Genomic DNA, 62,827 nt, shown 5'->3' on the forward strand with positions numbered 1-62,827 from the left:
TGGATTAGCAGAAGCTATCAAGCCCCCTTATGCCAATATCGCTGATTAAGTGTTATTGGGATCTCTAATCTCAAAATGACTGTCTAGGCTGCCTAGCATTTGGGTGTTGATTTTATCTTGAAGTCATTTTTTGGTATAGGTTTCATGGGCACAATTAACACCTAAAGACCAATATTTTGGCACCTGTTTGATCGGTGCATCAAATTTAAATTTCTTACAGCAAGGCCAATTCTTGCTTAAATCAACATTACCTCTAGAACAGTGGTTCTCAACTCCTGTCCTCAGAACCCAGGCCAGATTTTAAGTATTACCTTGAGGAGATGCAGACTAGAATCAATCACTGAGCAGCAAATTATATCACCTGTGATGTATTTTAGTTATCTTGCAAACCTGGCCTTTTAGTGGGTTCTGGGGACAGGAGTTGAGAACCACTGCTCTAGAAGGTTACGGGGTGAAGGCACCACCAACACCCAAAGACCAATTTTTTTTCAACTGTTTGACAGGGGTGTCAAATTTAAATTTTTTACAGCAAGGCCAATTCTTGCTACCATCAAGAGTACCTCTAGAACAGTGGTTCTCAACTTCTGTCCTCAGGACCCACTAACAGGCCAAGTTTGTAAGATAACTAAAATACATCACAGATTATATAATTTGCTGCTCAGTGATTGCAGTATTCTAGTCTGCATCTCTCCAAGGTAATACTTAAAAACCTGGCCTTTTAGTGGGTCATGGGGACAGGAGTTGAGAACCACTGCTCTAGAAGATTACAGGGTGAAGGCACCACCAACACCCAAAGACCAATTTTTCCGCAACTGTTTGACCAGGGGCATCAAATTTCAGTTTTTTACAGCAAGGCCCATTCTTCCTTTCATCAAGAGTACCTCTAGAAGGTTACGGTGTGAAGGCATCACCAACATCCAATGACCAAGTTGTCCGCTACTGTTTGACAGGGGCATCAAATTTAAATTTTTTACAGCAAGGCCAATTCTTGCTTTTATCAAGAGTACCTCTATAGGGTTACGGTGTAAAGGCACCACCAACACCCAAACCCAATTTTTCTGCATCTGTTGCATCTATCCAAAGTCTGCGAAAGAGACACCAGACTTTATCTTAAAAAAATTGTTAATCTTGGCCTGAGTGTACTATAATTTGGCTTTTTCACATAAGGCTTGCTCACTGTGGTGCAAAACTTTGTTATTTCCATCCAAAGTCTGCCAAAGAGACACCAGAATTGATCCAAATGTCCACTAAATTGTGGCCTCATCATACAGACGGGCTCCCTAAGCTGTTGTTTACTAAATAATAAAAGCTTGCAGGGAAAATTAATCTACATGTAATTTTTTTTTCTTTATAAATTTCAGTTTTGCTGCAGCAGGTTCTATACACGATACAGATGCATCACTTTACAGGCAGGCTAAGGGGACCCCACAAACACTATATTTAAAGGAATATTTCTTTTATTTTTTGTTTCACTTTAAGCATCATTAAAATCACTGCTCCTTTAAAAACACTTTAATAACCACTTCCAATTTTTTATGTATATAAAGGAACAAGCACTTACTTGTTTGAAAAAAAAAATCCTTACTTTCTGTTATAGAAAATAGCAAATAAAATACCAGGACAGTGCGAAAATCCCCAAATTAACTCATTTTGGAAAGTAGACACCTCAAGGTGAGATGTCATCTCCATCCTGTTTCTGATCTGACCTATTAAAGTGTTTCTAAAGCGTTAACATTTTTACCTTAAAGCGGAGCTCCGCTTGTTTGTCTCCTACCCCCTCCGCTACCACGTTTGGCAATTTTTGGGGGGAACGGGGCATCACATCACTGGATTCCCGGATATGTAAGTTTACTAATACTGTATTACAGTATTTGTAGCTGCTGACTTTTATTTTTTTTCTGAAGGAGCCTGGAGCTCCTCTTTATTACATTCCTTGCATTAAAGTAAAAAATTGTTTAGGTAAAAGTATCACCCCCCAAACTTCCTTACTCGATTCAGCTCTATGCCTGTCTGAGCAGCTCTCTCTTCTCACTGCTGGGTAACACAGACTCTGTCAAGGTCATTAGCTCCTGCTGCTGTCAGTCAGATCCTGTGACGAGTATCAAAAACAAACAAAAACGTTTTGCATTTAGTTATACTTTAACCACTTTAGCCCCAGAAGGTTTCACCCCCTTCATGACCAGGCCATTTTTTGCGATACGGCACTGCGTTGCTTTAACTGACAATTGCGTGGTCATGCAACGCTGTACCCAAACAACATGTATGTCCTTTTTTTCCAACAAATTGAGCTTTCTTTTGGTGGCATTTGATCACCTCTGCGGTTTTTTTTTTTGCGCTATAAACAAAAAAAGACCGACAATTTTGAAAGAAAAACAATATTTTTTTTTACTTTCTGCTATAAAACATATCCAATAAAAGAATGAACAACATCAAATTCCTTCATCAGTTTAGGCCAATATGTTGTCTGCTCCATATTTTTGGTAAAAAAAATCCCAATAAGCGTATATTGATTGGTTTGCGCAAAGGTTATCATGTCTAAAAACTATGGGAAATTTTTATGGCATTTCTATTTTTATTTATCAGCGATTTTTAGTGGGACTGCGACATTGCAGTGGACAAATCGGACACTAAGTGACACTTTTTGGGGAATAGTGACACCAATACAGTGATCAGTGCTAAAAAAATATGCGCTGTCACTGTACTAATGACACTGGCAGGGAAGGGGTTAACATCAGGGGCAATCAAAGGGTTAAAGGGGTTGTAAACCCTCGTGTTTTTTCACCTTAATGAATCCTATGCATTAAGGTGAAAAACCTTCTGTCAGGCAGCAGCCCTCCAGTCCCCCCGTTTTACTTACCTGAACCCGTTCTTTCTGGCCCAGGGGACAAGCACACCAGCTCTAACTGATGTCTCGTGTCCTGATTGGATAGATTGATAGCAGCGCAGCCATTGGCTCCCGCTGCTGTCAATCAAATCCAATGACACGGGCGCCGGGGGCGGGGCCGAGTCTTGCTGTCTGTGTCAATAGATGCAGCAGGACACGGGAGCATGACTGCACGGGTGTCCTGAAGTAGAGTGCTTCTCCGACAGGGCACTTGAGAAGAGGAGGAGCCATGAGCGCCGCTGAGGGACCCCAGAAGAGGAGAATCGGGGCCACTCTGTACAAAACCAACTGCACAGAGGAGGTAAGTATGACATGTTTGTTATTTTATAAAAAAAAAACGAGGGTTTAGTAACCCTTATAAGTGTGCTCCTAGGAAGTGCTTTCTAACTGTGTGGGGGATCCCGGTTCTGTCAGGGGAGAGGAGACCACATTCCTCCCCACAGTTAGAAACACACATAGGGAACACAGTTAACCTCTTGATCGCCCCCTAGTGTTAACCCCTTCCCTGCCAGCGACATTTATACAGTATTCAGTGGCTATTTTTAGCTCTATAAATGTCACTGGTCCCAAAAAAGTGTCAAAAGTGTCCGATGTGTCTGTCGCAATGTTGCAGTCATGATAAAAATCGCAGATCACCGCCATTACTAGTAAAAAAAAAATAATAATAAAAATGCCACACTAATTTTGGAAGCATAATTATTATTATTTTTTTTTTAATTATCTTTTATTGAAAGATGCACACAGGATGACAGTTACAGGTAGACAAACAGCCATGCTATATCACAGTTAGGGTAATAACAGTTAGCCTAAATACTGCAATCTAACATTATCTGTTTTTAAAATTGAAAAAAGCAGTTTTATGCAATCAATAAAGATTTCAAAACCTCAGAGAAAGTAGTAACTGATAGATGATGGATTGTATCTTAAACGGTGTTCGGCCATGATGAAGTGCATTAATTAATTAAAATTTTACTGTGAGAAGAAGTAAAAGGAAAAAGGAGAGAGAAAAAGAGAAAAAAAAAGGGGGGGTGGGGAGGAAAAGGGTGGAGTAGGGGGAGGTAGGGAAGGGGATGCGGTCAGCGTCCCGCCAGCCCCACACAGATGGGGTTCTATACCACCGTGTCATGGTTTTGTAAGTGGTACTTGCTGCATAGCGATGATTTATGAGCGAAAAAGGGAATCCTATCTTTTTGTTGTTTCGAAAAAGTGACTTGAAGGTCTTTTTCCCATTTGGAAAGAAAGGGAGGTTCTGATTGCGCATGGAGATCTAGTAAAGCCTCGTATAAAAGGGACAATGATTTCTTTATCGGACCTTCCCCCAGACAGAGCTCCTTAAACGGGCTGAGAGGCCTCTGAAAGAGGTGTGGCTTGGGTAGTGAGTTCAGATATTGTGTCAATTGGTGAGCTCACCAGTGGTCCAGGAACTGTGATCCCGAGCCCGTAAACAGGGTTCTGCATGAAATCCAGCCGTTTATGCAGAGGAAATAGGACGCACGTAAGACTTTCTGTGATGAGTGTGCGGTAAATGCTGATTCTGACAGTCCAGGTTCAAGCTTGGGATGTCCAATTATCGGTGTCATTGGGGACGGGAAACTTTTGAGCGAAGAGAGTTTAAAGAACCTTTCTGATTCGATCAAAGTAGGTCCAATTCAGGGGTGGTGGGAGAGGTGGGTAATGTGACTTTTTCCTACCCAAGGCAGGCCCTGTATTGGTACCTGTGCAGTGTCTTGTTCCAAGCTGACCCATAACTTGGTGGTGCTATGCCTACACCAGTCTACTACCCTGTTCATGTGGACAGCGGTATAGTAGAGAGCCGGATCTGGGAACCCCATTCCTCCCTTGAGTTTAGGCCGAAGCATAAGTGTTCTCTTTCCCCGCCATACAAAATTAGTGAAGGTGGATCTAACCGATTGAAAGTACGTTTGGGGGATCTTAATAGACAGGGCTTGTAATAGATATAAAAGTCTGGGCATCGCGTTCATTTTGAGTATGTTACATTGGCCAAACCATGATAGGGCCGGTCCATTCCATCTTGCCAAATCTGTGGACAATGAGGCTAGAAGTGGCTGAAAATTGAGTTTAAATATAGAGTTTAAATTTGCTGGTATTTTTGTCCCTAGGTACTGGATACTGTGTGTCGCCCATCTAAAGGGGAAGTTAGGCCGTATGCTTTGCATCGTAGGGTCCAGAAGGGAGACATTAAGAGCCTCAGACTTTTGGAGGTTCACCTTGAAGTTGGATAGGGCACCATAGTTTTTCGGTTCCCATAGTAGGGAGGGCAGAGAGGTAAGGGGATCTGTCAGAGATCTCACCTTGCTGGTCATGGTATTGGCCGCCTTTGAGCGTGCCTGTGAGCGTCGGCGTGCACGTGGGCGCCGTTTGGCGCCAAGCCGGCCTATTTAGGTTTGTCAGGCACTCTGTTCAGTGCTGCCTGATCATCAGCTTCCTGTGCCATAGTTCCTGTTTCCTGTCTTGTCTTCCTGTTTACCTGATCTCCTGACGACCCGGATTGCCCTTGGATTCTCCTGTTTGCTGCCTGTACCTGACCTTGGCCTGTTTGACTCCGCTTCTGCCTGCTCCTATTGTACCTTGCTGCCAGTCTGTTGCCGAACCCTGCTTGTGTCCCGATCTGCCTGTCTTGCTCCTGTTCAGCACCTGTTACCAGTGTTATGGACTACTGACCTGTTGTCTGAAGATCATCTCTCATCCTGTACCCGGATCTCTTCAGCAGGCTCTCATACCATTCAGCACTCTCGTGCCTCCTGTCTGCTCTACCAGGGGCCGTGAGTCGGATAAGTAAGGGAGTCGACCCTCTGCCCAAGCGGACTCATCAGTCTGGTAAGTAAAAGTCTGACAGGATCCGTGATATAAAAAAGAATGTCGTCAGCATATGCCGCCACTTTGTGGTGGTATGTCATGGTTTGTACTCCCTTCACATCTTGGTTATCATGTACATGTTGAAGAAATGGTTCTAGTGTGAGTATAAAGAGAAGTGGGGATAGGGGGCATCCCTGTCTGGTGCCATTAGAGATCGAGAAGGAGTCTGAATTAAAGCCATTAACTCTAATAGTGGCTGTCGGGTTTGTGTAAATGGCCTCTCTCCAGGACAAAATTGGGGCGGGCATACCAAAACATTTGAGGGTTTCAAAAAGAAAGGTCCAATCGACTCTATTGAAAGCCTTTTCGGCGTCTGCAGATAGGAGAAGCAGTGGAGAGTTGAGTTTCTTGGCTGATGCAATGATATCTAGGGTTCTAATGGTGTTATCCCTAGCTTCCCTGGATCGGATGAACCCTACCTGATCGAGGGGTACAGTACAATGCAAGATGACATTTAATCGGGTTGCGATGATTTTAGTGAATAACTTAATGTCGCAGTTTAAAGCGAGATGGGGCGGTAGCTGGCACATTGTAGTGGGTCTTTGCCCGGTTTTGGAATGACGGAGATGTTAGCGCTGAGTAACTCGGAGGGGGAACTATGGCCATCTGTGATAGCATTAAAGGCTTCTAAGAAGTGTGGCGTAAGTGTCGTTTGAAAGGTTCTATAATATGAAAGCGTAAAGCCGTCCGGTCCTGGGGCTTTCCCAAGCTGGGTGGCTGCAATGGCCATCGCAAATTCTTCGGCTGAGAGTGGTTGGGATAAAGATTCCCTCTCCTCCTGCGTGAGCCTCTGGAGTTGGGCCTCCTGTAGGTAAGTTTTCATTTCAGAGAGTAAATTGGTTTGTTGTGCGGCCGAAGGAGTAGATCTCATGTTGTATAAATCCTCATAAAACTTACGGAATGCTTCAGCTAACTCTGGGGTGGAATGTATTTTAGTGCCGGAAGAGGTAGTCAGTGCCGAGACAAATGATTTGCTATTTTGGGCTTTCAGCACTCTATCCAACAAGCTGCTGCACTTGTTGCCGTGTTCATAGTATGAGCGATGGACCCTTAGAAGAACATGTTTGGCCTCGTAAAGGGAGTGTTCCCTAATCGATTTTCCCTTTCAGCAGGAGGAATCTGCCCTCCGGGTCCCGATGGACGTCCAACAACTGCCATGGGAGGGACTTGGCAGCTAGAATACTAGTCCCCTTAGCTTTGGATGATGGAGACGGGGTGTGATAGACCTTTGGGAAATTGGAGTTATAAAGTTTAGGCATCTTATCTGCTCTAAAGTGGGTCTCTTGGAGAAAGACTATATGCGCTCTTAGTGTCCAGAGTTCTTTGAGGCAGCTAGTTTGTTTCTCGGGTGAGTTTAGCCCCTTGATATTCCAGGAAATGATCTTCACTGACATGGTTGGCAGGACGCCAGCCAGCCCCCACCGCAACCCTAGGGGACTAGTGGGAGGAGAACAAAGGGGCAAAGGAGGGGGAAAGAGAGAGGGGGAGAGAAAGAAAAAAAAAAGAGGAGGGGGGGAGGGAAAGTCAGCAACGGTTTGGGTAAGCTGAGAGTAAGTGGGAGAGGGACAGAGGGGAAAGGGAGTGACGCAGGAAGGAAAAGAAGAGAGGAGGGTAACACAGCTAATGCTCACACAAGCAGTTCTACTGCCACCAGGGCAGAGAAGGCCTAGAGTGGGTAGCGGTAAGGCACTTCCAGACGAGGAGCCCCGGCCCAAGGGGACCCCGCCAGCTTGATTGCAAAAATGAAATAAAAATAAATAAATAAATAAAATGAAAGGATAAACAAGAGAACACAACTTATGTATAACAATTCTCCCAATGTAGGAGCAGGCAAATGTTTATGTTAAAGCCGGAGATCCGTTATCAGTGCATATATAGGCCGAAAATTACGTGTCTGTAACACTCAGACTAGAAACCACAGTAATGGTAGGAAATAATATAAGAGGTTAGCATTGCCCTCAAAGGGCGTCTCTGGATTAAATCCTGTGTAGACCAGGTTGCCCCGTCAGGCAACTATTATCAGTTAAACGAGCTGTAACATAACATAACATTTCAAAGGCACTGACAATACAAACTGGTCAAATGAACGGAAGGTGCAATTGCACCTCATTTATTCTATCTAATCCCTCATAGAGGTGGCCCCTCCAAGATCTTATGAACGTGGGGGGAGCATCTCCACTCGAACACGTGGGTGGCCCTGTCTGGGATTAATGATGTGCTCTGTGGACAATGCCCCTCTCTATGATCGACAAGGGTAGAGGGCCCTATATGTAGCTCTCAGATGGGGTATCGGTTATTATTTTGGAATGCTGATGTAGAATATACCCATCGAAACTAGGGGTTGTGACAAAACTGCGAGGTGCCAGTAATTGCCCCCCCCGGATAATACCCTAACCCTCCATACCCTAACCCTCTATTGAAACTAATAGGGTCCAATAAGGAGTGCTTGAATGTAATTCCTAGAGCGTTAGGCCATAAGTGTACCAGTTCTGGTGGCCATGGCGGCGTCACTGGTTTCCATAACAACACTCGTCCCTTAGACTGAGTTCTATTTTTTCTCTTTTTTCTGTTTCCCATCCTTTTCTCCCCCCTACCCTTCCAAAAAATAAATTAACAAAAAAAAAAGGAAAAATAAGCCACACATGTTTAGTGTTGCCCTGCGAAAGTGTCCCTGGTTTGGAACTCGGTGAAAGCCAAAGGGCCCTGTGAGGGCCGAGCCGGCCATGACCAGGTCAAACAGACAGTGGTATGTCACTTTAAAGGTGTGGGGTATACTAACAGGTGGAGTGAATCAGTTTGGGTAATACATCTCTTTGCATGTCAAGTCCTTCCCAGGGGTAGCTACTTCGAGGTCCCACGTGTGTGAAGGCAGCCAATCCACCCCATCGTATGGATAATTCTGTCGAGGGTCAATTGTGCCCTCAGGGGGATGTCATCCCTCAACATAACCTGCAAGTGAAGAGGTGGCAATTTGTGTCTCTCGGGAGGGAGAGCGGTCCCTGATTCTGAATCCCTTTGGTAATGTTGAATTTACGAAACTGTAAATAGCGAGGGGGTGGGGAGGTAGTTACTTTCAGAGAGGGGTACCCGTGTCTGCCGTCCCCCACCCGTGAAACCTCGAGTGCCCCCCTGGAGATATCAAAGGTGGTAACCATGTTGTTCCTCCCTGTTGGGCTAGCTGAAGCCCAGGAGGGGGGGAAAAAAAATTAAGAAGGGGAGGGAGGAGGAGTTCCAGCAGGTTCCACAAGAGGGACTCCAAAGTTCAGTGTAAGAGGGAGTGGTCCTTTACGTCAAGTGTCTATGGAACGCTTCATAGAAAAACTGCATGGGGGAGTTGAACGGTCATCAACGTCGTTCTTCATTCCTTGATGTCCGTTGTCTGTTCCTGCGGAATTGGCAATTGTCTCGGACTCGTTGAGGTCTGCCTTGAGGCGCACCGCCTGGTGGATCAGCTGAGACATCAATAATGAGCCAATTTTGAACTGGTATTTTTCCATCTCTGCGAAGTTGAATAGGTCAGGTAGTTCCGAGGGATGTCGCAGTGGGAAGGAGCGATTGCCTTTGCATACTTTTAGGTGAACTGGGTGGCCCTATGTGTAGGACATTCCTAGCTCCACGATTCTCTCTAGCAGGGGTTTCAGGGCTATGCACATTAGCAGGGTCTTTCTGGAAACGTCCAGCAGGAGTTGGACAGGGACCCCGTCAAATTCCAGAATTCCTACTCTCCATGCCTGTTGAACAATTTCTTCTTTGAGCTTGTAGGCATGCAAGCGACACACTACGTCTCTGGGTCTGTCTTGAGAGGTGGGTCTGGGGCCGAGGGTACGGTGTACCCTATCAATGGCAACTTCCATACCTGTTAAAGATGGCGGTAACTTATGAATGCATTTCTGCCTGCGTCACAGTCTCTGGGATGCCCCAGAGCCAAATGTTCTGTCTGCGGCTGCGATTTTCAAGGTTGTCCAAAAGTAGGTGAAGCTGTATTACTTGATCAGACAGGTCAGTGTGGGCAGATTGGAGGTGGTCTACCGTATGTGCCATTGCCCCTTTATCCTGTTCCAATGCTGCTACTCTGTCATCTACCTCAGACACTTCCTGCTTAAGCGCTTGTAGTTCTCCCTTTAGTGCTGATTCTACCCTGTTTGCTAAGGCTTCAAAGTCAGCTCTTGTGGGTAGTTGCTGCAGGAAGGTCCACATAGTTTGCTCTCTTAAATGAGCAGGGGGAGGATTGTGTTGTGTGGTGATATAGTACTCACTGTGTCCTGTGCAGTAGAACCATGCAGAGCCAAGCATTTGTTGATTTGTTGTGGCTGTAGTTAAGGCTCTGTGGAGAAGCATCCACCACCAGTGAGTTGCTTGGGTCCTCGTGGAATGTCCCTGCTTCAGGAGACATAATAAAGAAGCGAGGCATGCATGGAGAGAGGTCGCTAGGAGGGGAGAACAGCAGCATGTCGTTTTCATGGCGATGTTCTCCTTTTTGCGGTGCCACGGGATCCGGAGCAGTGTGGCTACAAGTGGCCGGCGTCATCTTGTTCCCGGCCGGAGTAGAGGCCGCCTGCAAATTCGGCCGCAGGTACCGTTCCATGTCGGGAATGGTCGGTAATGAGCAGTCTGCTGTGTTCCCGGTTACTACCGGAGCTGGAGGAATCGTGAATGCGGGGTTAGCGCTGTATTGTGTGGCTGGCAAGTCACCTCAGGCCGGGAGCTCAGCTAACTCACCTCCTCATCCGTCCGTGCTGAGACCACGCCCCCGGAAGCATAATTATTAATGTGGGATGTATGTTCCTTGCTAAAGAGCATTATTGTATATCAAGTTGTTATGGGTAATGTTCCACTTTAAAGAGGAACTGCAGTCTGCTCACATAATTTGTAATAAAAATATCTTTGCCATTCTGAAGCTTCCCTCCAACCATTTTGCATATTATTTTATATATACTGTGATTCTGTACTTGCCAAATATGCTGCAGAAATCTCCCTCCACTGAGTCTGGCTGCAATCATTTTAACTGTGGGCAGCTGAAGCTGCTGCCTGTTCACTTCCTGGAGTTACACAGAGGCACACCTCCAGCTCTGCAGCTCTCATTGGCCCTCCTACAAGAGTGAGAGAGCTGTGCATGATCTCATAAGCCTAGGCTTTTTTCCAGACAAGAAACAGGAAGTGGGCTGTATAAGGTATTTACTGGCAGAAAAAAAGGTTTTACTATCCAGAGTTAAAACAAAAAGAGCAGAAGATTTAATAGATGGAAAGATGAAAAAATGACTGAAGTTCCACTTTAAGGAGATTGTACAATCAGATTGTGCTGTGTGTTGTATAGTAAATACACTGATGCTTTATTCATTCCATCCACCAATCCTATTTTTTTATTTCTCGCACATGATTGGGCATTTAAAGTGAGTTCACGTTTTTTGCTGACATTCTATTGGCCGCACGGTGGGCACACACTAGACGTCTTTATCGGTGAATCATCAACAACAATAATTCCAGAACAGGGATGAGATGACGGCCCCGCCCACAGCCGGTCTATGAAGCTCCACCCCAGACACACTAGAACTGTCTACAAGCTGTCCCAGGACGCCGCTGTTCTATCAGATAGTGCCCGGGGCGAAAGGTGGGCATGTCTTTATAGCGGGCACTATCCGATAGAACAGCGGGGCTCCAGAGGGCTGCCAATCACCGGCGAGGGGTGGAAACCTTGACGTCACCTCGGTGGAGCAGCTGTTTAGCCGACGACACGAGAGAGACGATACCAATCCAGTCGTAGGGGGGTTCGTCGCAAACCACGAGCGGCACTGAACTGCGTGTATGTTAATCCTTTATTACTGTGTGATATTCCATACAATCCCAGCACACATACAGCAGAATTCTCCGCCTCTCGCGTGAAGACGAGAGGGTTGTAGCTGGTAACGCCCCCACCCCCCTCCCCGGAGAACAGGTGAGGTTACCCAGCCTCAGTGGCAGGACTTGTTTTTCTTTCGCTGTGATCACATATCCCTCCGCCAGGGTCGGAGCTCCCGGAAGAGGGCTGCTTGTTTGGTGTTCTGCCGCCGCCGGGCTCGTTCTGTTTTCTTGGTGTTTCCCGGGGTGACCGCCGTGACATCTGGTGTGGAACATTCTAGACAGTCGACTGCGGCCTCCTCTGTCTCTCCTCCCTCCTTTGTCTCTACAGTCCGGCTTCCGGTAACAAATGTCAACCCCGGCCAGACGGCGCCTCATGAGGGACTTTAAGAGGTAAGATGCCGAGTCCTGGGGGGTGGGGGCGGCTGATTTACGAGGGGCTGACCGTGTGATGTGTGTTCTTCTCTCAGACTACAGGAGGACCCCCCTGCCGGAGTCAGCGGAGCCCCATCCGAGAACAACATCATGGTGTGGAATGCCGTCATCTTCGGGTAAGAGAGACGTCACTGGGCATGTCATAGGTACAAATAGGGCCATCAGGTTCCAATAAGAAGTCACCAGGGAAAGATATGGGACACCCCTCCCCCATTATCTTATCCAGGTCTGAGGGTCCTCATGGGGGCTGGTCAGGGGTCATCAGGTACAAATAGGGAACCCCCCCCTCCATCAATTTCCAGTAGGAAGCCACCAGGTAACGATATGGGACCCCCCCCCCCTTATCGTATTCAGGTCTGAGGGTCTTCACTGGGCCTTGTCAGGGGTCATCAGGTACAAATAGGTGACCCCCCTCCCCCATCAGCTTCCAGTAAGAGGCCACACCAAGTAAATATATGAGAGCGCCCCCCCCCCCCCATTATCTTATGGTCTAAGTGTCATCGGGTACAAATAGGGGATCCCCATCAGTTTCCAGTAAGAGGCCACCAGGTAAAGATATGAGACACCCTTCCCCCATTCAGGTATGGTGGTCCTCACTGGGCCTTGTCAGGGGTCATCAGGTACAAATGGGGGACCCCCTTCCTCATCAGTTTCCCGTAAGAGGCCACCAAGTAAATATATGGGACCCCCCCCATTATCTTTAGGTATGAGGGTCATCAGGTACAAATAGGTGACCCCATACACTCCCCCTCCCCCATCAGTTTCCAGTAAGAAGCCATCAGGTAAAGATATGGGACCCCCCATTATCTTCAGGTATGAGGGTCATCAGGGACAAATAGGAGACTCCACCCCCCTCATCAGTTTCCAGTAAGAGGCCATCAGGTAAAGATATGGGACCCCCCCCATTATCTTCAGGTATGAGGCTCCTCACTGGGCCTTCCTCTACATCATATTCCGGTAAGAGAGCCATGTCATGGTAAAAGGTCACCAGATAAAGCCGTCACTGAGCCAGGTCAGGGGTCCTCAGTTACGATATGGGAACCCCCCCCCCAATCAGACTCGGGTAGTAGAGCCATCATTGGGCCATGTCTCAGTCCAGGGAAACCTCCCTCCTTCCCATCTTATTTGGGTAAGAGAGCCATCACAGGTTTGTCAGGGTAAGAGGTCAGCAGGTTACAAAAACGCCACCTCCCCTCTCCCATATCATCATATTCATGTAAGAGGGCCATGTCAGGGGTCATCAGCTACAAATAGGGGACCACTCTACCCGATCTTTTTCAGGTAAGAGAGAGAGAGGACCATGTTAGGCTAAGATGTCACCAGGTCAAGATATGAAACTCCACCCCATTATCCTATACAGGTGAGAGGAGGCATCACCGTGCCATACGAGGGGTTATCAGGTACAAGTATGGACCTCTCTGTCCTTCATAGTCATCAGGTAAAAGGAGACCTCCTCTCTACATCATATTCGGGTAAGCAAGCCATGTCATGGTAAGAGGTCTCCAGATAAAGCCATTAATGAGCCATGTCCTGGTCAGGGGTACTCGGGTACAATATGGGACCCCCATCAGATTCAGGTATGAAAGCCATCACTAGGCCATGTCTGGGTCACCTCCCTCCTCCCTATCCTATTTGAGTAGGAGAGTCATCACAGGGTAAGAGATCAGCATGTTACAAATATGGGACCCCCCCCCATCATATTCAGGTAAGAGGGCCATATCAGGGGTCAGTAGGTACAAATAGGGGACCTCCTCTCTACATTATATTCAGGTAAGAACCATCTCTGTTGGCCAGTGGTCTCTAGATAAAGCCTATAATGAGCCATGTCCTGGTCAGGGGTCCTCAGGTACAATATGGGACCCCCATCAGACTGGTAAGAGAGCCATCATTGGGTCATGTCTTGGTCTGGGGTCACCAGTTACAAATCTGAAACCCCCTCTTTCCCGTCTTATTTGGGTAAGAGCGCTATCACTGGATTTGTCAGGGTAAGAGGTCAGCAAGTTATAAATATAGGACATCCCCATCATTTTCCGGTAAGAAGGCCATGTCAGGGATCATCGGGTACAAATAGGGGACCCCTGTCTTATTCAGGTAAGAGAGGGCCATGTTAGGGTAAGAGGTCGCCAGGTAAAGATATGGGACTCCACTCCATTATCCTGTTTAGGTAGGAGAGCCATCACCAGGCCATGCCAGGGGTCATGAGGTGCAAATATGGACCCCTCTACCCTTCATTGTCATCAGGTACAAATGGGGGACCTTCTCTCTACATCATATATGGGTAAGAGGTCACCAGATAAAGCCATCAATGAGCTATGTTTTAGGGGTCCTCGGGTACAATATGGACCCCCCCCCCATCAGACTCAAATAAGAGGGCCATCATTGGGTCATGTCTCGATCTGGGTCCACCAGTTAAAAATATGAAGCCTCCCTGCTTCACATTTTATTCGGGTAAGAGAGCCATCACTGGGTTTGTCAGGTAAGATGTCAGTGGGTTAAAAATCTGTGACCCCCCCCACAATCATAATAAAGTGAAAGTCAGTGCAAAATCTAATATCCCTGCATCTATAGACACCAGGGATCTAACACTAACCTCTCTAAATGAGTATACTTACCCTTTTTGGAAGCCGATTTCACCTGCTCCGACCCAATCTCCAGTGCCGGAAGCTCTGCAGAGGACACAGACGACAATGGCTGTGAAATGTATGGGAAGTGACATCACCCATAGAGTTTCTATGGGGCTTCCGTTCTCTGTCTCCTCTGCACCGGCTACACAGAGAAGCCATGGCTGACAGCTCAGCATGGGATCCGGTCGGAATGGGTCAGATTGGCTTCCAAAAAGGATGTATACTTGTTTTTTCTTTACAGGGATAGAGAGTTTAGTGTTAGATCGCTGGTGTCTATAGATGTAGGGATTTTAGATTTTGCATGGACTTCCACTTTCAGATGGTCATGCCAGGGGTCATCGGGTACAAATCTGGGACCTCTCCATCATCCTACTTGGGTAAGATAGCCATCACTGGATCCAGGCTCATCGGGCACAAGTATGGGATTTCCCTCCACCTGACAATTGGGTAAGAGCTGTCACAAGGCCATGTCCAGGGTCATCAGGTACAAATGTGGGGCATCCCCTCCACATGCTATTCATATAGGAGAGCCGTGTCGGGGTCAGGGATAACCAGGTACACATAAGGGACCCCATCTTATTCAGATAAGGACACCAGGTAAAGATATGGGACACCGCGCCCCCCCCCATTATCTTATTCAGGTAAGAGCCACCACTAGGCCATGTCGGGGGTCACTAGGTTCAAATATAGGAACCCTACCCCTCCATCAGATTCTGGTAATTGTGCCATCGCTGGGCCATGTCAGAGGTCACTAGGTACAATTTATGAGGACCCCCAATTATATTGGGGACGATGTATGAACTGTAATGCAGCTATGTGTGATTTGCACACTTAAATCTGTATTTTGTCTTTTTGCCTTTGTCCCTTTTTTATATTTGACACATGAGGCCAATTTACCTTTTTTTGGTTGCTGCTGAAAACCAGATCAATTCAAGAAGTCACTTGAATCAAAGAATATGGACTGCACTTTTTTTAGTGTTCGACCTTGTTGGCAGATGGGCCCTCATAGTGACTCTAGCAGATGGCACCGCCTGTATCACAGTAAAACGATGCGACTTCACCAGAACTCTGTTGCAAACGCATGCCCCTTTTTTTTTTTTTTTTTTTTTTTTTTTTTTTTTTTTTTTTTTTTTTTTTTTTTTAGTGCAGTGTCACTTTTGATCAAACATTTTATGCATGTTTTATTGCATTGTGAGTTGTCACTATGTTGCCTTGGGGAATGGACCCTGTGCGGCCCCAAAACGTTGACTTATTCAACTAAGGTGACATTTCACAAAGTGTATACAGTATGTTTGCAACATAGTCCTGGTGATGTCTTGTTTTAAAGTTCAATAAAAGCACTTCCTGCTCATAGAGAAGCAGTCATGTTTAGGTTTATGCAAAACTAGGCTAAGATATGTTGTTTGCACACCAATTTCACTTTTCTGAAGTGCATGAAAATTCATAAAAATACTAGCTTATCTTCCAGCGGGGTCATTCTTTCTTTCTTCAATCCTTGTTTTTCTTCATCTGGTGCTCCTGCCAGTTTAATTTTCTAAAGGGACAACACGTCTTGACCAAATAACGAACAGGAGTAGAGTTGTCACCTGAGGATGTGATCCTCTTGTGGACTCCCAAGCTGTACGCACTTACAGCTTGGTATCCACAAGGTTTGTGCAAGGCACCAATGTCATTGTTTAAGCTAAAGGCAAGTTTTTGGATGTATAAAAACATTTGTTTAATGTGTGGGGGTTTTTTTTTTTTTTTTTTTTTTTTTTTTTGAGAATTGAGCATCATACCGATGCTGCAGCTGTCCCCCAGCGTCTCTGCACTGAGAATCGAGCCGCCGAACACTACCGATGGCTCGGTTCTCGCTCCTGGTCTGCCTCTCCACGCTCATTGGAGCAATGAGCTATTTAGGGGCGGGGAGAGGCTGTCTCTGCGGCTTGCTGAGACTGCCATCCATCAAGGCAGCTGTCTGATCCAGACTTGGGAAGTTGGGATGACGCGCTGCCTCGGCTGATGGCAGTGACATCAGCGCAGAGCGGACTTCAGACCGCTCTCTGCTGAAAACGGGTCACAGGAGTGCAAAACGATTTGCACTCATGTGAACCTTCAGAGAAGCCCAGCCTAAAAGGCTCAGGCTGGACTCCTCCTTTTTTAAAGTGTTTGTTACTCCAAAACTTCATATTCCTGATATGTCTGATCTACCATGTACTTGTATGAGAAAGTATCCTGTTCTCTTTGTATTGCTTCCTTTATGTGAAATCCCTGGTGTTCTTGTCGGTCCCTCTTCTTTCCTATTAAAAACTGACCACATTAAGTAGAACACATCGTGGTCAGTTCCCTAGTTATGCTGGGAACTCTGTGTGCTCTCCTCCAATGATCAGACCTGTCCTGGCACGTTACTGCTGCACAGCCATTCACTGGGAAGCTCAGTGAGCTGCTGCCCCCCCAACTCTTATGCAGCTGAGAACAGAGGGTGTGTGTGTGTGGATATAGATATAGAGAGAGAGAGAGAGAGAGAATGTATTTTTCTATCTATACAAAATGCCTTTCATTTCTATTTTAAATGTAATGGGTTGTTTTACAAGGTCATTGTTTACAATTATTTTAACCAGTTAAGGGGCCGCTTTTAGAGTCTAGGGGGCACAGGCGTGCCACCGGAGCCGATGCGCGTGCCTGGCACCCACGACCGCTCCTGAGAGACAGAACGCAGATCTGTCAATGTAGACGGACAGATCTCCGTTTTGTCAGAGAGGAGACAGATCTGCTGTTCATACCGATTATGAACAGCGATCGGTCTCCTCCAGGCAGTCCCATCCCCCCACAGTTAGAAACACTCCCTAGGACACAAATTTAACCCCTTGATCACCCCGTAGTGTTAACCCCTTCGCTGCCAATGATATTTATACAGTAATCAGTGGCTATTTTTAGCTCTGATCACTGTATAAATGTCAATGGTCCCAAAAAAAGTGTCTGATCTGTCCGCCGCAATGTCGCAGTCCTGTTAAACATCGCTGATCACCGCCATTACTAGTACAAAAAAAAATTAATAATAAAAATGTCATAAATCTATCCCCTATTTTGTAGACGCTGTAACCTTTTGCGCAAACCAATCAATATACACTTATTGTGTGTGTGTTTTGGTTTTTTTTTTTTTTTTTTCCAAAAATGCATATCAGCCTTATCTGGGGAAGAAATTTATTTTTTTTTATTTATTTTTTGGGGGGAATATTTATTATAGCAAAAAGTAAAAAATATCATGTGGGTTTTTTTTTTTTTTCAAAATTGTGGGACTTTGTTTATAGCGCAAAAGGGGGCAAATCCTTCTGGTCCCTAAGTGATTAAACTATTTGTATGATTAAGAGTGACATGAAGTCTGAATTTCTGCCCTATCAACTGCCTGGTGACAGACCTAGACTCCTGAGAGTGTATAGCGAAGTGCATTAACAGTCTATTAGCTATATATGATAGCTATACCATAAATTGTTGGCGTCAGTTGCCCAACTCATCAGTACCAACCTCAGATAGGTCAGCGACATACCACCTTGCTTCAGCCTATGTAAGTTTGGGTGGCTTTTTTTCCAGGTGCCTGAGCTAGCAGGCCATGACATACTGCACATGCAGTTCTTGCTCTGTAGACACCAATGGAAAGCCATTTAGTTGCAGGGATGACAGTTTCTCTACCAGTGGAGGATGTTGCTCTCATCTGAGCTTGCTTGTGGGGATGTATGGAAGATTATGAGGGTCAGTTGGTCCCAATTCTTAAGTATAGTATCCTTTTAATTTGATCCTTTTTTTTCTCCCAAACCTAAAACGCCCAGGTGCTTGCATCTGAGTGCTGATCTAGAAACAAGTGCGAGTCATATGTAAAATAAATTTTTTTAATCCGTTTATCCCACTTATTGGTTTCTAGAGGCACTGGTGATGTAGCGAAGGTCCTACAGCTGCTTCCTGGGAAGGCTACAGCATCAGTGCCTTCCAGGAAAATTTCAGTTGTAAATGGTGAGATCTCAGATGGAAAAAAGCAGCCCTTTCTCTCTGTGGCTTTATCCTTTATCCCAGGGATCTGGAGCTAATATTGATGGACTGGCACAGAAAATGAGCAAGATGAAGCTATCTGCCGAAGCTGTCTATTTTTAAAATAGCGTTGCATTTTTTACATATGTATATTTGTCATTGATGGTGTCAATTTAAGTAGATTTCCAGCCTCAACCTAACTAATCTTAAAGAAGGAGTCCCGCAAATTTTTTTTTTTTTTTTTATAAAGTCAGCAGCTACAAATACTGCAGCTGCTGACTTTTAAAATATGGACACTCGCCTGTCACAGGGTCCAGCGATGTCGGCACCTGAGGCCGAACCGTCCCTCGGTCCTCGGATGCTGCCACCGTCATCTTCGGTATGGGAATCAGAAAATGAAGCCTTGCGGCTTCACTTCACAGTTGTTTAAAAGGCTTTTATTTTCTAGTGATATCAAGAATATTATGATTGTTGTGTGTTGTTTGTTTTTTTTTTTTTTTGGGGGGGGGGGGGGGGGGGCAAGTTACGACAGCACTATCCCGTAGTTTTTAAGATCAAAGATACAACTATGTTGGTGTCCCTTATTAATTTTGCATTGTATTTTTTTTTTTTTTTTTTTAAATGTAACTGCCTACTCCCAAACTGTCATTTGAAGTAAAACACATAACCAAGTAGTATTCTCCACAATTTTTTACAAAATTACAAATACAATTAGACATGCTATCTGCCAATAGGACTTAACCAAAAAGTGCATTCTATGCATCCAAAAATATAGAAAATATACCAAATCAAATCATTATTCAACCAAAAAATAAAATAAAAGCCTCATGCATGTGTCCTGCTTCTTAATATAGGGGGTCAACAATGCCAAGAATTGGTGAAAGCAGGGGTCCGTCATCTGGAGATAATTCCGAAAATCATCTGGATTATTCTCTTGGAGCTCCCGCAGCAAAGGCATATGACATAATTGGTCAAGCAACCAATTTTTGGTCCAAGAAATCCTCCTCCTCCTCCTGTTCCTGGACTGTACCTGAGTCAAAGCAATAAGTCCAAGGCCAATAATAAATAACGCGTTATCTCCTCTGATTCCGCAACATGTCTGGTTGACGAACGGCCGTTCAGAAACCCCAAAGGGTGGCGCCCGACAATTGAACTTCCTCTTTATCGGCTTGTAGTACGTCACTACGTTCGTGTTTGTTAGCCGACAATTGTGTACCGTTTGTATGCAAAACAAGTTTTTGGCCAACGCCCTTCAGACAAAAGTCTGACGCTTTGTCTGTGGAAAATCCGATCGTGTGTATGAGGCTTTAACGCTGCTAAACGCGGTATCTCGCATTTAACAGCATTTCGTTTTACAGACGTTTTTCATTTTAACAAAAAAAAAATGATTTCTTTTTTTAAACACTTCTAGATGCAAACGCAGCTAAACACAGCATGTGAATGTGACTAAATGGTTAGACGTCGGTTTCTAGCTGTCAAGTTAAATCGTTCAGGAGAGGTTAAACAACATCCCGTGTACAGGAACCCTTAAAAAGATCTCTGCTGGGTTTTTTCCCAGCTTGTCCTTTTCTTTATTTACCACATGTAATATTTTTTCAGGACCTCATTCACAGGAGTTCCCATTTAAAGAGTACTACAAAACCTCTGGACTTATGAGCCATGGTGCAGCTGCCCAGAAAGGTTTCTTGTAATATATAAATATATATATTATATTATATATTATTTTTTTTTTTTACTCAGCATGGCTACAAGTCAGAAAACTCGATTTAAAAGACATGAATTGTGTTTTACACGATCACTATTCACTTGGTTAGAAGTCTAGATATTGAGCATAATTTTTTTCTCCTATTCACTGATACAGGTGTTCAATGGATGATCTAAATGAGCTAGCATGTGACGGACATGCATGCAAATGTAAAGCTATGGTGGGTAATGATATAGAACTGAGCAGCATTTGCATGTTTTGTCTACTTTGCCATGCTTTCAGGCTTTATTTGCCTATAGCTGAAATTCAGCATGTTGTAAGCTGTCTTTGGCATCAGACTAAGCCCTGGAACTCCAAGGTGATATGCTCCTAATAGCAGATATCAGAGGGTACCTTTTTTATGTTTTGGATCATTATTTGCATACAGGGTGTACCCAGGTTTTACTGATCCAAAGGTGTGCAGGAGATTTTGGAAGAAAATAATAAAGAAGCTGCAGTCACCTTTTTGATACCCACTATTGGTGACATATTGCTTAGTAATATAAAGTTAAATGACTTCATAATTGCAATGTTTACATCACCTAAAACTGCATAGTTACATAGTAGGTAAGGTTGAAAAAAAATAATGGCCCATACAGTTCAACCTGTGTAGGTGTACGTGTATCAATGTCTATAATTATTTCCCATATCCTTGTATGTTGCATTCTTTAAGATGCACATCCAAGAGTCTTTTAAAAATATCATTACTCCCTGCTGCCACCACCAATTATGGAAGAGAGTTCCACCACATCCTTATTGCCCTGACAGTGAAAAACCCCCTGCGCAGTTTAAGGGTAAACCCCTTCTCCTCCAATCTCATTGTGTGGCCCAGTGTCCTCTTACACTCCTTGAGAGCGAATCGTTTCGTTTTTTTTCCTATACTGGGATCACCATTGAGGTATTTTAATCATGTCCCCTCTCAAGAGTCTCTTTTCCAGCAAGAAGAAATTTAGTGCTTGTAGTCGTTCTTCATAGTTGAGGTCCTCCAGTCCCCTTATTAATTTCGTTGCCCTTCTTTGGACCCCCTCCTGCACATCCCTTCTGAGGACTGGTCACCAGAACTGGGCGTATTGCTCCAGATGTGGCCTAACCAGAGTTTTATAAAGTGGCAGGATTATCGTTTTATATCTGGAGTATATCCCCTTTTTTATGCATGCTAAAAATCTGCCGACTTTGGTAGCTGCAGCTTGACATTGCATGCTATTGCTCAGTCTGTCATCTACTAGGACCCCCAGATCTTTCTCCATCCTTGTTTTTTTTGCCCCCAACTTTACCTTTCTCCACATTAAACCTCATTTGCCATGTAGTTACCCAGCCCATTATTTTGTTCAGGTCATTCTGTAAAATTTCGATATCCTGATGTGAAGTCCCTGCTTATTTTTGTGTTGTCCACAAAAACTGAGATTGAGCTATTTATCCCATCCTCTATATCATTTATGAATAAATTTAACAGAATTGGTCCCAAGACAGAGCCTTGGGATACTCCACTTGCCACTCGAGACCAGATTGAGTACGTTTTATTTATCACCACCCTTTGGACACACCCCTGTAACCAGTTTTTGTATCTAGAACAAACCTTATGGTCAATGCCTGCAGACCTCAGCTTGTAGATTAAGCATTTATGGGGAACTGTATCGAATACTTCTGCAAAATCCAGATACACCACATCCACGGGCCTCCCCCATCTAGATGGCAGTTAACTTCCTTGTAGAATGTTAGCACATTGGTCTGGCAGGACCGACCCTTCGTAAACCCATGCTGATTACTACTGATACTTTTTTCCTCCTTTTTTGGATATAGTCCCTTATCCCCTCCAATAATTTACCTACTATTGATGTTAGGCCGACTGGCCTGTAGTTTCCAGGAATTTTTGTCTCTATTTTGTCTTGTTTTGGAACTGAACTCTATACAAAACTTAAAGTGGAAAAAAAAAAGTTTTGCCTTTTAGTTATGTTGTAATTACTTCCAGGAATACATCTGCCCCTCTGAAAAATGTCTGACTTCTTCCTGGCTGAAATTCTATTCAGCCCTGACTATGCCGGTACAGTATTTCCTCCTAGACTTCTACTGGTCATTTTTGGATCATTTCCAGTCAATGAAGGAAATGTAAACTCAAACACACTTACTGCAGGCTGCTAGCAGATAGAAGGCGACATAGAACTTGCTTCCGGAAGTACCCTCATTTGAACATGTAAACAGAGGGGCTTCATTAATAAAGCAGTAGTATGGTTACACAGTGAGCGCTGTACAAATATGCACTGTCCTCCACTTGTGTCTGGACTTTGAAGCAAGTGAGCACCATTCAGATGAGAAGCAGTACTCTTTACATGGCTCTCCTGCACATAGTGCTTATTGCCCTACCCTCTGCACTTCTCTCCTGTACTTGGAGAATATGGAGGCTGCCACTATTGACCTCTTCTTCTGGAAATGCTAGTTACCTGGCTGGCATGCAGGTCCTGTAGCTTTTAATATGGTCTGAGGCTTGACACAGAGCAGATACGCAGATCAGTTTTGGCATCCCTTTCACTTCCCGATCTGCATAATCGTTCCAGTTTCCATACAGCCAGCTATTTCAGTTTTCCATTTTATTTATTTTTTTATTTTTATTTGGCCAAGCTTTTAGGTAGAGCTGGTCTAATGGCAAATATGTTTGCACATTTTGCCTGTTGGATACATTTCCTCTCCCTCTTTTGTCAGTTGCTAGCCTTTGTATGTGAAATGTAAGGCAGTTCTCTTATAGTACCAATTAACTTCTAGGACAGACATTTTAACAAATGTAATGCATAGATAAGTCTAGGAAAAGAGACCGGGGGAGTGTGACTTAATCCTATTTCTACTAATATTCCCGAGAGCTACTGGCTCAAACATGGTGGTTTTCTAGCTCCATTATCTGTATTTAGGAGAATTGTTATAGAAAAGTATTGTGAGCTTTATATAATTTTTTTTTTTTTCTTTTCCCCATAGGCCAGAGGGAACGCCATTTGAAGATGGTGAGTAATCACTAGGGCTTTACTGTGTAGAATGTGTTTTTTGATGTGACCTTTTTACATGAGCATGGTTTTCTGGTGTCTCATGCTTTTAAGAGTTTCATAGTTTCATGTGGTTGCATATTAAATAAATAGAATTTGGTCTATTCTCTTGCATAATGAATTGGAAAGCACTTAATTTTTTAACTTGGTTGAAAAATAAGCTCACTGTAATTTTGGGAAAAAGAATGAAAAATGTGTGTATGTGTGTGTAAAATAAATATATATTATATAATTTATATTAAGCTTATCGCTGCCAGAGCTGTTTTTTGCATATTATTTTTTTGTTTTTTGTTTTTGTACACATGCTTAAAGTGATTGTAAACCCTCCATTTTTAAAAAAATAAACATATCGTACTTACCTCCACTGTGTAGCTAGTTTTGCACAGAGCTGCCCCGATCCTTGACTTCTGGGGTCTCCCGGTGGCCCACGCGGCTCCTCCTTGCATCAGATAACCCTCTAGGAGAAGCGTGCACCCGAGGCCAGCATCTGCGTCCATAGACACGAATGCCGGACTAGGTCCCGCCCCTCGTGCCTGCGTCATTGGATTTGATTGTCAGCAGCGGGAGCCAATGGCTGCGCTGCTATCCATCTATCCAATCAAGAGCCGGCACCCCGTGGAGAGAGGGAGATCGCGTCTCCGCCGACGGAAATACGGGGCTCCGGTAAGTAAAACTGGGGGGCTGGTCAGTGCCAGGTGTTTTTTCACCTTAAAGAGGAAGTAAACCCTGTATCCTCTGTGGGCTGCTTGATTTAGACAATTGCCATTTAAACCAAGCTGGACTTCTGTGTTGTATGATTTAAGGGCATTGCATATCAAAGCCTTTGTTTTACAAGGTGTGGTTCATATGACAACAATCTGTTAGAGCTAAGTGGTTTGTGTAATTAGCAATGTTTACCTTATTTTAAAGAGTCAAAAATAGCATTTTTCTGCATCTCTTGCTTTCTGTGTTTCTTATGATGTACCATGGCTGTTTATTGCCAGTTCATGATGATTCAGCCAACACTTGATTTATGGTAAGCGCTGAAAATTGAAATCAATAGGTTTCCACTTTCCTGATTTGGTTTTTGTTCTTTCCAGTGAGGCAGTGCTTCTTTTTTGTATTGCTATAGTAACCTTCAATTTGTATTACTCACTTGGGAGGTCTGCATATTGACTTCTAACCATAGCTTAGTTTCTTCCTTCTAGTTTATAGCTGTTGTGGATAATAAAACCTACCATGTAAAGTGATTTTTAACCACTTGTGCCCCGGACCATTATGCTGCCTAAGGACCAGAGGTCTTTTTCCAATTTGGCACTGCGTCGCTTTAACTGCTAATTGCGCGGTCATGCAATGCTGTACCCAAACGAAATTTGCGTCCTTTTCTTCCCACAAATAGAGCTTTCTTTTGATGGTATTTGATCACCTCTGCGGTTTTTATTTTTTGCGCTATAAACGGAAAAAGACCAAAAATTTTGAAAAAAAATGATATTTTCTACTTTTTGTTATAAAAAAATATCCAATAAACTCAATTTTAGTCATACATTTAGGCCAAAATTTATTCGGCCACATGTCTTTGGTAAAAAAAATGTCAATAAGCGTATTTTTATTGGTTTGCGCAAAAGTTATAGCGTCTACAAACTAGGGTACATTTTCTGGAATTTACACAGCTTTTAGTTTATGACTGCCTATGTCATTTCTTGAGGTGCTAAAATGGCAGGGCAGTACAAAACCCCCCCAAATGACCCCATTTTGGAAAGTAGACACCCCAAGGAAATTGCTGAGAGGCACGTTGAGCCCATTGAATATTTTTTTTTTTTTTTTTTTGTCCCAAGTTATTGAATAATGACAACAACAAAAAAAAAAATATTTACAAAAAGTTGTCACTAAATGATATATTGCTCACACAGGCCATGGGCCTATGTGGAATTGCACCCCAAAATACATTTAGCTGCTTCTCCTGAGTATGGGGATACCACATGTGTGGGACTTTTTGGGAGCCTAGCCGCGTACGGGGCCCCGAAAACCAATCACCGCCTTCAGGATTTCTAAGGGCATAAATTTTTGATTTCACTCCTCACTACCTATCACAGTTTTGAAGGCCATAAAATGCCCAGATGGCACAGAACCCCCCAAATGACCCCATTTTGGAAAGTAGACACCCCAAGCTATTTGCTGAGAGGCATGTTGAGTCCATGGAATACTTTATTTTTTGACACAAGTTGCGGGAAAGTGCCAATTTTTTTTTTTTTTTTTTTATGCACAAAGTTGTCACTAAATGATATATTTCTCACACAGGCCATGGGCATATGTGGAATTGCACCCCAAAATACATTTAGCTACTTCTACTGAGTATGGGGATACCACATGTGTGGGACTTTTTGGGAGCCTAGCCGCATACGGGGCCCCGAAAACTAAGCACCGCCTTCAGGATTTCTAAGGGCGTAATGTTGTGATTTCACTCCTCACTACCTATCACAGTTTTGAAGGCCATAAAATGCCAAGATGGCACAAAACCCCCCCTAATGACCCCATTTTGGAAAGTAGACACCCCAAGCTATTTGCTGAGAGGCATGGTGAGTATTTTGCAGCTCTCATTTGTTTTTGAAAATGAAGAAAGACAAGAAAAATTTTATTTATTTTTTTTTTTTTTCTTTTTTCAAGTTTCAAAAGTTTGTGACAAAAAGTGAGGTCTGCAAAATACTCACTATACCTCTCAGCAAATAGCTTGGGGTGTCTATTTTCCAAAATGGGGTCATTTGGGGGGGGGGGTTGTGCCATCTGGGCATTCCATGGCCTCCGAAACTGTGCTAGGCAGTGAAGAGTGAAATCAAAAATTTACGCCCTTAGAAAGCCTGAAGGCGGTGCTTGGTTTTCGGGGTCCCGTGCGCGGCTAGGCTCCCAAAAAGTCTCACACATGTGGTATCACTGTACTCAGGAGAAGCAACAGAATGTATTTTGGGGTGTAATTTCACATATCCCCATGGCATGTTTGAGCAATATATCATTTAGTGACAACTTTGTGCAAAAAAAAAAAAATTTGTCTCTTTCCCGCAACTTGTGTCACAATATAAAATATTCCATGGACTCGACATGACTCTCAGCAAATAGCTTGGGGTGTCTACTTTCCAAAATGGGGTAATTTGGGGGGGGTTTGAACTGTCCTGGCATTTTATGCACAACATTTAGAAGCTTATGTCACACATCACCCACTCTTCTAACCACTTGAAGACAAAGCCCTTTCTGACACTTTTTGATTACATGAAAAAATTTATTTTTTTTTTGCAAGAAAATGACTTTGAACCCCCAAACATTATATATTTTTTTTTAAAGCAAATGCCCTACAGATTAAAATGGTGGGTGTTTCATATTTTTTTTTCACACAGTATTTGCGCAGCGATTTTTCAAACGCATTTTTTTGAGAAAAAACACACTTTTTAAAATTTCAATGCACTAAAACACACTGTATTGCCCAAATGTTTGATGAAATAAAAAAGATGATCTTAGGCCGAGTACATGGATACCAAACATGACATGCTTTAAAATTGCACACAAACGTGCAGCGGCGACAAAATTAAATACATCTTTAAAAGCCTTTACAGGTTACCACTTTATATTTACAGAGGAGGTCTACTGCTAAAATTACTGCCCTCGTTCTGTCCTTTGCGGTGATACCTCACATGCATGGTGCAATTGCTGTTTGATTTGACATTTGACGCCAGACCGACGCTTGCATTCGCCTTTGCGCGAGAGCAGGGGGGAGAGGGGTGCTTTTTTTTTTTTTTTTTTTTTTTTGCTTTTTTATCTTATTTTTAAACTGTTCCTTTCATTTTTATTTTTTTTTTTTTATTAATTTTATTGTTATCTCAGGGAATGTAAATATCCCCTATGTTAGCAATAGGTAGTGACAGGTACTCTTTAAAAAAAAAAAAAAAATTGGGCTCTATTAGACCCTAGATCTCTCCTCTGCCCTCAAAGCATCTGACCACACCAAGATCGGTGTGATAAAATGCTTTCCCAATTTCCCAATGGCGCTGTTTACATTCGGCGAAATCTAAGTCATGAAATGCTTGTAGCTTCCGGTTTCTTAGGCCATAGAGATGTTTGGAGCCATTCTGGTCTTTGATCAGCTCTATGGTCAGCTGGCTGAATCACCGGCTGCATTTTCAGGTTCCCTGTTGGGACAGGAGAGCCAGAGAAAAACATGGAAGACGGTGGGGGGGCATTCCCTCCCACTGCTTGCAAAAGCAGTCTAGAGGCTAATTAGCCGCTAGGATTGCTTTTACATGAAAGACGACCGCTGGCTGAAAAGAATGATACCAAGATGATACCTAAACCTGCAGGCATCATTCTGGTATAACCACTCAAAGTCCAGCAACATACCAGTACGTTGCTGGTCCTTGTTGGGCATATATTGTAAACTTTTTTTTTTTCATGCAGCCTGTGGGCTGAACGAAAAAAAGATATTGATCGGTGGGTATGCCCACCATTAGAATACCTCCCTTCATCCACCCACTTCTAATGATGGGCATACATGCACCATTTATATATGCCGAAGCATGGGGGCATCCTCCCGCAAAAGGCAGGAGCAAATTGCTCCTCCACCCACTGCTGCCCCCACGCTTTGGCATATATGCTGAAGTATGTAACTGTGGTGGTGAAATCACCTCCGACAGCGCTGGAGTCACGGCTTTATATATCGTGGGAGCAAACGCTGTTGCTGTCAAGATAAATAAATCCGCGCTGCAACTGAATGGCATACCTGAAAACAATAAAATGGTTACCAACAAAACACAGTAAAGTATAAAAAATCTGAAAAGCAAACATGGTAAAACATAATAACAATAAAACATTGCAGAATAGAATAGAGTAAAAAAGAGCAGAACAATAGAGAGAGAGAATAGAGAGAGAGAGAACAATAAAACAACTATTTTTGGTTTTTTATTTTATATTTTTTTTGTGTTTGTTTTTTTATCTTTTTTTTTTTTTTTTTTTACACTTTTTTTTAGTAACTTTTGTAACTGGTTCCAGGTTTGGGTCTCTCAAAATGCAATGGCATCTTGGGAGACCCTGTGTTAGTGTGCCTAATCTGTGCAGTGCTGAACCCTACGCTAATACTCAACTAGTGTGTGGTAGCGTTCAAAACATTCACCCATGCAAAGACCAGGATTGCCAGGACAGGAGGGACAATAAGACCGGGTGTCACGCCTAAATCCGTGCTTGCTGCAGACACGACATCTTTTTTGGGGGGCTCGTTTGGTAGGGGTACTCGGGATGGCATAAAGAAAATGCCTCTCATGCAGCCGGCTTACTGCATTTGGTTGGGGAAGGTGAGGTAGAGCACCGTCTGGAAACAAGGGCTCTGACGATCTCTTCCTGGAATTTAAGGAAGGATCCAGTCCGTCCTGAAGCTCTGTATAGCACATGAGCGTTCAGCAAAGCCAATTGAAATAAACAGACACTTTTTTGTACCAGCGTCTGGCCTTACGGGCAACTAAGTACGGCGCCAACAACTGGTCGTTGAGGTCCACCCCTCCCATATTAAGGTTGTATTCGTGGACAGAGAGGGGTTTCTCCACAACACCAGTCGCCGTAGGAATTTGGGTCGTCGTGTCTGCATGAAGTGAGGTGAGAACGAAAACATTCTTCTTATCCCTCCACTTCATAGCGAGCAAATTATTATACTTCAAGCAGGCTCTCTCCCCCAGCCTAAGACGGGAATCTACAAGCCGCTGGGGAAAGCCCCGGCGATTAGGTCGCACGGTGCCACATGCTCCAATTTGCTGATCAAACAAGTGACTTAAAAGTGGCACGCTCGTATAATAATTGTCCACGTACAAGTGGTACCCCTTTCCGAATAAGGGTGACACCAAGTCCCACACTATCTTGCCAGCGCTTCCTATGTAGTCAGGGCAGTTTGTCGGCTCTACGTGACTATCTTTGCCCTCGTAAACCATAAAACTACATGTATAGCCTGTGGCCCTGTCACAGAGCTTATACATCTTGATCCCGTATCTGGCACGCTTGCTGGGAAGGTACTGTTTGAATGACAAGCGGCCAGAAAATCAGGGACTCATCAACGCAGACAACTTGATGGGGAGTAAACAAGTCTGCAAAACGTTGGTTGAAGTGGTTTACGAGGGGCCGAATTTTGTAGAGCCGATCGTATGCAGGGTCTCCACGAGGACGACAGAGTTCATTGTCGTTGAAGTGCATGAACCGCAAAATCTGCTCGTATCGTGCCCTGGCCATGGAAGCAGAGAACAAGGGCGAATGGTAAATTGGGTCAGTGGACCAATATGACCGCAACTTACTCTTTTTATTCAACCCCTTGAGGAGGGAAAGGCCCAGAAAGGTCTTAAATTCGGAGACCGTAATTGGTCTCCAATCTCTGGCAAGGGAGGACTGGGGATTAGCGGCGATGTGTTGACCAGCGTATAAATTGCTTTGGTCCACAATAGATCTATAGAGATCTTTGGTGAAAAACAGTGAATAAAAATCCAGTGGCGTAAAGTCAACTGTTTCCACCTGAATTCCGGGTTGGCCAGTTAAAGGGGGAAGTACGGGTGCTGCAGAAGTGGTGGGTTCCCAATTCGGATTGGCAAATGCAGCAGGAAGGGCACTATGGGCACGACGGGCCTGTCTTTGTCTTCTTGGTGGCAGCGCTACTAGTGCTTGCCACCTCACCAGCTTGAACTGCACTTATGGGACTCGCCACGTGATACTGCAGTGCTGGATGTACGACCAGGGTGTACTAGGCCGCTGGTGCTTGCCAGTTCACCAGAAGGAATAGCGGCGCTAGTACTTCTCTGCTCCATACGAGAGCCCTGCGGTTCTTGCACTTCAAGGACAGAAGAAGATTGGGGTCTGGTACGCCTGACCTTGGCAGGGACCACAACTCCGTCGTCAGAGCTATCTGTCATGGAGCCGCTGTCCTCTACAGGATCGTATTCTGAGCCTGAACTTGACAGATGAGTGACTTCCTCTTCACTATCTGTCATGCTCAGAAACGTGTAGGCCTCTTCACTAGTGTACCTTCGATTTGCCATTTTTGGCTCTAAATTTAGGGGTACACTAGTGAGACTCGCAGGCAAAAAAGCTCCTGACTGTCAGCGACTGTATCAAAACGCTACCAAAAAACTGTTAGCGATCGCAGGGATCAGGCCTGACTCTGCGAACGCTGCAGTTATGTGTGCTTAGTGTTTTGTAAGTGTCGGTTATCGATCGATACTACACTTGGGTGGGCTGGGCAGGGCAGGGCTGGGCCGAGGGGCAAAACGCAGGTGCTAGCAGGTATCTGGGCTGATCCCGCTAACACTGTGTTTATGGGAACCCTAAACTGCTGGGGAGTATAGATCTAATCCGGTCAGATATCGATCCGCTCAGATACTATAGCACTAAGGGAGGTGTATGCCGCGTGCGTGGGTTTTAGCGGTACTGGCGCTAACCTGACGCTGCCTGGGGCGACGCAGACCTTAGCTGACCCTAAAAATGTAATTTATATCACCGCCGGGCAATTAGGGGGTTAAACCTTTTATAAGGTAATAAACGGCAGGTGCCCTAAAACTATAATAAACTATAATAAACTACAAAAAACAAACTAGCTAACCAACGTCACCCGTAACACTTAAACGGTGATCGCTGGTGAAAGGGTTAACTAGGGGGCAATCAGGGGGTTAAAACCTTTAGCAGGTAGTATATGGGATCCCTGTCGCTATAAAACACTGACAGCGAACCTATATACTTACCTCCCTAACTAGCGTCACCTGTGTCACTAATACAGCGATCAGAAAAACGATCGCTTAGCGACACTGGTGACGGGGGGTAATCAAGGGGTTAACCTTTATTAGGGGGGGGGTTAGGGGGGTACCCTGGACCTAAAGGGGGCTAACCTAACTGCCCTAACACTTGTAACTGACACCAATGCAAAAAAAAAATGCTATTGGTGTCAGAGTGACAGGGGGTACAGGGGGGTGATGGGGGGTGACAAGTGTGCCTGGCGCGTTCTACTGTTAGTGTAGTGTTGTGCAGACTTACTTGATGTCTTCTCTCCTCGGCGCCACGACGAAAAGACCGGCTCGAGGAGGGATGACATTACTTCCTTTCCCTCTGTTTACATTACAGAGGGAAAGGAAGCATTTTCATTCGCCGGGAGCGATCGGGAGGGGGTGGCCAACAATGGATGGCCTCCCCCTGACCTCTCATCGCCCGGGAAGAAATGGCGACTGCCTCGGGCACCGGGGGGGGGACGACCGATCGGACCCCCCACCCGCGGAAGGCAAATCACGTACATGTACGTGATTTTGCCTGTCCGTGCCACCTTGCCGACGTACATCGGCGTGAGGCGGTCGTCAAGTGGTTAAGAGTTCTAGAATTCCCCAAGAATGCTGTCGCTTTATCCTGTGTCTGTCAGATTCAGGCCGAATCTGAAATGTTTTTGCTAAGCACTGCTGTTATATTTCCTTAAAGGTAAAGTGGCCTGTCTTCTCGGTAAATGCACATATTCTATTGTTTAGCGTAATGTGAATCTGTGCTTTTGTCTATGTTGTCTGCTGCTTCCTTAAGTTGGTAGAGTGGAAATAAATTCTATGTAGGCTACAGAACCTTGGGTTGTAGCTCACACAAAGCCATGAACCACCCTGTGACAGCACTGATTAAACCAGCAGGTTCACATGGCTGAGTGCTTTGTGTATCTGGACATATCTGAATATAGAGTAGAGTGGCAAATGAGTGAAGGAGCCTGTAGTTAACACAAACCTACCTAACCTGTTTATTTCTGCTGCTATAAGCATTACAGCAAATATGAAAGACAGGATAAAACCAAATGCTCATGCCACCAATTTGATGTAAAATTTGATTTTTTTTTTTTATATGAAAACCACTTGGACACACACAACACCTTTTAACTTGTGTGGTAAAAAAAAAAAAAAAAAAAAAATTTTATATATATTTTTTTTTTTTTTTTTTTTTTTTTTTTTTTTTTTAACCACACAAGTTAAAGGTGTGTGTGTGTCCAAGTGGTTTTCATATAACAAAAAGCCCATAACGAGGTTTACCTGTAGGTACAGTAAATATCTCCTATACTTGCACAGTTTCTGAACTTTGAACGGTCTTGCAGCCTCTTGGGATCTGTTAGTTTTCCCAAGAGGTTGTGGGCAGGGAGGGGGGCAGACTTCTAGTGGGAGAGGGTACCTGCCCAAAACTAGGTACCTACTCTCCCCACCTTCCCAAAAGTAATTTATTTCTAATTGTTGGGGGTTATAATGCTTCCTGTATAGGGTGAAATTCTGCTTTAAGTTGTCATTTTGCCTCCAGTTTCTTTCCTCTTAGACGCTTATCGGCTGCCAGTGGTCCAGGATCATTTCAGTCTTTGTCTATATGACCCAGTTCCATGATCCATTCATGATGTCTTCCCCTCTGATAAGTTTTAATGAGAGATTACACAGAACCACATGTGTCTAAAATATTGATGGATTGCACACAAATTCACATGTATAGGTTATCCCTCATCAAAACAATTCAACTGAAAAGTCCACATTTTAAACCATACTTCATGTACATACATATATTTAGGCCTTGTTCACACACAGCGATTTGATCTGTGCCCTGTGCCTGGCTGTGTGTTTGTTGTTGTTTTTTTTTTTCTGGCGTTGGGATACACAGGTGTAGTGTGCATCCCCATGCTGGCAGTCCCATAGCTGCCTTAGACCCCTTACACATTGGGGGGGGCTGGATTCCACCTGCTCAGTAGGTAATCTGTCCACTGACACCCACTGAGCAGGCAGATGGCTGGTCCATGTAAACTCTGCTTATGCAGAGCAGACACAGCCTGCTTTCCTCTGTGGGCAGTCAGATGTAAACGGACCACCTGTCCGTTTACATCCAATCCGCCAGACTGATGGGGAACTGATCCCCATCCGTCTGTTTTTAGCAGACAGGATCAGATGTAGGTGGGTGTCAATTGACACGTCTGATGCCCACCGTTTCATAGAGGAGACTTGAGGATCCAATCTGGTCTGTTTGAAAAACTCACAGGCAGACCTTGGGGTGTAACCTGAAGTATGGTTGTATACACTATACCTGAATCAAGGGGGCTTTTAGGGTACTATTATATTTTCTTTGCACACACACAACCGCAGCCCCCAGGTCTGGGATAGGCCATGAAATATATCATTGACCAAGCTATCTACCACTGCAGATAACACCGAGCTTGCTGGAGATCCCTTTTCACTATGTCACACCTTCTGTATTAGAGGTGTACTTCCTCCAGCCCCATAACAGAAGGTCCTTACCTTGTGTATGAACGTGAGGCTGGAGGTAAACGGTGATAGCCTGTGCATTGTACCCACGACACACACATTGTGGCTGAAATGGTCTGTAGCAGTAAATGTTATTGGACATAAGATTAGTGTTTTTTTTCATTTACTGCTTTTTATATTGCTAGTCATCTTAAAATATTCTCCTTTCTCAATTATGGTATGTTATAGGCCATGCTACCTCAGCCATATTAGAAATCTTCAGACATACATGTCGGTGAGCTGTGTGCCAAGTATAATGCAGTACTCATAGCAACCATTCACACACCATCTTATGCTGGTTTAATATGTGCTGTATTTATTAACGCTCTGCCTTAGGCAAAGCCAAGTATGTACACACACTGATGGTTCCAATGTATCTAAACCCAAAAGGTTTGTTTTCCATTTGGATATAGTAGGGCAAAGCCAAACAAGTTAGAACCATTCTCTCCAAAGTGAGTGAGTCCTGACCTGGAAATCCATGTCCCTATTGGTCCAACCTTGAATCGTACCTGAGGAGCTGCCTGCACCCTTTTAGTCTTGTACTGAAAACCAGGACCTACAAAGCTAATTTTTCTACATGGTTCAGGAAAGGAATCCACTTATTCTGGTTTGTTCCTGGGTCATCGAGAGTGTGTGTGTGTGTGTGTGTGTGTGTGTGTGTGTGTGTGTGTGTGTGTGTGTGTGTGTGTGTGTGTGTGTGTGTATATATACGTTAGATGTTTTATTGCTTTACAAAGTGCTACATGCCTGCAGTTGATACTTTGCTCCTTGCTTAGCTCTGTTAGGCTCCTTATCTTGGGTTTTATGAGCTCTGTAGCTTGGGCTTAGCTCTGAGATAAAAATATGGCAGCACTTTTTATGACGTTTGTAAACATAAGCATTGGAGAAGTATTTCATGTTTTTTTTTGTTTTTGCTTTCTTCATTCTTAGGAACATTTAAACTCACAATAGAATTTACAGAAGAATATCCTAATAAACCACCTACAGTTCGTTTTGTATCTAAAATGTTTCACCCCAATGGTAAGTAAAGATATCCTTTTCAGCTGTACTGTGACCAGCTCATCACGTATTCTAGCCATATTTATTTCCATCGTGATCACATGGTTTTTGTGTTGGTTGTTGTGGCACTGTCCCGTAAATGCCCAAAACCATAATCCTTGAAAGTCTGTCAGAAGAAAATGGAGCCCATTTGGGTCAATGTCACAATGTCTCTTTATTTCCAGTGCATGTAATGTCCAAAGAAAACTAGCATTAGGGCTGCAACAAAGGATTATTTTCATAATCGATTAGTAGGCCGATTTATTGTTTAGATTATTTGGATTATAACCTTTAAAGTGTGGTGTATAATTTTAGTTAATATGTAAAGTTTAAAAAAAAAAAAAAGCAATTTATTCTTAAATCTATATGCAGTGGTAAATATAAATAACCAACTATATGGTTAGGGAGAAAAATCTCTAATCCACTCTGAGAATAACAGACAGAGAGATATACTGTATATACTATTAGAGGTTGAATCTGGTAAATCTCATCAGACTCAGATTAATCTTCTTCTTCCTTTTTTTTTTATTAAAAAAAAAAAAAAAAATTTGAAGACTGTGTTGCTGATTTTCAGACAGAACTGTAATACATCATATGCTGGCCATACAAAAACAATGTCCTTCATGTCATTTTAAGAATGTTTGTTCGATTTTTTTCTAATTATTAGTAACCTCAAATTGACGTTCTTTTCGACCAAACTGATGGGGAGGTTTGAAGGAGCAGAATAGAAAACTTCTTGGTCAAAAAAATTTTTAGACCATGTTTTCGTTCCGACCTTACATTTAATTTTAAAACTAAATGTTAAAAGCAAGTGACATTTTCAAATGACATTCTTTCATTTAGGGAATGTACAAAAGATTATTCATATGAATATTCTCCTCCAAAAATCGATACGTGCATAAGGCTCGGTTCACACCAATGCAGTTTGCTTTTGATCTGTTTCTACAGTGCATTTGCTGTGCGTTTTTGCCTTTTTGCACACGCGATTTTGTAGCGATTAACGTTTTGCAATAATTGTACTTATTTTTGGCCAATTTGTTGTTGGGCATATTAAAAAATGCAAATTGCTGCAAAAATGCACTACATGCTTTTCTGCAGCTTCTCCATTGAAGTCTATTAAACCAAAAAAGCACTGTTTTGTGTTGGAAAAAGTCCTGAGATGTTTAGTAGCAGCAGCATGCTTTTTTGTATTGCCTATCATCATGAGGTTAAAAAAAAATAAAATTGGCCTTTTTATAGTACAAAAGAGCAGCTAATCACTACTATAAGGGGTTCGTTTATACTTTGAAACTGTGAAAGTAATAATATATATTCTATCAAAAATACACCCAAAAGTAGGATATATGGACATTTTTAACTAGGAGTCAGACATTAAACTATATGAAAAGGTGGAAGGGAGATATACATCTTTTTATATCAAAGTAGTACTAAAAGCTAAGACTTTTTTTTTTATTTGTTATTTTTTTAATGGATATGATAATTTTAAATATAATGCACAATACTGGTAAAAGTATACTTTAAACGTAATTGTAATGCCTTATATCACCTCCAGTCTATCAGCCTCCACCTTCTCTGGGTTCAAATGCTGATCTTCCCTGCACTGTGTCTTTTTAAAGTTTTGTTTAAATAAATAATGTTATACTTGCCTGCTCTGTGTAATGGTCTTGCACAGAGCAGTCCCAATTCTCCTCTTCTGGGGTCCCCCACCGACGCTTATGGCTTCTTCTGCCTTCAGAGTGCCCCAATAGCAAGCTGCAAAGTGTAATATAGAGTGCCCCTATAGCAAGGTACAAAAATTCACAAGTTCTCAGGCACTTACTGACATGTATGGATGGTGTACTGAGCTGTATTTCCTGATTTGTAAACAAATAATGCATTCTGTATGCAGGCCAACTAATCGGCTGGCTGATTAATCGATTCTGAAAATAGTTGACAAATATTTTCAGAATCGATTAGTTGTCGATTAATCGATTATTTTTGGCCCTAACTAGTATAGATCAAGAATTGTGTAAATACAGAAGTTCTAAGAATACAATTTACTTCCCTTTTTTAATGCTAATATGAAAGTAAATATCCAAGATTTTTACACATTGTGTTTTACGTGAGCCATAATCCTATTTTTATTTTCTTTGTAAAATAGGAGGCAAAATGTTTTTAATTATACCTTTTTTTTATAACACAAATGACGGGGAATAGTCAGACTGTTAACTAGGTCTTGGAGTAGAATATTTTAACAGTGGCACTGTCAAATCTGTGTGTATAGGACATTCTAAACACACACATGCATATATATTTGTTTAAAAATACAACACACTGCTCCACCCCCCCCCCCCCCCCCTTTTTTTTTTTTTTTTTTTTTTTTTTTTTTTCCCCCCACATATGAAAGTACTGTAATGATGTAAACATGGCACCTTGAAATTCTTTTTCCTTACATATGCATTTGCGCCCCCTTTTTAAAATGTCCTGCATTAAAGGAACATCTAAATGTAGGAAAAAGGGTCCAGGAAAGCATTAAAGGTTTTAACTTGAGTTTGGAAAAGATATCTGGGAAGAATTAACACGTGTGCCAGTGTGAATGAGGTCTAGCTGATCTCTGGATAGAATTAAAAGCATTTTAAGCCTTTTTTACTTACCTAAGCTGAGGTCACTTGATACTGCAGTCCTGGGCCTTCTCTCCTCTTCTTACATCCAATGGGGTCTTTCTTCAGGTATCCACGTCGCTGCCTGCATGACGTGGACATTCCCTATTGTTGGACTCCTCATAGGAGCTAAGAGGAGTGGCGGTGGTGTGGAGTAATTGTGGGAGACTGGCCTGCGAGAGGATACCTGCATCACTGGCTTAGTGGTCCCCTGCACAGGTTCAGGACCTGGAAGACAGACATAAGGGAGTATAAATTTCTTCACCGGTTAAAAGGGGGGTTCAAATTTTGCCCTGAATGGGGCTTTAATCTGTTCCCTCCAGCTGTGAGCTTGTATGCAGTCTTTGAGTTGGGTGGCTTTGCCACCACATATATACATTTTTTTTTTTAAAGGGAAGAGCTTACTGTGCTGAGCACTCTTCCAGTATAGTAAGTAAAATGTAATGAAAAGCTCCCGATGCTTGATTGGGAGCTTCCAATCATTTGATTGCTGTCAAAGCGGTCACATGATCGGAATGCCCGTCTCGACTTCCCAGTATTTAGTTTCTATTAAAGAGGCAGGGGGCGACAGGAAGGGGTTAAATAAAGTGTCCATAAAGCAGAAAATTAAGTCCGCATCTACAAATACTGCAACTGCTGACTATTATTATGGCACCTACCTGTCCAGGCATTTAGCGGTGTCCTCATCCGAGCCGATTCTTCCATCGGCTATTGGGTGCTGGTGCCGCCTTCTTGATAAAGGGAAACACTACTGCACATTTGCAAAGCTGGGACCTGTGAAGTGAGCCAGACGTGGGAGCCGGTATCTGTCAGAACCAGGTACCTGCCCCCCCCCCCCCAAGCGGGGGGAGTGTGGGGGGGGGGCAGACAAGCGGAACTTCCCTTTTTGGGTGGAGGTATATGTATATATGTATGTATGTATGTATGTATATATATATATTTTTTTATTTATAGTGTGTGTGTGTGTGTATATGTATGTTGGTATGTTGGTTTTCTCCAGCTATATGATATTTCACGAATGTGTACATGTTAGATGCTTGCTTTGGGAAGTGGGCCTTCTCGATGTCTTGACATTGAGCCTGGCCCTTCTTGGCATAATGTTATCTGTTTTGCTTTTGTAGAATCGGAGCTCCTTCCATCTTATTTGTATGTGTCTGAATAATTACTGGCATTTTATACTTATGTTGGCCATGTGCCTGTCCAAAATCAATAACTGCATTTTTTTTTCTTACAATATTTTTTATCTCAAATCCGTTTCTCTTTTGTATTTTAGTGTATGCTGATGGCAGTATATGTTTGGACATTCTGCAGAATCGTTGGAGTCCAACTTATGATGTTTCTTCTATTTTAACCTCTATACAGGTAGGTTCAGTCAAAGCTAGTTGTGTTGATTTTACGGTCTTGTCCTTTAAAGTACAGTATGTAGCTTCAGATATTTCTCTTCTGCTTCCAGTCCCTGCTGGATGAACCAAATCCAAACAGTCCAGCGAACAGCCAGGCAGCACAGCTGTACCAGGAAAACAAGCGAGAATATGAGAAAAGAGTTTCTGCAATAGTGGAACAAAGCTGGCGTGACTGTTGACCCTTGCCCTTGTATATGAACACTGACCATGCAGAAAATATATATATCAAGTGTTTGGGTGATCTTCCTCTTGCTAGAACCTTTACATTTACATCGACCTCAAATGGCTGTTGTGCTGTCACCACCTTCCTTGGCCCCCAGCTGATGCTTGCCCCCACCTTTTGGACACCTGAAAGCATTTGTGTTTAAAATCAAATGTACCATACGTGGGTTACTTGCAAAATGTTTTTCCTTTATTTCTTCTGGTCCACGAATGTTTACTGTTTGTAGGGTATGAGAAAGTAAACTGCAGTCTACTTGAAGAGCAATGGATACACAGGCTGTATCCATACCAACATTCAAGGACATCAAGTTAGCAATGCTGGTGATCGGCATAGAAAATGTTTATTGGGTTTTATTTTGATTTGTTTTATAGGATGTTTTTGACAGGTTAGGTTGACAAAAAAAATTAGTTGTTCAGATATAAAGTGGAAATTCCACCTTTGGTCTTGAATAGCATTGGAAATGGCAAGAATCTCTCAGATTTTTATTGCTGTCTGTTGGGCGGCAATATTCACTCTTACTTTTTGTACCGATGATTCTTGATGCTGGAAGAGAGAGGGAAGGTGCGTGGAATACAAAAATTGAGTGTATTATTACAACAGGAGATGTGTGGAAAATGTATACAAGAGACAATCCTGTCCCTCTCCCTATAGGGAGAATTTCTCTGGTCTTTTCTGGGACAGGAAGTGAGGGTGAAACGTCCCAAGGGGGTACATGCTAAAATAAAAAGCTGAGGGGTTTTAATCATCTAACCAGATGGGGTTTTGATGCATTTACCAGACCAAAAAACTCTGTGAGAAAGATGGTTCTGCTCAAGTTTACTATGGTATGTTGATGGCAAGAAAGAATGGTATCTTTTTATTGCACTGTACTGAAAGTTTCACCTGAATTATGGGACACATTTTATTTCAGCCAATCATTAAGCGAATCTAAAAAAAAGTTTTACTTTCAATTTAACTGACTTCTCTGTATAAACATAATATCTGAATTGTGTGCTCCTTCTTCCTTTTTTTTTTTTTTTTTTTTTTTTTCTTTAAGCCTCCTTTTAAGTTCAGTTTGGTTCCATCTGCATAGCTTACACTGACACTGCTTCATTTTTGTACAAGTAACCCATGTAAAACTGTACATCATCTAAACTTGTAAATAAAAAGAAAATAACTGATCCGTCTTTGCGCAACCTTATGCCTTAGAAAAATGAGATGTCGGAGATAGTGTAGTTCAAAAGGGGCCAGTTTGACCATGTTGCCAAGTGCACTCCATGCTAGACCATGCTTTCATTTCAGTGGAAAATGCATCAAGAAAATAAAAGAAAATGTGTTCCCAGTCTTAAAGCAGATGTGCGGGATATTTAAAAAGCAAACTATATATACTTAGCTAGGTGGCTGCAGCATCAGTCCCCCGCTGGTAGTAAGACTGAGAACTGAGCGATTTCATGACTGCTGATCACTCAGTTATTGGTCTTCATTGAATAGAGAGCTTTGACTGTCCGTCACCGGCTCTCTGTTCTGCCCCACCAGTGATCACTGGACTGCGGAGTGGGTGGGAGCGGCTGGCTCAGTCTCTCAGCATTATGCTAAGGCAGCTGCTGGTCAGGCATCTGGATGGATTGCAACATTATCAGGGTCCCTACAGAGCCTAGAACGCCGTCGTGACATCAGCCAACAGTGGACTTGAGCCTGCTGTCAGCTAAATCTGGGTCGCAGGAGTGCACTCATATGACCCAGAAGAGAAGTATGGTCAGAAGAGCTTGAGCCATACTTTTTAAAGTGCAGTTCATGACTGAGAAAAACCTTTTAAGTTTTTTTTCATACCTGTCTTTTGAAAAGATTTGCTTCAGTTTTCTGTCAGAATCAGTGAACGGGAGCAGAAGCAAGGTAAAATCTCTCCAATGGGAATACAAACAGTAAAACTATTCTAAAAGAGCTTTTAGCTGGATTTCATTACCAGGTAAGCCAACGTGTGCACGTTTAATACTGCATCTGGCAACCTTTTCTCATAAACCGTGCAAAACAGGTCCGTTGTGAATATCGCACTTAAAGGAGGAATACTGCACCTGTACGTTTTGTCTTCACTTGTGTGTTTTCGCAGTGCTGTTAGAGCTGCAAGCTATTGCTGAGAAGCTCTTGCTCCTAGGCATAATTCCTTGCAGATATCCATGTAATCTGAAGCAGGGCATGAGTAGGTGGTATTTTGTTTCTGGTATCAAAGCTCTCACAGGCTTCTGGGTGGCAAGAGGAACGAAGTGTATCGAGGCACTGTCAAATAGTAAATTGTCCTGCACTGCTATTAATAAAAAAAAAAATATATATATATATATATATATATACACACACACACACACACACACACACACACACACACACACACAAATAGTTAATCCCCTGCAGATTTTGTAAGTTTGCCCACTTACAAGAAAATGAAGGGTCTATAACAGGCATGTCCAAAGTCCGGCCCGCGGGCCAATCGCGGCCCGCGGTCCGGTTTCGGACGGCCCGCCTGGTAATTTTGACATATATATCTTTTGTGGCCCCCAACGAATCCCCGAGCGCCGGGGGCCATAAAAGATAGATATGCTGGCTGCCTTGGAGGGGGCGGGACAAGCGCCGTACAGGATACAGGAGAATTTCCTGTTTACACGGCGTCCTGTGTAAAAGGAAGTCCCGTCTCCTGCGCTGCCATTGGACAATTGTTTTGTCCATCATAGGAGGCGGGACTTTCAATTAAAGAGGCCGCCGTGTAAACAGGAATTTCTCCTGTATATCTGTTGGCGCTCGTCCCGCCCCCTCCCTGTCTCCTCCAAGGCTGCAGATGGACATGAATCAGGCTGCACTGACAGCAATGGTGAGTCTGCATTCATGTCAATGTGGTGGGGGCTGCCGTATTTATGTCAATGTGGTGGGGGCTGCATTCATGTCAATGTGGGGGCTGCATTCATGTGAATGTGGTGGGGGCTGCATTCATGTCAATACGGTGGGGGCTGCATTCATGTCAATACGGTGGGGGCTGCATTCATGTCAATACGGTGGGGGCTGCATTCATGTCAATACGGTGGGGGCTGCATTCATGTCAATACGGTGGGGGCTGCATTCATGTCAATACGGTGGGGGCTGCATTCATGTGAATGTGGTGGGGGCTGCATTCATGTGAATGTGGTGGGGGCTGCATTCATGTGAATGTGGTGGGGGCTGCATTCATGTCAATACGGTGGGGGCTGCATTCATGTCAATACGGTGGGGGCTGCATTCATGTCAATACGGTGGGGGCTGCATTCATGTGAATGTGGTGGGGGCTGCATTCATGTCAATACGGTGGGGGCTGCATTCATGTCAATACGGTGGGGGCTGCATTCATGTCAATACGGTGGGGGCTGCATTCATGTCAATACGGTGGGGGCTGCATTCATGTGAATGTGGTGGGGGCTGCATTCATGTGAATGTGGTGGGGGCTGCATTCATGTGAATGTGGTGGGGGCTGCATTCATGTGAATGTGGTGGGGGCTGCATTCATGTCAATACGGTGGGGGCTGCATTCATGTCAATACGGTGGGGGCTGCATTCATGTCAATACGGTGGGGGCTGCATTCATGTGAATACGGTGGGGGCTGCATTCATGTCAATACGGTGGGGGCTGCATTCATGTCAATACGGTGGGGGCTGCATTCATGTCAATACGGTGGGGGCTGCATTCATGTCAATACGGTGGGGGCTGCATTCATGTCAATACGGTGGGGGCTGCATTCATGTGAATGTGGTGGGGGCTGCATTCATGTCAATACGGTGGGGGCTGCATTCATGTCAATACGGTGGGGGCTGCATTCATGTCAATACGGTGGGGGCTGCATTCATGTCAATACGGTGGGGGCTGCATTCATGTCAATGTGGTGGGGGCTGCATTCATGTCAATACGGTGGGGGCTGCATTCATGTCAATACGGTGGGGGCTGCATTCATGTCAATACGGTGGGGGCTGCATTCATGTGAATGTGGTGGGGGCTGCATTCATGTGAATGTGGTGGGGGCTGCATTCATGTGAATGTGGTGGGGGCTGCATTCATGTCAATACGGTGGGGGCTGCATTCATGTCAATACGGTGGGGGCTGCATTCATGTTAATGTGGTGGGGGCTGCATTCATGTTAATGTGGTGGGGGCTGCATTCATGTCAATACGGTGGGGGCTGCATTCATGTCAATACGGTGGGGGCTGCATTCATGTCAATACAGTGGGGGCCACATTCATGGCAATGGAGTGGGGGCCGCAGATGGGCACTGATTAGGCTGCATTGATGGGCACTGACCCTTATTTTGCTTCACAGTTCTTTATTTAAAATTTAAGATTTTTTTTCCTGAAACTTCATTTTTAAAGTGAAGGTGCGTGTTATAAGCAGATTAAATCCGGTATATCCAAATAACACGCCCAAGCTCATCTATTCACCACACACAGCACAAAGGCAAGAGAATTCTTGTTGGGCCGTGTATTAGTGCTCGGATGGACACACTTAGACCAAATTTTAATGGTTTAAGAATGTCAGGCAAAATGGTCGGCCCTCAAGCATGTTCTATTCATCAAATCTGGCCCTCTTGGAAAAAAGATTGGACACCCCTGGTCTATAATTATCATAGGTGTATTTTAAATGATAGAGACAGAATATCAACCAAAACTCCAGAAAAAAAAAAAAAAGATTCAAATGTTTTATACATTGAGTTGCAGTTCAGTGAGTAAAATAAGTATTTGATGCCCTACCAACCAACAATAATTCTGGCTACAGTATGTGGTACACAGATTAGTCCTGTCAATTTAAGAAGGTGCGCCTAGCGTCAACTCATTATGTGTATAAAAGACACCTGTCCACAGAATCTTTCTTCCATTCAAACCCACCATCATGGGCAAGACCAAAGAGCTGTCAAAGGATGTCAGGGAAAAGATTGTAAAGCTGCACAAGGCTGGAGTGGGCTACAAGACCATTGGCGAGAAGCTTGGTGAGGAGACAACTGTTGGAACAATTATTTGCAAATGGAAGAAATACAAAATAACCATCAATCGCCCTTGGTCTGGAGCTTCATGTAAGATTTTGCATCATAAGGGTAAGGATGATCATGAGAAAAGTGAGGGATCAGCCCAGAACTACACAGGAGGAGCTTGTGAATGATCTCAAGGCAGTTGGGACCACAGTCACCAAACATACCATTGAAAACACAATACGCCGCCATTGATTGAAATCCTGCAGCGGCGGCAAGGTCCCCCTCCTCAAGAAAGCACATGTACAGGCCCGTCTGAAGTTTGGCAATGAACATCTAAATGATTCAGAGAAGGATTGGGAGAAAGTGCTGTGGTCAGATGAGACCAAAATTTAGCTCTTTGGTATTACCTCAACTCGCCGTGTTTTGGAGGAAGAAAAATTCTGATTATGACCCTAAGAGCACCATCCCTACAGTCAAACACAGAGGTGGAAACATTATGCTTTGGGGCTGTTTCTCTGCTAAAGGTACAGGCCAACTTTGCCGCATTGAGGGGCCAATGGACGGAGCCATGTATTGTAAAATCGTGGTTGGGGAACCTTCTTTCCTCAGCCAGAACACTGAAGATGGGTCGTGGATGGGTCTTCCAGCATGACAATGACCCAAAACATATCACTAAGGCAACAAAGGAGTGGCTCAAGAAGGAGCACATAAAGGTCATGGGGTGGCCTGGCCAGTCTCCAGACCTTAATCATATAGCATGTTTATGGAGGATGCTGAAACTTTGGGTTGCCAAGTGACAGCCAAGAAACCTTAAGGCTTTAGAGCAGATCTGTAAAGAAGAGTGGACCAAAATCCCTCCTGAGATGTGTGCAAACCTGGTAACCAACAACACGAAACGTTTTACCTCTGTTCTTGCCAACAAGGGTTTCTCCACCAACTATTAAGTCATGTTTTGCTTGGGGATCAAATACTTATTTTACTCGCTGAACTGCAACTCAATTTTTAACATTTGTATCATGTGTTGTTTTTTTTTTTTTTTCTGGATTTTTTGGTTAATATTCTTTCTCTATCATTTAAGATGCACCTATGATAAAAAAAAAAATGATAGACCCTTCATTTCTTTGTGCGGGCAAACTTACAAAATCTGCAGGTGATCAAATAATTTTCCCCACTGTGTGTGTGTGTGTGTGTATGTATATGTGTATGTGTATATGTATGTATGTATGTGTGTGTGTGTATATATATATATATATATATATATATAATATATATGTGTGTGTGTGTGTGAACACTATAGTGCCAAAAGTATTGAGACACCTGCCTTTACATGCACATGAACTTTAATGGCATTCCAGTCTTAGTCAATAGGGTTCAATATTGAGTTGGCCCACTCTTTGCAGCTATAACAGCCTCAACTCATCTGGGAAGGCTGTCCACAAGGAGTGTGTCTATGGGAATATTTGATCATTCTTCCACAAGCGCATTTGTGAGGTCAGTCGCTGATGTGGACGAGGTCTGGCTCACAGTCTCAGCACTAACTCACCCCCAAAGGTGTTTTATTGGGTTGAGGTCAGCACTCTGTGTGGGTCAGTCAAGTTCCTCCACCCCAAACTCGCTCATTCATGTCTTTATGAACTTTGTTTTTGTTTGCACTGGTGCGAACATGTTGGAACATGAAGGGGGCCATCCCCAAACTGGTCCCACAAAGTTAGGAGCATGAAATTGTCCAAAATGTCTTGATATGCTAAGCTCTAACAAGCAGGGCCCTCTGCTCCTTCCTGTATTGATTTGTATTGTAAGTGTACTGTCTGCCCACATGTTGTAAAGCGCTGCGCAAACTGTTGGTGTGATGGTTTAAAACCTCAATCGGGTTCAAATTAGATATCTGCTGCTGGTCCTAATTATAAAGTGAAGATGTGTGTGCAGGCCGGAAGCAACCCCTCTGACACATCAGCTCAGTTCGATTACTTCCACATCTCTGTTTATTGCACGGCGGTGCCCAATGTTTTATACACAAAGAACAATAGCGCATACGTCATTACTATGTAAATGTGGTCAGTCCAAAAGGCAAATCTCATTGGCTGAAATACAAGAGGAATGCAGAAACTTGATGCTGAGGCTTGGTTGTTGCTGGCTCTTCTTACTTTCTCATACCTCAAAGCGGGGGCAGTAGGGTGTAGTCGCCATCTTTAGTTCACAAGCAGAGCTGAGCTGTTTTACTATATAATAGGAAGTAAGGCGTTGCATAGAAACATGTATACACATAAGAAAATAGGCATTTTTATGATTATCATTATGTTTATTACATTCCTTCACAGTCTCCCCCTAAAATGGTTATTTTCTTCTGTCCCTCATCCTAAAGGTCCTACTCACCTGGCCCATTCTCCTCAGCAACTCTTTTAGGCTGTATATAGAGACAGGCAGCAACTAGTTCATTACCCTCCTTGATACAGCTATAGAAGGGTAGTCACGCGCTATCTATCTCTATAACCCTATAGGATTGTGAGATTATGGACAGGGAGTGACTGTAGAGGGGTGAAGGGTTTGTCCTCTTACATCATAAGGGTGTTCTCCTCTTCTTGGTGGAGAAATGTAGGTGTGCTGTTGTCTACAGCCTTGCTCATTAACTTCTTTACGAAAGGTAGAATACAGCATACAATCAGGGCTATAAGAACCAGAATTATTAAGACCGTTACCCCTATCTGGGCAAGTACCTTTTGCCATCCACTCATCCAGCTAACATATTGATCCCATGGGTCTGTAATACCTGAGTTCCTCTTCAACTCCAATGTCAGATCTCCTAATTTCTTTATAGCTAGAGTAACCTTACCATTTGGGCCAGTATTATCAGGACTCTAGGTGCAACAGGTTCCCGTTTTTTCTGTCATTTTACAGACACCTCCTTTCTCAGCTAACACCATGTCTAAAGCCATCCGGTTCTGGAATGTCATGTAGGAAGTGGGGGCTAACTGGTCAGCAATTCCCTGGAGGGCATCTCAGGTATAATTCACAAATCTCTGTTGGTTATAGTATATGTAGTTAATCCAATCTACATTCTTGTTGACAGTATGGGAATCAAAGACTCAAAACCAGCTTTTACGTGGTCCCAGGCTTTGAATTCATCAGGGACCCCCCTTGGGACCCCTATGGCATCTATGTACACATATGGGTCAAATGGACAAGGTACTATGTCACAGTAATCAAAGGTAAAGGTGGCAACATGTGCCTGAAGAGTTATACCAAAATGTAATTGTGTTTTTGTGATGCCCCCCCAGACCAAACAGATAAAGGATATACAGCATGGTCATCATGAAGTGGGTGGGATCTTGCCCTCGGGGATTGGAGCTTTCTTGCAGTGAGAAGCGTGTATCCAGGTATTCTTCCTGGCCAATTTGACTGAGGTGGCCGTGGTCAGCAAAACTTGAAATGGACCATCATATCTTGGATCAAGGGAGTGCTTCTTCACAAACTTCTTTACCAGCACCCAATCTCCAGGCAGTAGTTGGTGTGTTCATGTATCTAATTCAGGATCTGGAATGGAAGAAAACACCTGGGCATGCATTCAGGTTAATTCTCGTGATAATGTGGTTACATAATTAGTCAACACATAAAACTGTAACTGTTGTGGAAAGTAACAGCCAAGTCTGGGAGCTGAACCAAACAAAAGGGATAGGGCATGTTTCCCCCGGGGGGCTCTGTCTGACACTGAACAGGGCAATGGGCAAACTGTCTGGCCAACTCATGTTAGTCTCTTGGGCCATCTTTAATATCCTGTTTTTTAGAGTTCCATTTATCCTTTCTACCTTCCCGCTACTTTCAGGGTGGTATGGGGTGTGTAGAGCCAACTGAACCCCCAGTGCTGCCCAAATCTCTTTTGTAAGGGTTGCTGTGAAGGCTGGGCCCTGATCGCTCTCTATCACCTCTGGAACCCCAAATCTACATACTATCTCACTCAGTTTCTTAGCCGTGGTCCTGGCAGTCATGTCCACCACCACTAGGGTGTATTCGAATCTGCCACTTTTTGGCATTTGGATGTGATCAATTTGTATCCTCTGGAAGGGGTATAGGGCTTTTGCCAGGTGCTTTTGCGGTGCCTTTTCTGTGCGTCCTGGGTTACGTTTGGCGCAGATAGTGCATGATCTGCAGAAGTTGTTGGTCAGTGGAGTAACTCCTGGTGCTACATAGTACTTGTTGATAAGAGAGTTCATAAGAGTCTTTCTCAAGTGGGCAGGTCCATATGCTCATTGCACCACGGCTGGGTACATACTCCTGGGTAGGTAGAAAGATTAAGGATAGGGGTAAGTGGCGCTACCTATATTGGTGTACCTAATTGAATTTATTGTTCTGTGCTAATATGTGCAAAAAAAGCAAAAACCACTCAGCAGGGAAACCTTTAGTTAGTGAGTGTGCTCCTAAAATAAATGGACCATGCTATTGTGTATAAACCACAAAGAATGCTTATAGATAACTGAGGTATCGTTACCTTCCCAACCAGTGCAATATATAATAAAATCAAATATATAACACACACCCCCACATATTGCATGAGAAGGAATCTAACCAGTAGAAATCCCCCCTGCAAGTGGTGTGGTGACAAAAATTATTATTGATCAATACGTGCAAGGTGATAACTCATATAAATCCAGACCACATATTGAACCCCTCTCCCATCCAAAATCCAGAAAGAGATGATGAGAGGTGTTATAGATCTTAAATTAGTTCATCATATGTTATAGACATAAAAATGTAAATAAATAAAAGTTAGAAAAATGTGAAAAAAATCTGAAAACACACATATACAAAATATAAAAATATAAATGTGTGTTTTCAGATTTTTTTCACATTTTTCTGACTTTTATTTATTTACATTTTTATGTCTATAACATATGATGAACTAATTTAAGATCTATAACACCTCTCATCATCTCTTTCTGGATTTTGGATGGGAGAGGGGTTCAATATGTGGTCTGGATTTATATGAGTTATCACCTTGCACGTATTGATCAATAATAATTTTTGTCACCACACCACTTGCAGGGGGGATTTCTACTGGTTAGATTCCTTCTCATGCAATATGTGGGGGTGTGTGTTATATATTTGATTTTATTATATATTGCACTGGTTGGGAAGGGAACGATACCTCAGTTATCTTTGAGCATTCTTTGTGGTTTATACACAATAGCACGGTCCATTTATTTTAGGAGCACACTCACTAACTAAAGGTTTCCCTGCTGAGTGGTTTTTGCTTTTTTTGCACATATTAGCACAGAACAATAAATTCAATTAGGTACCCCAATATAGGTAGCGCCACTTACCCCTATCCTTAATCTTTCTACCTATATAACTCACCCCCTAGGGGGTATGTCTAAGGGGAGGCTGCACACCTGAGTCCGTGAGCGTGGGAACCCTTTCTTACTTATATACTCCTGGGTAGACAAGGCTTCTTGTTGCACTCGAATAGTCCATCTCTGAGAGTTGCTCCTCTTCATTTCCAGCTTTCCTTCTCATCCGGACTTGCTGCTTCCTGTAGTTGTTTCAGATTAACTCTGTCCACTGGGAAAGTCTGTAGGGCAAGCACTGGGTGGTCTTCTTCTACCACCCTGCTGTCCACTTTCTGTGGACCGCTGGCTGTCTGTTTGGCAACTGAATCCGCTAGATGATTGCCTTGAGCTTCCTTCGAGTTCAGTTTGTCATGTGCTTTTACTCTCGGAATAGCCACCTGGGTTGGGAGAAGCAAGGCGTCCGTCAGTTATTTGATAGCTGAACTGTGTTTCACAGGTGTTCCTGCAGCCATCAGGTATCCTTTGTCCTTCCAGATAACACCAAAATCATGGGCAACGCTGAAAGTATATCTTGAGTCTGTATGAATGTTGGCTCTTTTTTTCCTTCTGCCAATTTACATGCTGTAGTAAGTGCTTGCAGCTCTGCCTCCTGTGCAGACATCACCGGTGGTAAGGCTTCAGCTTGTAGAACCGTGTTTTCAGTGGTGACTGTGTATCTTGTGTGGTATGTGCCTTGTTCATCAGCAAACAAAAATTGTTCAGTCTGGATTCTGCAGGGGTATTTCGCTCACGGTGGGGATATGCGTGGTTTCCAGACGCATTCGTTTGAAGCAGTCATGGGGTAACGAGTCAGGACTCGGCTTCTCCTCCATTCCCCCCTTGGGAAGTGGAAGAAGGGTGGAAGGGTTCAGTGTTTGACAATGTAATAGAGTAATGTTGTCTGGTAGAAGGAGGGAGCATTGGAGTCTCAAGTGTCTGGCAGTGGACAGATGTTTCGGCTGGATCTGGTTTAGTATGGCAGCAATGTCATGGGGAGCAGGCAGAATGAGGAAGTGTCCGAGGACAAAGTCCGAAGTTTTGTCAAGCAAGGCTTGTGCAGCAAAGACAGCTCGTAGACACGATGGGCCTCCTTGTTACCGCATCCAGCCGACAGGAATAATATCCTATGGGGTGTAGGCAATTTGCTGTGTGATTTGGGTGAGTATACCTGCAGCATGTCCCAGACCTTCGGATACAAAGAGCCTGAACGTTTTGTCGTAGTCTGGGAGCCCTAGCGCTGGAGATGGCGCACTTGAGGGCCTTAAAGTTGAATATTGCTTTGGGAGACATCTGGAAGGGGTCTGATTTCAGAGCATCAGCAGGGAGGCTTCTGGAATCCATGCTCTGCAATAGGAAATTAGTCCAAGGAAGGCATGAAGGGGCTTCTGGCCTTGTGGCAGTGGGATGTCAGAGATTGCTTTCACCTTGTCTTCAGTGAGGTGTCTTGCATGGAGAGGTACAGGGTATCAGGGCTCCATTTGACACAAGGGCCTTGACATGCTTTGTAATAGCTACATATTGGGCTAAATTTAGAGGGTATTGTGGTTTCCGTGGCAGGGGAGCTCCAGGTTTCAACTGCACCATGACTAGTGGCATCTTTAGGTGTCCGTTGTCTTCCGGTCCTGTAGACCATAGGCATGCAGGGATTCTGTCAAGTACTTCCTGTGTATCCGCCCTGAGACAAAAGCAGTTGATAAAGTGTGTGTGCTTTTTCATAGCGGGAGAAGCCCAGATCATCAAAGGCCTGTATGAGTCTGGCGTGATACTTCACACACTCCCCTTGATCTTGGGCAATATCTTGGATTCTGGTGGTCTGATCCGCCAATTTCTCCTTTTCCCCCTTCGCGGAGTTGGGCACAGAACTCCACGCCTGAGGCATAGAAAGTGGCACTTGTCAGGCAGGCATCATTGAGGTCGCCTGAATAACCAGCCAAAAGACATGCCCTGCTTTAATTTGGCATAGGCTGATCAAGTCTCTCCAGGCAGCTGAGTAAGTTTCTTGTATTTGCACTATTCTGCGGTAGAAGGGCATTGGCTGTTTCTCTGGGTCAGGCAGACTTGTCACTAAGGCCACTGCTTGTGATGGGGTAAAAGCGACATACATCACCGGTGCCCCTTCTGGTAACCGAGACTGGTGTTGGGGCGGGGGCTGACTAGGGGCACTGTTCCTTACGGTTGCCAGCATATGCTTGAGATCCTAAAAAGTGCATAAGTGTAGCGCTTAATTGACAGAGCCCTGCTGGACGCGCGGAGAAATCAGTCAGTCAATTGAATCAAAATTTAAGTCTAAATAAACCACAATGGATCTATATATATAGATTACGAAATGACATATGTAATATAAAACATATATGTGACTAAAAAAATATGAGTGCCAAGTGAGTTATTAAAGTCCGTAAATATCTCAGAAGTCCACAGTGTGCAATAAGTGATTGCAGTCCATATTAGAGATAAAGTAGTCTCGATCCCCACATTAATAGCCAATGTAGTGAATAAGAACTAGGAACACCAATGTGATAAAGCCACCACCAAGATAGATGCAGGCTTACCAAATAATTTGGACTCAAAAGAACATACGTTCTATGAGTCAAATGTGCTTGGGTTTTCTGCCAAGGATGGGGTCTTGAAAATCCTCCGTGATGGGAACCTGGATAGTCCTAGATCCTCATGGAAAATCCGTCTCCATACAAGTGGTTACACGTCAGAGGATAATAACCAATGGGAAATGGAAAGAAATGGCCACATAGCATAATCCCGTACAAAATTAAAATGTATTAAAAGAAAAACACTTACATTTAAAAAGTGGTTACAAGCGCTTAGGATAGATAATGGCGGCAGTGGAGTCCTCCAGATTCGTTTCGTCTCATTAGACTTCGTCTGGGGTGACCACGTACATTACTCCATCGGTTGCAGTCTGGCAACACTGTCTTTCAATTCACAGACTTTCGCTACTTTGAACAACCTGTTAACAGCTTCAGCACCTTCTCTCCTCTTCACAATATCACATGCTAGCATTCTCTTCTCCGGCTTAGTTGTCTTCTGACCCATCCTCCTCTCCCCCCTGGGCCTCCCAACTTGTAGCCAAGCTGTGTCACCCTATTCTGTTCCTTCACTGCAGTCTCTGCTGACGGCTTGAGGGGGGAGTACGGACAACTAATAGGTTAATACCCCTCCTTCGCTGCTCTCTGTTTTACACAGGAATTCAAGAGGGTGGGGCTGGTGAAGCTGCGAGGAAAAAAACTAACAGGCATCTCTCTCTGTCCTTCGCACTCTCCTGTCTATATGTAAGCTCCAGCCACCCTCATGGATACCAAACATTAATCCACATACACATTTAGGACAGAACATAACATTACCCCTGTTGCCCCTTGCACCGCAAAGCCTCAGCAGCTGAGATAAACCCTCAGGGGTCTCCTACTCTCAACCCCGAGTAACCCGGCCATAGACATTTGTTGCAAGGTTCCGTCTTCTCAGGGGCCAACAGCTCACCTGAGTCAGGACACAAAGAGGTTCCGTCTTCTCAGGGGCCAACAGCTCACCTGAGTCAGGACACTCAATTGCAACTGTACTTTCAGTCTGCTGAGTCACAATCCTTCAGGATGACAGACACTGAACAAATAATACATAGTCAGCAGAGATTCAGTGGCAGGTTCGTTAAACAGCCCCAGGCGAGGAATAAAGGGTACCTGCCTCTGAACGATCTCCGGGAGCCAACAAGACCGATGACCAGACCAGACAGAAACCAGACATACAGTGGTAAGTATAAATGTACCTACTGTACTTTCAGGGTTGCACAAGCCCTCTTGGTCTGTCCCGATCAGCCACTCAATCCCTCAGTCACGGTCTCCCGTCGATCGAAGCCTGGAGCCCCACGCTCTGGACGCCAATTGTGATGGTTCAAAACCTCAGTCGGGTTCAAATTAGATATCTGCTGCTGGTCCTAATTATAACGTGAAGATGTGCGTGCACGCCGGAAGCAACCACTCTGACACGTCTGCTCAGTTCGATTTACTTCCACATCTCTGTTTACTGCAGGGCGGTGCCCAATGTTTTATACACAAAGAACAATAGGGCAACATCATTACTATGTAAATGTGGTCAGTCCAAAAGGCACATCTCATTGGCTGAAATACAAGAGGAATGCAGAAACTTGATGCTGAGGCTTGGTTGTTGCTGGCTCTTCTCCTTACTTCCTCATACCTCCAATGCGGGGGCAGTCGCCATCTTTAGTTCACAAACAGAGCTAAGCCGTTTACTATATAATAAGAAGTTGCATAGAAACATGTATACACATAAGAAAATAGGCATTTTTATGATTATGATTATGTTCATTACATTCCTTCACATTGACACTATATAAATCCTGTATAATAATAATAATATGCTGTCGCCTTAAGAGTTTCCTTCACTGGAACTAAGGGGCCAAGCCCAACCCCTGAAAAAACAACCCCACACCATAATCTCCCCTCCACCAAATGATTTGGATCAGTGCACAAAGCAAGGGCCATAAAGACATGGATGAGTGAGTTTGGGGTGGAGGAATTGATTGGCCTGCACAGAGTCTTGACCTCAACCCGCTAGAACACCTTTGGGATGAATTAGACACACTCCTAAACCTTGTGGACAGTCTTCCCAGAAGAGTTGAAGCTGTTATAGCTGTAAAGAGTGGGCCAACTCAATATTGAACCCCATGGACTAAGATGCCATTAAAGTTTGTGTGTGTAAAGGCAGGCGTCCCAATACTTTTGGTTATCAACTGTGGGTATAAGATCTTATAAATGGTGGTTTTCTATTAGCTTTTTTGTTTGTTTGTTTAATAGGTTGAACTAGATGGACTAGTGTTTTTTGTTTTGTTTTTCAACTTGACTAGCTATGTAAGAATATATAGGTGAATCAATGAGGTTAAACCTGTATGCAAACCAATTCATGCCATTTAGTTTTTATCTAGTTAGCAAAGTCAACCTTAAAATGATCATGATTCTTTACAGTCCATTATTTTGTACCGTTTTTAAATGTGCTTTTAGTCCAGTAGTTTGAACCAGTTTATTGCAGAACATATGAAAACATTCTGAAAAGCGATTCAGGACATTTTTCTAATGATCCACAAATTCTATTCTGTGGTTTAATAATAAAACCCTACTGTGCTAAGCATTGAAGTGAATGGGGTAATATTCGATTGTAAGGTATTTTCATAAACAGCCTGCCTGCAGGGTTTTTTTTATTTCTTAAAAGCCTTTATGTATGTTAGGACTAACCTGCTGGGTTTTTTCCCCCCATTCAAGACTCTTCTGTGCATCACTGCAAGAACTGCTTTTTACAATATCAGCCATCTGGATTTTGAAGTGCTGCATCCAGATGTTGCTGGGCTAGCCAGAAACTGACCTTCAGGTACTTGGTCCAACATAAGGCACCTTCTGGACCCTGTTCTGGTACCAGGTCAGCTGCGGAGCACATTCAGATCCAGAGCTGCTGGCAATGCTTCAGTGCGTGCCCTGTCTCTGAAGATTCATTCTGTGAGTAGTCTGGTTGGGCTGAGGCCTAGGCGCTTACCTTTCATAGGTGGCTGGATGCCTTTAAATTCCCTGTTTCTGGATAGTTTTTGCAATGGAAGTGTCTAGTGCTATGTGACTGAGAACTAACCTCATACACTAGGTTGAGGGCCATGTGTGCATTTTCCATTCATACAGCATCAAACGGGGCGGGGGGGGGGGATGCACCCCTTCCCTGGCAGAACACTGGTCAGCATTCTGAGCCATTGGCTGAGAGTGCCTATCAGGAGCCAATAGGCAGACCTTTTTCGGTCAAGCCCCTTCGACAGAAACCGGCCTGACATTCAGCCTGTGTGAACTAGGCTTTTTAGTTATTGGAGTCCTCTCTAGCGCTGACAAATTGGGCTGAATTCCTTACCTTGGCAGCCAACATCTCCACTACAGTCACGCAGGCCTTCGTGGTCCCAGTTCCCTGGATGGCTCTGACTGTAGAGACTTTAAGCTCATTCCCCTGCAGATTTTATGGCTGAATGCCTGTGGCTTTAGCAGCTTCTGAGCTATCAGTCACAGTAGATATATCTAATTTGCAGTCTATTGCTCTAGAATGAAAGTCTGTTTCAACTCTTATTGATGAGGTACACACTACTCTGCAACTCGAGGATCAGATTGCTAATGTCTTGGGTCTGTTGGAGCCCTTGCAACTGCAAAGACCTTTCCATTGTTCCCACTTTTCCTCTATGAGGATTGGTATCACTCTGACGTGCCTCAAACACTTATGAGACTGTTTACTGTTTTGGATTTTCTGGTTGAGACACTGAAAATAAAAATGTATTGCACAGTTGAGCTACTGCTGTGGAGGTAGCTGTCACCTTGCTAATCATCCCATTCCACTGGGGTTGTTCCCCTTGATTGAGGTTCTTCTATGAAAATAGACCTCCTCCTGTCATGGTTCTTGAGTATCCAGGTTGGGTGTGGCATTTGGGATTCTGGAAAGTAATTTACTGCCGTCACGGGTCCCTGACTGGGAGACAGTATCAGCCACCAACCCTCTGGTTATAGTTGTTCTTTCGGCTGGTTTTGACTATGCCCTTTGTTTCACCGAGGAAAATAAAAAAAACCCAAAAAGGCTAGTCCTGAAACACTAGACAGAAATAACTGAGCTGCCTATAGCAGAGAGGGGGTTTATACCAGCTAGGACTGCCCAATAGGTGGTGCTGAGATCTTTTTCTGTCTAGTGTCCTATCCCTGTAGGTATAACTATAAACACTATGGTCAAAATTATGAAGAGCTGTGTCCATTAATAAATAGAAGAGAAATATATTTTCAAATACATACAATATCTATAATATATGTGACAGTATCATACATAAGTGAATCAAAAAAAGTGCAGATAATTATACAAATTTACTAGTGATACAATCCTGTGAAAGTAACCAAAAGAAATATATGTAATATTTAAATCCAATTGAGTCCAAGGTTCTTTTTAAATTAAACAGTCTACCAATTCATATGTGAAAGTACTTCAATATACAGTATATCTACATGTTTTCATATTATATCTTCAGCGTGTTCCGCTCTGTGCAAAAAACATCACACTTTCCCCCTGTGCTCACCATTGGATCCCTTAATCGCAGGATAATAAAACAATGCCTAATTTCCATATAGGACGGAAAAGTTATTAAAAGCCTAACCACTTGTCGACTGCCCTATAGCAGATATACTGCCAAAGGGTGGCAGTGCGCAGGATCATGTACAGTATCTCACAAAAGTGAGTACACCCCTCACATTTTTGTAAATATTTTATTATATCTTTTCATGTGAAAACACTGAAGAAATGACACTTTGCTGCAATGTAAAGTAGTGAGTGAACAACTTGTATAAAACAGTGTAAATTTGCTGTCCCCTCAAAATAACTCAACACAGCCATTATTGTCTAAACCGCTGACAACAAAAGTGAGTACACCCCTAGGTGAAACTGTCCAAATTGGGCCCAATTAGCCATTTTCCCTCCCCAGTGTCATGTGACTCATTAGTGTTACAAGGTCTCTGGTGTGAATGGGGAGCAGGTGTGTTAACGTTGGAGTTATCGATCTTACTCTCTCATACTGGTCACTGGAAGTTCAACATGGCGCCTCATGGCAAAGAACTCTGAGGAACTGAAAAAAAGAATTGTTGCTCTACATAAAGATGGCTTAAGCTCAGACCATACGCCACACACTGCATCAAATTGGTCTGCATGGCTGTCGTCCCAGAAGGAAGCCTCTGCTAAAGATGATGCATAAGAAAGCCCTCAAACAGTTTGTTGAAGACAAGCAAACTAAGGACACGGATTACTGGAACCATGTTCTGTGGTCTGATGAGACCAAGATAAACGTATTTGGTTCAGATAGTGTCAAGCATATGTGGTAGCAACCAGGTGAGGAGTACAAAGACAAGTGTGTCTTGCCTACAGTCCAGCTTGGTGGTGGGAGTGTCATGGTCTGGGGCTGCATAAGTGCTGCCGGCACTGGGGAGCTACAGTTCATTGAGGGAACCATGAATGCCACCATGTACTGTGACATACTGAAGCAGAGCATTCGGAGACTGGGCACCCGGGCAGTATTCCAACATAACGACCCGAAACACACCTCTGCCTTGCTAAAGGAGCTGAGGGTAAAAGTGATGTACTGAGGGTAAAAGTGATGGTCTGGCCAAGCATGTCTCCAGACCTAAACCCTATTGAGCATCTGTGGGGCATCCTCAAATGGAAGGTGGAGGAGCGCAAGGTCTCTAACAACCACCAGCTTTGTGATGTCAGGAGGAGTGGAAGAGGACTCCAGTGGCAACCTGTGAAGCTCTGGTGAACTCCATGACCAAGAGGGTTAAGGCAGTGCTGGAAAATAATGGTGGGCACACAAAATATTGACACTTTGGGCCCAATTTGGACATTTTCACTAGGTTTGCACCGATACTGGTATCTGTGCCGATACAAAGCATTTGCACAAGTATTGGTACTCATGCAAATGCGCCGATACCTTCAGGTTCGGCTCTTTCATCTGTCAGCGCCATTCCCCCACTGACAGATGAAATGTATACAAAAGAATGCAGGTAGTCATTAGTTGTTAAGGAGTGGGGCTGCCGCATCCTTAACAGCCAATGATGTTTCAGCTGTCAGTGGGGATTTACCTTCCTCGCAGTGAATCTGCCCCCTCTCACGCCGACTCCGCTTTTTTATGTGTCCTCTGGAGATGTGCTTCTCCTCCTCGGGCTCCACTGCAGGCGGCTGCGGGGTGACAGATCTGCCTTCCTGGTGAGTCCTGCACTGAGCCAGGCTTTGCTGCTGCAGAACTTCTTGGAGGGCAGGTCTGCTGGGTGTTGTAGTGCAGTGATTGGGTTCCCAAATACCTCCCCCCTAAACAATAACCAGACCTCTCCACCCTACACAATAACCCCCTCTCCACCCTAAACAATAACCCCCCTCCCCACACTCTCCACCAAAAACAATAACCCCCTCTCCACCCTAAACAATAACTCCCCTCCCCACACTCTCCACCAAAAACAATAACCCCCTCTCCACCCTAAACAATAACAGCCCTGCCCACCTTTCCACCCTAAACAATAACCCCTCTCCGCCCTAAACAATAACACCCCTCTCCACCCTAACTAATAACCCTCTCCCCACCAAAAAAAAAGTTAGTTATAAAAATGTAAATTAAAAAACAAAAAACTGTTAAAATAGGTATCAGTAATCAGCGAGTACTTCAGGAAAAGTATTGGTACTCGTACTTGGCCTTAAAAAAATTGTATCGGTGCAACCCTAATTTTCACTTAGGGGTGTACTCACTTTTGTTGACAGCAGTTTAGACATTAGTGGCTAGGTGTTGAGTTATTTTGAGGGGACAGTAAATTCACACTGTTATACAAGCTGTACACTCACTACTTTACATTGTAGCAAAGTGTCATTTCTTCAGTGTTGTCACATGAAAAGATATAATAAAATATTTACAAAAATGTGAGGGGTGTACTCACTTTTGTGAGATACTGTATATATACATATAAACACACCCACCTTTCAGTAAAGCCCCATACACACTATCAGATTTTCTGCTGATTTTTGTCTTCAGATTTACCAAAACCATGAAGTGCAAGGGCCTGCCTGATTGCATACAAATTGAAACGCCTAAGGTTTGACCTCATATTATATGGTTTTGGTAAATCTGAAGGAAAAAATCAGCAGAAAATCCGATAGTGTGTATGGGGCTTTACATTCACAGGATTACTTCACTATCATCCATATGGACCCTGCCTGCTTCTAAAATCAAAGGATTTGGTCTGACAAGTTGGCTACATCTGAGGACTGCTTCTCTGTGATATCTCCTGACCAATTGGACCATCTTCCATCCTGAACTGGAGCCTGTATGTGGAGGTCTTGTGTATTGGTGTTCACACCACATGCCCATTTGAGTCTCCTTATTCCGATAAGCCTCCTCACTAACTGGTGATGGTTTTATTGTCTGTGTCTTCACTCCTGCACGGATGGCATGTGGAATCCTCTTTTTGGCTATATAGTTTCTTATCCATTCACTGTTTTATTCAGTTTAAAAACCTCTATATGATGCAACATGGACTTTAGCTTGAGTGTGAATTTCACATCACTTATCACTGTTTTCATTTAACCTTGTGGTCACATTATTTATTAGGTTGTACTTATGAATTTGTAACATTTTTTAAGGCGGCACAAATTTTTTATTTTTCACATATTTCTTGGTATACACTTGTCTTGTGTTGTGCTGGCTGCTATTAGACGTGTTTATATGTCAGCGCGATATACACCAATTTTTCTAAATAATTCTAGCCCAAGCCCTCCTCTGTAACTCTAAACATGTAACCTTTAAAAAATTTTTAAAGCGTCGCCTATGGATATTTTTAAGTACCAAAGTTCTGCGCCATACCACGAGTGTGCGCAATTTTAAAGTGTGACATGTGAGGTATTTATTTACTCGGCGTAACATCATCTGTCACATTATACAAAAAAAATTGGGCTATTTTTTATTAATGAAAATGCTTTTTTTTCTAAAAAAAATTGCGTTAGAAAAATTACTGTGCAAATACTGTGAAATAAAAAGTTGCAATGACCGTCATTTTATTCCCTAGGGTGTCTGCTAAAAAAAACATTTCTAGCAAAAAATTATGATTTTTACATGTAGGAAAAGAGTGCTGGAATTTGCACAGTATGGAAGTGGTTAAGTGTAAGACCCCTTTCACACTGGAGGCGCCTGTAAAATGCCTCATCTGCAGTCCCAGTGTGAACACTGGGGCGCTGCGCTGGCAGGACGTTAAAAAAAAAAGTTCTGGAAGCAGTATCTTTGGGGCACTTTAGGAGCGGTGTATACACTGTTCCTAAAGCACCCCTGCCCATTGAAATCAATGGGCAGTGCCTGCAACGCACTTCAGCAAAACTAGTGGTGCTTTACAGCTAACGCAGCCCTGCTGTCAGTGTGAAAGGGCTCACTAAACCCAGGACCCTGCATTCACTATATCTGCTCTCCTACAGTACACAGAACATAAAAAATATAAACTGCTAAATACATTTTTCATCAGCAGTATATAGCAGTCTTGTGACTATCAGTGTTCAGCCGAGCACTGGTTAAAGCTTGAAGGAGGAGTTTTCATTCTCCCCTGATTGTCCTTTGAGGCTGCATGACTCCTGACCCTCTGTCTGGACAGTGCTGATTGGCCCTGTGCCAATCACATGCACCCTTCCAAAAAAAACATGCTTTACTGCATATACAGACGATTTTACTGTTGTGGGTTTAAGTAACACTAAGGAAACTTTTCTCTTTTCGCCATCAAAATATACATACAGTGCCTTGAAAAAGTATTCACACCCCTTGAAATTTTCCACATTTTATCATGTTACAACCAAAAACGTAAATGTATTTTATTGGGATTTTATGTGGCAGACCAACACAGTGGCACATAATTGTGAAGAGAAAGGAAAATGATAAATGGTATTCAAATTTTTTACAAATAAATATGTAAAAAGTGTGGCGTGCATTTGTATTCAGCCCACCTGCTTCAATACTTTGTAGAACCATCTTTTGCTGCAATTACAGCTGTAAGTCCTTTTGGGTATGTCTCTACCAGCTTTGCACATCTAGAGTGAAATTTTTGCCCATTATTCTTTGAAAAATAGCTCAAGCTCTGTCAGATTGGATGGAAGGCATCTGTGAAGAGAATTTATTAAGTCTTGCCACTGAGTCTCAGTTGGATTTAGGTCTGGACTTTGACTCAAACAGGTTCTCTTCTAAGATTGCCCTGATTACTTATTGTAACCCTCAATGGACTACAAGAAAATGATTTTACGAGTGCAGTATTATACTACAGAGCTCTAAAATCATACAAAAATATATAAGTAAAACTAGCTATATACAGCTTACCTTCCGGATGACCGAACACTTTATCAAGTGAGGAATAGCTTAAAGCTCCCCAAAAGGAGAAGCTCCACTTGTTTTCACCGTTCCACCCTCCGCTGCCACATTTGGCACTTTTTGGGGGGAAGTGGGTACTTGGTTTTGACAGGTACCCATTCCCACATCTGGCTCAGATCCCCGCGGCGAACTGAAAGTTTGCCCTTCCCCCAGGTCCCAGAAGACTACAGGACCATTCACAAGAGGCAGCGCAACTCACACATGTGCAGTAGGAAACAGGCTGTGAAGCCACTAGGCTTCACTTCCTGCCTCCCTTAGTAGAAATGCTGGCGCCTGCACCCGAAGCCAATTGAAGAATCGGCTCAGGTGAGGACATCACAGGATCTCTGGAGTGTCCTTATTTTAAAAGTCAGCAGCTACAATATTATTACCTGCTGACTTCATTTTTTCTGAAGGAAACAACTACTGCTGTTCGCCATGTAGAGCTTGAAAAAAGTTTTAAAAAAACACACTGGTGCTTTCCAAAGTCTTTTAAGAAACTTAATTGAAGAAATCAGGATAACACATTTTAGTGAGGAGCTGGGAGCTTTTTTGATGTCTGTAATACAATACAGTCACAAACAGAAGTTGCCATGTAATTTAAAGCCTAATGCATGTGCTTTTAAATAGTTTGTTTGGGCCAAGCTGACCCAAATTAACGTTTTAAAAGGCACAGTAAACATGGAGTTTGGTTTTAACCTCAAGAGCTCGTTTATACGTGTGTTGACGAACAAAGCCATGCTCATTAACGCACCTATAGCATTTATGACATGTTTTGTTGTATTTATGAAGCACTGAAAAAACTTCAAGCATTCTTGATAAATGATAGGGTTGCTTTTCTAGTAGAAAGTGCTTAAAAGGGGAAGTGATGTAGAGGAAATGATCTACTTTGAGGCATGGTTAGGTTGTGGTGCTACAGCAAGCATTTTGCGAATTCTCTGTGAAGGAGACTAAACCCTGTGGGTTGGGAAAAACATGGCAGGGGGGGATGGCCTGAATAGAGTTAGGCTGAGGCCGTTATAATCTATTACATGCTGGGCTTGTATGGTGTGCGGTGGCTGAGATTTTTCTTTTCTTGTTCTCTGCCGCTTGGTTTGGTCCAGCTCAGCTTTGCGGACACAAGAAGCCTTGCCACTGGCAATAATGCTCAATGCCTCTGTCAGTATTGCTGGCTGCCTTGATGCCTGCACACAGAAGCAAATTGTGTTACCACACAGTTGTTCAGTACAACCAGGAAGTAACTGGAGCTGCTCTGTTCTAGTTCTCCATTACTTCCCAGTGCACTTTGGGATGCCTCTCCCTCAGTGCCCAGCTATCCCTTATATATAATTGCTTCACTAGCACACCATAAATGCTATAGGTGCGGTTATAGAGCATTAATATTGAAATCAATGAAGGCAGCTGACAAGCATCAAAGCCTCATGAAAGTGACCTGCCGCTTAATTTTTAACAGGACACACTACAACGCTGCCTCTCCTGTGTGAACAGCACTGTGTAGTGCCCATTGCAATATTCATGGCTGGCGTTAAAGGGAGGTTATGAGGCTTTAAAAGTGCTGAAAGAGTATTGATGCACTTGTGAACAAGCCTTATCCACCATATGT

At 43.5% G+C, this 62,827-nt stretch overlaps 1 protein-coding gene across 1 annotated transcript; it reads left to right on the plus strand.

Moving 5' to 3' along the window:
* Positions 1–11,334: 11,334 nt before the first annotated feature.
* UBE2A (ubiquitin conjugating enzyme E2 A) lies at positions 11,335–40,170 on the plus strand. Its single transcript, XM_073599324.1, has 6 exons — positions 11,335–11,989; positions 12,067–12,147; positions 23,366–23,391; positions 34,638–34,727; positions 38,658–38,746; positions 38,838–40,170. The coding sequence occupies exons 1-6, from the start codon at positions 11,946–11,948 to the stop codon at positions 38,964–38,966; spliced, it is 459 nt and encodes a 152-aa protein (XP_073455425.1). The 5' UTR covers positions 11,335–11,945; the 3' UTR covers positions 38,967–40,170.
* The last annotated feature ends 22,657 nt before the right edge of the window (positions 40,171–62,827 follow it).

This window comes from Aquarana catesbeiana, linkage group LG09 (assembly GCF_042186555.1).
Source record: "Aquarana catesbeiana isolate 2022-GZ linkage group LG09, ASM4218655v1, whole genome shotgun sequence".
Taxonomy (NCBI): domain Eukaryota; kingdom Metazoa; phylum Chordata; class Amphibia; order Anura; family Ranidae; genus Aquarana; species Aquarana catesbeiana.

Excerpts from the sequence above, each read along its gene's own strand:
- UBE2A (XM_073599324.1), top strand. The coding sequence starts at position 11,946 with ATGTCAACCCCGGCCAGACGGCGCCTCATGAGGGACTTTAAGAG. Across the intron at positions 11,990-12,066 it reads CTCATGAGGGACTTTAAGAG|ACTACAGGAGGACCCCCCTG; the intron begins GTAAGATGCCGA and ends TTCTTCTCTCAG. Across the intron at positions 12,148-23,365 it reads TGGAATGCCGTCATCTTCGG|GCCAGAGGGAACGCCATTTG; the intron begins GTAAGAGAGACG and ends TTTTCCCCATAG.